Source organism: Mercenaria mercenaria, chromosome 5 (genome assembly GCF_021730395.1).
Source record: "Mercenaria mercenaria strain notata chromosome 5, MADL_Memer_1, whole genome shotgun sequence".
Classification (NCBI taxonomy): Eukaryota; Metazoa; Mollusca; class Bivalvia; order Venerida; family Veneridae; genus Mercenaria; species Mercenaria mercenaria.
This window is the reverse complement of record NC_069365.1, coordinates 45,890,782-45,962,870: the sequence shown is the minus strand read 5'-3', so window position 1 is coordinate 45,962,870 and position 72,089 is coordinate 45,890,782.

Below are 72,089 nucleotides of genomic sequence, written 5' to 3'. Positions count from 1 at the left end.
CAGCATTTTGGACAAATATCTATTTTCCAATAGACTTTCCGTGGTTGTTCAACCAGGGTATCACCTAATTTGACGATCAGAAGCGTATGCATCAGAAAGGCAGCATCTATTAACATTTGTTCGAAAAAGTATGCTACGATGTGAGAAGTTACACTTACGTCATCCTTCAGGGGCGTAGGGACGATTTGAGCATTGGGGCGGCGGAGGGAGTGGGTTTGAAAGGGGATATCCCCCTCCTATGAACAGGGTCCGGGGAGACCCCGGGAAAAATTTGCATATAGCTAGAGTAAATTAGCTAGAGCAGATGGTGCAATCTGGCGACTTCTTGGACTGCTCAATATCTATTGAACATACTCGTTTTTATTTCGAGTTTTCACCCATATTTACAGTTTACTATGTTTAAACACTGTAAAGGCGGTACAATGTTAGATACGGACAATGCCTTGCCAGGGTAAAACCAGTAATGTCTAAGTATGGGATCGAGCACAAGACCCTGACTTAAAGGGGTAATCCAACCCTTATAGCATTTTAGTCATTAAATGGCATTATAAAGGTAAAACGCCATTCACTGTTTTCTTTGAACCACTGAGGGTTGAATGAACGGAGTTCAGGGTTCTTTTTAATTTTACCAAATGATCAATTTGGAAATGCAAAATTGCAGGGCTGATTCGCTTTTATATTTTTATGTAAAAGCTGTAATACTTGTTAATGTACATGTAACTAGATCTGTAAAATCTATGAGGATTTTTCTACATTTTATGCGTTGAATTTAATCATTATCATTGGTTCCTTTAATTTTCAAACAGTATGTTTAAGTGTCGAAAATATTTAATTTAATATATTTTATGTAAAGAGATATAAAGATCCAGATTTGCGTTTGTGTTTTACTCAAGATACTTTCCTTTGTCGGCAGAATTTGAGACACAACATTAATTGCAATTTTGGCAGTTAGCAATTAAAAACGATTAACTTTCATTAATTAAATTAATGTATTGCCTATAACCCGAGTCTGCGGGGCGTGAAAATACAGCGACCTTGGTCGTTGCGGATTATCGATTTTGTACAATACCCTGTCACCAAGGTGATCTAGCAAGGTGTTAGCGATATGACAAGATTTTGTGTACATATCAGTCGCCGATGCACTTCATGATAAATGGAAGACCGCTATATTTATTTTCAATTATATTTTCTAGCCTTTTCAAAAATTTCGCCGCTCCTCGAAATATTGCTCCTACAGCTCCTACGCCCTTGTCCTTGAATTGTTGTATTAAAATATCTAAACTGTTTTTACGGAAAAATCGGCGGTGGACACTGTGACACTGCTTTCGTTTCAAAATGGCATAATACTTTATACACTATGACCCTCTGTGTACAATGATGTTATTCTTCTGCTTCCCTTGGGTATGGTGCCTGCTTTTTAATTTTGTCTTTTGACAGTTCCTGTGATACGCAGGCTCCATAACCTCAGATTCCCTTCCTAAATTCCAGTTTGTTTAGTTCTGCCCATTGTTTTCTCGTTTGGGGCAAACCCTTTACTTTATCTGGGGACCAAACGCCGCTCTTCATGGAATTACACGCCTCAACACGTGTATCATTGAAGGTACCATGTTCACCGCCGTTTGAATACATCTGCGGATGTCTCTAAATTGCTTTTTGTACTTTTAGCATGTGTAAATGTTGAGTTCTGCTCAACCCGGGGCTAGAGGGCGTGGACGGTAGCATGCATTTCCACTACCGTCCAAGAACTGGCTCAATCAAACCGAGCCTGCAACATTTCCGTTTTTGTCGTGCTGAGCGACCTGTGAACTTTCCACTTTTCTCTATTCCAATAGTTGGAATTCATTAACCTTTGGTTTATATACACAAAACAATTATTAAAAAGTTACCGACAAACCTTTACAATGTTTATTTTAATATGGCAATTGTGTGTACATTTGGAATATGTAAAATGAGTTTTTTATCTAAAAAGTAAATTGTTTTTATTAACAAGATGTATTTTACAAAAAAGTGGATACTCTACGTTAGAAGCTGGTGATAAGAGTCATCAGTGTACCACACGTATTTGCACGTCCTTCCACTCTTTTGATAAAATGCAACTTCGATTAAAGTAGTCGCAAAGATATCAATGACAAGCAAATGTCAACTGATCTATCGAAAGGTATGTATTTTCGAAGACGCGAGATGTCATGACAGAATATCAATTGACAGTGCTAGACATTCTGAACTGTGTTGCACGCCGGTCTATTAATCTTAACTAAACGCGCCAACAACAAACAGTACAGATATGTTGTACAGCGCTATTTCCAAGTCCGTTTCAAGACGATTGCACAGACATAATAAGCTAAAGCAAATGGCTTATCTATTTATCTTGTTGAATAAAAATGTGAATTCTACTACATCATTGTCTGCCATGGCATAAACTAGCCAGCTATGACTGTTAATGTCCTCATTTTGGGCATCTTCTTTACGAGTAGTGTCTTGTTTTTAAGTGTTAAAGTCCGATAAATCAGTATGCATACCAGACAGACGGACATCACCGGATTGCGAATGCTACACATTCAAAGTTTTCACTTTATAATGAAAGAGATGATTGTCTATAATCAACACAAAATTGACAGAAGGGTGTCTTTAAACTTATTCTTACACAATTTACATCTTCCTCAGAGACGCCTTAAGGTCTTGGGAGTTTGCAAAATAGTGAATACACCACTAGGCCCTAAGGACGAGGAATATAGAAAGAAGACAGTTTCAGACAATTTTATCTCATTGAAATTGCAATCGATATATTAACAGACAGGAAACAAAATGGAAAAGGCATCTCTTGTTACGGTATAATACTAGTTTCGTGCTATACTTGTAAATAGATAAGAAATATTGTAAGAAACAAGATAAACGTAATAGATTTTCTAGAATGAGTGATTTAACATTACAATTTTGCTTTTTTATTAGAAATGTGTATTTATTTATATGTTCAATACAAACCATTTAGTTGTGAACGTATGTTTGTAATTTTTACAAAATATCAAACGATGTGATAAACACTGATATTACAATTACAACAGTTCATGCAAATTGTTCTACTATTATATGTCACGGGGAGGACATCCATGAACTCCAACCTTGTACTCCGAGTACTCTGGCGTGAACCGTCACCTCTATTTGTACTCACCTTATTCAGCTGAGCTGCGTGTGCATTTCATTTCATAAATGGCTTGAAATGCGCTATTTTGTCTTGTACAACTTCAAAATATTTTTGAGGAGGACCGCTCCGAACCTTCATGTCTACTTGTACTCAAATTACCCAGGCGAGTAGTCTGTACATTTCAATCTAATTTGCCCTGATTTTTTTTTTTGGTCTTTTGTCTGAAATGGCTTAAAATGCGACATAGTTTTTCTTGTTTTCAAATTTTCTCGGGGATGACCGTTCCGACCCCTACCTGTACTTGTATTCCAACTATTCATGTGGGTTGCAACTGCATTGCTCTGATTTTGTTACCTTAATTGACTCAAAATAGAAGTTTTTCTTGTAGACTTTCATAACGTTTTGGAGAGGATATTCTATAATTTTATTTAAAAAAATAAGGTAAGTAGTGTATACGTTTCAACCTGAGTTGCTTAGATTTTTGACTGAAACGACTTAAAATGTATCTTTTAGTCCTTTTGAAATTCAGTTTTCCTCGGGGAAGATATCCGCTTGTATTCCAATTACCCTGGCGAATAGTGTTTCCATTTCAACCTGATTTGCTCTGATAATTTGTCTGAAATGGCTTAAAATATATCATTTTGTCCTGCAGAATTTCAAAATTTCTTGAGGAGTACTGTCCCCAAAACCCAAACTTTACTTATATTCAAATTCAGAAAAGAAGTGTGTCCATTTTAACCAGATTTACTCTATGTTGTTGTCTGTGATGGCCTAAAATGCATTTTTTTACACCTCTACTTGTACTCCCAATTATTCAGGTTAGTAGAGAGTAAATTGCGACCATATTTGCTCCGATTTTTGTCTGGAATGGCTAAAAGTACAACATTTTGTCTTGCAGAATTTCAAAACTGCTTTGAACTGGTACTCCATCTGTTCAGACAACCTGGTTTGCTCTGATTTACTTTATCTGAAATTACTTCAAGTGCACCATTTTATCCTGTATTATTTCAAAATTTCTCTATGAGGATCCACAAACCTAGATGTATATACAGACGAACCTGGTTTGCTCGATTTGTTTTCTTTACACTGTTCTGTAAGAACATATCGCGGGGAGGACCACTAAACCCCAAATATTTCCTCCGGTATAATTATGTTTCTGAATTTTTGTTAGAATTAACAAATCTACCCAACAGGGTCTGCATATTTTTATCTTTTTACCTTTCATATAAAATAACTACATATTTTAAAGTTAAAGCATATAAGTCAAGCTGACATGATAATTTTAAATATGTACATAAAGTGAAGTATGAAATAGCAAAAACAGAAAGTTTCAGTTCAAGAATTTGGTACAATTCCCTTGATGTCTTTTTTGTAATAAAGTCAACTCTCAACATATTACAAAATTGTGTTCACTTTGCTTTTTTGTAAGTCAATTAATTAGTTTTTACTGCTTCCATACGAGCACACGTCACGTTTGCTCTCAGCAATGAAGCAATGATTCTTTCATCAAGTACATTATCTCATTTTTGTAGTATATTCACTCGGGTATAATAGCCGGTAAAATACAAAAACGTGGCTCTACACAACTGATACCTTATCACCAATTAATAATATTTTTGATCGAAGAGAAAGTTGACTCGAGGTTTTTGCTGGTTTTCTCCGTTTGAAACGTTGCTGTTATTGGTTTTTGTACTTTCATCTCCCGGATTCAAGGAAACTACAGCTTCGCATTTTCTTATAAGTTACACTCTCTGAAATGAATGAACTAAATGTGGGCCTATAAGAAAAATGCAAGTGTATAGCATATATATTATGAAAGAGAAGTTAATCAGTATGTAACAGAAGAGAAACACCTGATACAGCTTGATTTACGAGGGCGCCTGGAAGAAATTTAGTACTATATGGAAGAAAGGAATCATAACTCCTGTGAATCCTAAGCAACCTAAGATAATGGTATGTCTTTGGAATCAGTAAAAGGGAAAATGAATACTCAGTCATATGAGAAGTCAAGTGAGGAAGATAGAATATGCGCGATGAGCTTGAAAAGATAGTAAAGCACACAAAGAAAAGTTGAGTATATAGACAACAACTGGAGGAAAAACCACACGGTACCGCTCCAACCAATACAAATGCAAATGCACTGCCAGAAAAAAAAAAGCAGAATGAAATTGTCCGCAAACTAGGCAATAAAAATCTCCGATATTACTGCCGCTGATGGGCGCCGAAGTAGCTGTGATGTATCGTACCTGCCACCTTTGGTTTTCTGGAGGACAAAACAGACATGGACATAGGCTGATAGCAATTTTGATTAATGATCCTCTCTATACATATCTGTCAGAAATTTTATTTCTGAACCTACCTCAGCGTTGTAAGAATATACCTAGCGGGGGAGCTATCAGTGCATTTTGCTATTTTTTACACATATTCATACGCAAGCTAAATAATACTCTGGTATTGCAATGAGGCAATGAATAAATATTACAAAACTTATTACATGATTAGGATCTACTTTTCAGATTATATTTTCTTCACAACAGCGGGTGTTAAGTGCTGTGTGGCGGCCGTAAAATGTCGCACCGACTTCATCTCAGTACTGTTATATTTTCTGGTCCTTCGGGATCATTGATTTCAACTCATTTAGATTTGAAGATTGAATACTGCTTAAGCCGGCGCTAGGGGGCGTGGGCAGTGTTGCATTTTCCATTACTGCTCATGAACAGACTCAATCAAACCGAGTCTGCAATTTTCACTGTTTGCCTTGTTCTCGATGCTTCCGAGGAATCTACTTTTCAGATCATATTTACTTCACAACAGCGGGTGTTAAGTGCTCTGTGGTGGCCGTAAAATGTCGCCCCGACTTCACCTCAGTATTGTTATATTTTCTGGTCCTTCGGGATCATTGATTTCAACTCATTTAGATTTGAAGATTGAAAACTGCTTAAGCCGGTGCTTAGGGGGCGTGGGCAGTGTTGCATTTCCCATTACTGCTCATGAACAGACTCAATCAAACTGAGTCTGCTTCCGAGGGATCTACTTATAATTATATTCACAGATAATTCTAGAAAATCAATAAATAGTCGTTATTTCATATGGTATTTTAGCTATATCATAATATACACAAAATGTCCTTCAGATCGAATAGTAGACGAAAAATTAACGTCCTTCTTGCTACAATAGAACCGCCGGTTTGCACACAGACATGACGGATAGATTATTCCTTACCTAAGAGATAAAAGTAATGGTAGATTTCCCGGAAGGACAGAGCACTCTAAATACAACCACAGAGCCATGCATCGCCAAGTAGGACCACGACAAAGAGAAGCTGTATCGGAAAAATATTGTAAACGGGTTTAAAGACGAATATGTGTTACTGTTATGTAACATTTTCCCGCGTGACCAAACCTCATGAGTGAGTGAGTGAGTGAGTTGGGTTTTACGGCGAATCGACGCAAAATGGTCATATATCGCCGAGCCAAACCTCATGAGGTTTAGAATTTAAAATTATATCTATTAGTGATATAATGGAGAATGCTAGGTACATTTATTAGGGTAGGTAACCATGCCCGTTTCAAAGGTATGGACAGGTTACGTATGTGACTTATTTGAAATAGACTAAACAAAAACTGAAGCAGTCTATGAATTATATTTTATGGAAAATTGATTTGATTTTCAGGACTTAAGTACAGGAATATTACATACTTGATAAATAGCGTCTAAGATTCGAATGAAATAAAAATATTTCAGAGAAAGTTCTGTGGATAAGCTAAAATTCGCACAATTTGATCTTATTTATTTTTCAATGAACAACGTTTTTTCAGGCTTGCTGTATATATTCTTACATTATGTTGTACAGAAACAAACATCGAAAACATAGTTATCTATAATTATTTCGGATGTATTTCACTTTTTCATGGAATTTAGTTCATTGACTATACTTCCAACCTGCTTTTTCCAATTCATGAGTCACCTGTTTCAGAACAAGTCGTCATCAACACACATTTTGAATGGAATCTGAATTCAACTTAACGTTTGCTTTAGTCGTTGGTACAATTCCCAAAGCTCTTGTCATAGAACATCGTCCCTAACTGATATATCGAGGAAAGTCACATATTTGTTATAGAAGTATTTTCTCCTTATATCACTGAAATAATACCGCTTTATTTGATATATCTTATCTTGCTGGCAACGGAAGCTGTAAAATATAATTAAAATAGAATGTTGTGGTGCCTAAATCAATACAAAATGAGAAGTTTTCTGATAAACTAATATATTTTTGAAAAATATAATGTATGCTTCCATACAAAGTTCAAGGAAAACGTAATGAAAATTATGGTTTTAATCAATCAAATTGAAATCATATAAGCATTAATTTTGTTGATATAATTGTCAGTGCAAACCTTTGTGCAGTTTCTTTGAAGTGATTTATTGGTCAAGTAGATATGAAATATTTGATAAAATGATTCAGTTAAAGTACAATTTGTATTTGTTCTTCTTGAAATCATTTCCTGAGGTACATGGGCATGCTGCAATAAAATGTATTAACTTTTAATATGAAATAAGGCACTGCCTCAATTGGGAATCGATCCGACTGCCCATATTTGTACTGATGTGCAAGACGTCGTGATTGTGATTAGGACAAGTTATGTTGACGTTTAAAAAGCACAAGGAAAGTGTATTCTACCAAAAATTTCGAAGTCAGACGCTTCTATGCACGTGCCGGAAGGACACATTTTTAATTCGATAATAGAAATCTCATTCGGTATATCGCATGTCAACGTAGAGGGATCGATCCCCTATAACACAAGAATTATGACACTTATGAATAGAAAGCAATACTGCTGCTAGTTCCAATCTAGTTCATAAATAAATAAAGACAGCTCTATAATCTTAATTTTTTCTTGTAGTATTGTTTTAACAATAACAACCTAGAATATGTGAAAAATCAGTATTTTAAAAATTAATATTAGCTCTATATTGGTATAAAAATTTAAACTCCCTATTTGTGAACTCCTTGTTTTGGATATTTGCTAGATGCTTATTATTATAACCAACACAATATCTTTTCAATAAAGTATCACTGAAATGGTTCATCTAACGTTAATTATTGAACAATATATTTCCTAATGACATGGCTGCTTATATAATCAACAAGTTCAGGGCCACTTAAATAAAAAAAAAACTGAAACATTCTCTATTTGAGGAAAATCTGAAAGGGCCAAACAACATCCAAAGTTGAATATCGGTATATACAGAGTATTTACTGGAAAAGTGTTAAAATAACTGTTTGGTGGCAACTGCAGGTAATTATTTTCGTAAATAAATCAGCAGTATTTTTGATAAGATAACGAGAGTAATGATTGCATATATTACGATGTTTGCAAACATGCTCTACATATTTCTATCTGTTATCACCTGGGGTAATGTATGCAGATCAAAATAACCTAACATTTATGTATTTTACGCAAATTTTGTAAGTACGGAGTACGTATTTTTTGAAAATATGTCAAATTCAGCCTTTAATAATCCTACATATTCCATACAGTAACTGGTTCTGTATTTCCATCAAATGTTGTTGTAATACTCGTTGTTCAGATGTCTGTTCACTTCCCGTTGGTGTTCTTCATTGTTCATTACCATATTTACCGATTTGTCTACCTTTTTATCACACTGTCTCTGTCATTAGCGAACGACTGTAAAGTGTAACTAGAAAATTCGTCCTTTATGACATTTGAATATTTCGACTGTTTCGATGACAGGAGTATTTCTCGATGCATTATCTCATTGTAACACCAGCTTATCTGTTATGCATTTGTTTTGGAATGAAATCTGATTATCTTTTGCCGGTGCTTTCGTTGTACTGTTTGTAAATTTTACATTGTACTCTTTTTAAGACTCGAACGTCGAGGGAGAATCTAAATATGTTTTTCTGCCAGTTTCTCTTTCTTTACTATTAAACACATACCAGAGAGTTTTCTATATGTATATAGGCAAAATATTTCCTACAGACAGTATTTCTTTAAACTTTGTGTACTGACTGAGAATTAAGCTTAAAACGGAAATATGTATTAAAAATCATAGGTACCCGGGCTTGATCTTGATTTATCTGCCCTTGAATATCTGAAAATACTAAACAATCTCATTTTCATGGGCAGATAATTCAATATCAAGACAAGGAAACTGTGTATACTAACTTATATTAGGAAAATTTTGCATCAACATAACTGACAAGTATTGGAGGAATTGTTGTCATGAAGTGTCAGGACATTGGGCTTGTATATGTAGTACTACAAAAGCGTCGATGCAAGATGCTGTATCAAAAATAAATAACATAGTGATTCGATTCAGCAGCATTCTTAGAATAAAAACAGCCAAGCGTGTAATTAATTTGATTGCTTATGTCTGGAAAACGTACATTTCAATACGATGTCACTTGTGGCAGAAAAGCAAAACCATGGTATGGCAGAACAGACAGGTCTTTTGGCAGTTAATTGTTTACTTGCAAGGCTGTTGCAGTGGCCTTTGTTACAAACAGCTTTATGTTTTTTAATCGTTTCATTTAAGTTAATAGAACACTATTTTAAGCGGAGTAATAACACTTTTTATATTTTAACTGATATATAATTTATATATAATACGGATAATCACATTTGATTTATTAGCCTGTATCTGATATACATTTTATATTAAACTTGTGAAAATTAAATTCATTTATGAGTTTCAGTTGAATACATATTTATAGTTCAACCTTTTAAATTATTATTAATATAAAGGACTTTAGTGATAAACATGTCCAACTAAAGACACAGCAGTAATAATAATAGTCTGTTTAAATTAAAGCATATATACTATCGATAGCCTAGTGGTAGAGCGTCCGCTTCGAGTGCGGGAGGTCGTGGGTTCAATCCCCGGACGCGTCATACCAAAGACGTGAAAAAATGGTACCAGTAGCTCCCTTGCTTGGCGCTCAGCATTAAAAGGGAAACTGGCCTCTTCTCGCGTATCCTCGTGGCGATTGATTCCATCAGGAATAAGGTGTCGAGAGTGATTAATGTAGGTTGTAGAACTTCCTTCACAATCGACCTAAAATAAATTATGTATAAACTAAATGTATATCAGTTGATTTAAAGTATTGTCTTTCCTTTTAGACAAACGATGCCGTCTTTACAAAATCACAAAATTTTCTGTCATTGAATATAAAATAAATCAATGAATAACCAAGAAACAAAATCCATCAAATGTTGATGTTCAATTTGCTTTGGTCATGTCTTCTAACGAAAGTAGTATTTACTCATGTTCACCGAGATGGAATTATGACAGTTCATTACATCAAAGCATAGTATATGAGATCAGAAAGCTAGGGATTTAATTTAGTACCTTGAATTTAGTATACTGGCTCCATATCAGATGATCAATAAAATAACATAATGCAAAGTTAGCGCATATTCAGGGAATGCTGGCAAAGTTTCATTAACAGAACATTGCTGTGCAATGATGAGATAGTTACTCAATTAACTAATTAGATTTCGTGATAAGACTAGTGACATACGACAATAACTGTACATTCTATCCCAGTTACTGTTATGGAATTGAAAGCATGAATATGGGTGTTTATATTTATTTACAAATACCCAGTGCTCAGAATAGAAGAACGAATTCACGCATGACTTGAATTAAAATGCGAAATTATTTTCTCTATTCCTTAATCAACATGGTTATGATATGACTTGCTGGTTATTAGTCAAGTTTATAGCCTAAGGTCTTCAGTTTTTAACTTTTTAGCCAATGTGTTGAAAATAGGCCATATATATAGCACATACTATGGATTTATATCATGGGTCATGTAATAAATTTGGCTGTTTCACTTAATCATGTAAATTACACGAACGTACCTGAATCTTTGCTAACATTTACACACTTATACATTTACCAATTCATTATCGTATTTACACTGTGAAGTTATAAATCATATGAATATTAGTTATAGCAGCTAATCACTGTCATTGTATGCAGTTTCGAAACGTTTTACGATATCCATGGACGGAATTAATGTTAACTTTTGTCAGAATTTTTTTTATACGGAACTATTTTTCCCATTTCAAATATTTTGTTCTGTTTATAGGTGGTTCAACCCTTTCATGCTTTAAAACGTACCATCGAAACACTAACATTACATGCAAATTATGCAACCAGAAACTTGTTTCTAAACATGCCTGCAAAATTGAATGTATTCATAAGTATGTCGGCAGATGTAGGACATTTTGTGTTGTTGCTTTGGCATGCACATGACCTTTGTAACACTTTTCGCTGTGTCTTACAGGCGCGCAGCCAACGCGAGACAACAAAAGTTTGAAATCGTGAATGTCGTTTTGGCGAGCGCGCCAACACGACAAATAGAAATTGAAAGCGCAACAAAACGTAACATAGAACGCGACTGAACAAAACATTTGTTTTCACGTTTGCGTGCAACGATTTTGGTTTGGTGTGCCAAGACGAAATGAAATATTTCGTTCTGCCGCGTTGGCGTGTGCGCGGGAATGTAGAAAATTTTATAATGTCGCCTTTGCCCACGTGCCAACGTGAGATAACAAAACAGTTTATTTAGTCCAAACGCACTTGCTGACATCCCAACACGTTGAATTTTGTTGATTGCGCGCGCAGAAGCACGAAATAAAATGTTTGTTCTTTGTCGCATCCGTGTTTCGTTATGTCGCGTTGTTAGTTTCTTTTTTTTTTTGCGTTGGCGTCCGTATCAAAACGACACACATTTCTTTTTCATTTCATATTGGCGCGTTGGAGAGCTTACCAACGACACAAAATAAACGTGTTAAATACTAGTAAACCACGCACACGCTAACGCGACATAACAAAATGTTCTGAATCATGCACCATACATTTGCCTGTCACCTTACAACAGATTAAGCAAATTAATTATGATTAAGTTTATTAAGATCAGTGACAAAATACAACTCCTTGTCAGATATCTGACCTTTCTTCATACACAGGAAATCATAGTTTTATTGACGATAACCTTAGACAGAATTTCGAAATATTCTATGATTGAATAAAAAAAGCTTAGGGATAAAATCAATCAAATTTTGACGTTCAATTTACTTTTGTCATGTCTTCGTATAAGAATGATATTTGTTCATGCTCTCTGATACTGTATTATGACAGTTCATTATATCTAAACACAATGTATGGGTTATTTGGGATCACCATGTCGAGAATTCAATTCAATGTTTTAAATTTAATATTTCATTTTCATCTCAATTGATCTCATAACTTACAGCAAACGGAGCTTCTGGGAGAGTTATGAAATTTAAGTAGAACATGATGGTGTATCTTGATGATATTACATGTAACATATCGAATAATTTATTTAAAAAATTGTCAAAAATATAATTAAAGCATCCGACATATTCGAGTAGCGCAGTCGGAGACACAATGAAAAAATGATCAGTTAAATCTAATCGTATGAATTTATATTCTCTCGTTCCTTAGATGGATTAAATTTTTAAATAAGAGTCTCAATGATGTTCATAAATATGTGCTGGCACCATGCTTTTCCAACGCAAATTATATACTCGATCGTGGATATTTAGAGGACAGATCATCATCATTGTCAGATGCTATTTCAGAAGCATTCAATATCAGCAACAGCGTCATCATTATCATTTAATAAAGGTCGTTCAATATCATTCATCGTCGTTTTTCATCACCTTCATTCATCATTCACTTCTCATTCTCATTGATCTTCATAATCATTAGTAATCACCATTATTCATCATCATCATTCTTCATTAGCATTTATCAATGTAATTCATCATTGACATTCATCACCATCATTCGTCATGTGTCTTTAGGCCAAAGAATAAGAAGTCTTGTTTCTGGTCACGAGTTAAAAAAAATATGTGTCGATAGGTAGGCATGTTTTTTTTTGTAAACAACTTGTACATGTCACTTGCTATGTAGTTTCTGATTTAGAAATACTGGATAAACAATAATTTCCCTTGTCACACTAATAAATTAGATTTTTATCCCTTAACAGTATAAAAGTAGCATGACTAAGAAAACAATAACTGGGAAAAACATTTGCTTAAACACCGGACTGTGTGCTTTTACGCCTATTGTTTTCAACGAGTCTCAACGTAAGCGTTGACCGGTGGTATAATTACGTGCGAGCAGGTCGCTTTTTGCGGTTGTTTTCACCAGTCAAGGTAATATTTTCCTTCGTAGTTTTTTTCATTTTTAAAGCTTTGTTATTAAGAATAGGCCGAGGATGACCTACAATGGACGCGCTTTGACGGTGATGTATTGAATTTTTCATGTCATTTGTATTTTTTCTAACATTCAGGAAATATTCGCTAAAAACATGTATTTGGATACCATATCGTAGTTTTCTCGCTTTAAATGGATAAATTCCTTGATTTAGTTAATAATATACATATACGATATACCCACTTTAACAGATCGGTCACTGTTATATGCAGTTTCAAAAATCACATAGCCCGGCAAAACCCGGCCGTCGGCGAAGGTGCTGTCTTACGTCCGAGTCGGCGGTACACCAAAATAAAAATGCATACGTACGAGCTGGTGGAATTTATCAAAAACGATATTTTCAAGACTTTTTAGGATCTGACAGTGGACAAAATGAATTTTTATCGATATATAGACTACCATTTCATGTTTCTTCGTTGTGCACAGTCATTTAACGCATCATTGTGCACAGTCTTAGCGCATTGAGCAGGATTTTGTGACCGAATAGTAATGTGTCCTTCGCGATCGCCAGACTAGTATTTGCCCATGTGTCTACGCTTACAGTACAGTTAAACCACAGTTGGCCGTATTAAAAGCTAAGTACATCTAGATACGCAACGTTTTTTCCCTCGTTTTTCTTTCACACTTTCCTTTTACATGTATATAGATGTTGAAAAAATGTTGCGTTTCTAGATGTGCTTAGTATATTTATAGGTGTAACTATTGCTAGTAACGTTTGGGAGAAAAGTAATTGAAGTATAGTGGAAGCAACTTGACCCCGGTGATTGACATTTGTATTATAATACATAATAAGACACAATCTATTATTGAAAAGGAGTGTACGTAAAACACGAGCTGCACGTGAAATGGAAATATAAATTAATGTATTGGAAAGTTTTAATGATCATATTTAAGTATATACTTTGATACAGCACTGCATACAAACTAATTCCATATAAATATACACGGCTACCCAAAGCACCCCTTAATAATCGATATGAATAATCAGCCTAAGTTCAACCATCGCGGTCAAGTTGCGACTACTATACTATTTACAACCAAAAATTAAATGAATACACTGAATTCCTAAATGGAGAAATGTGTGCAGTTTAATTATGCACATATGCAGTCTAATTTACAGACTCTGTGAACCATCCTGACTAATATTTGATTGCGCAATTTAAATTTCAGTTACTGTTTCATGCGGTGCTCATAAAATTATGGTACTTTATCGATTTAAAGAAATCACTTAATTTAAATGACTTTGTTTCGACCAAAACCTTTCAATGAATACCTACCTTTATTGCACGGGAAATTGCCACCAACATTCTGTACATCTTAGAATAAAAAATACTAACATATGAACATCTAGGGCCTACTTTATATCTGGAAAATTCTATACTTCAATTTTCTAGAAGGGCTCTGGTCTGTCAGATTCAAGTGGGAGGTATCCGTGCTAGTACGAACGTTCAATGGGACAATTTAAAAAAGAAAAAAAGAACCTATACTCCAGACATCCTAGCGAATGGCTCTACTGCCACCTCCACACTCTTATGTAGATCTTATTTCAATAAAAATGTGCATGTTTACCTCTTGTCGCGATCACACCCTTCATGTCATCCAAAATTGATGACACAGTCGCGTTCACTTTCATGTTTAGGCCTACATTTTCATCCATGGTAGATGACTGAAATAAAAATATCAAATGTATCTATCAATTTAATTCAGAATTTAAAATATCTCTATCTGGCTTTAAAATGATCGCGTCATTGATGACGCATCATAGTGTGACAATGTCATAATTTATACCTAAAAGCATACGATTTATTTATTGTGCACACAGCTACTGTCCTCCGCCATAGGCCCCATCTAACAGTATCCTTATGGTATAGCATTATATAGTTACTATATAAATACTTTACCATAAGGATCCGTTAGATGGGGCCTGTGTCCCCCGCCACCCTTTAATTCATTATTATTTAGCACAGGCTTCGAGTATGAAACCGACATATGTTGAAATGACTGTGCACAACGAAGAAACATGAAATGGTAGTCTATATATCGATAAAAATGCATTTTGTCCACTGTCGGATCCTGAAAAAGTCTTGAAAATATCGTTTTTCATAAATTCCACCAGCTCGTACGTATGCATTTTTATTTTGGTGTACCGCCGACTCGGACGTAAGACTGCACCTTCGCCGACGGCCGGGTTTTGCCGGGCTATGTGATTTTTGAAACTGCAGATAACGGTGACCGATCTGTTAAAGTAGGTATATCGTACATGTATAACTAAATCACAGGACATTTTAACAGTAATTTATCCATTTAAAGCGAGAAAACTACGATATGGTATCCAAATACGTGTTTTAGTGAACATTTCCTGAATGTTAGAAAAAAATACAAATGACATGAAAAATTCAATACATCACCATCAAAGCGCGTCCATTGTAGGTCATCCTCGGCCAATTCTTAATAACAAAGCTTTATAAATGAAAAAACTACGAAGGAAAATATTACCTTGACTTGTGAAAACAACCGCAAAAAGCGACCTGCTCGCATGTAATTATACCACCGGTCAACGCTTACGTTGAGACTCGGTGGTTTTGATTAGCTCGTAGTTCAAAAAATGATCCTGTTACAATTGCCCAAAATTCTGTAGGAAATCTGTCCATTCGACAGTGGTTGCCACTAACTCTGTTTTCATAGTGGCCCAAAGGACCACCAGTTTTTAAAAGTTAGTAATCCCCAGAAAGTTCAGCTGGTCCATACTGTCATCTCAAACAAAAATCATGCCTCTTTCAGGGGTTTCACTATTTTTCGAAGCAGAAGTTTCGGAGTAGAAGGAACCCTCTCATATAGAAGAAGCTGGGCCTCAAACCACTAAAGTAGGGAAATATCTTCAGTGGAATAAGGTCAGATTACATCAGTCACCTCGCAATGTAAAACATTCACATCAAAAGAGTAATGCCGAAAATCAATAAGGGAAAAGTTGCCGACACTTGCCCTTTGAAGTTTAACTGCCATCTGCCTTTGTTTTTTTTTCAGGCCATCCATCAAACGGGTCTACCAATTATCTAACCTAATAAGTGGACAATGACCTTTTGTAATTCTTGTAAAAGTAGGACATACGAAAATCAAAATAAGTAACTTTATTACTGATTGGAAGAATGCTTTAATTAATATTGGATTTGAAACTTTCGTTTTTGCAAGAATAGGGTTATTTACTGAAGTTACAAGATATTGTTTCCCCGGATAATCAATTAGATCGTCACCACGCCCAGCTTTCGTGTAATTGGTCAATTCCATTACGTCGGGGGTATTTTCGGAAAAACCTATTTTCTATTTTTAATGCAGTTATTTTTACAGAATGCATACATTGCAAATTTTGTTGATTTTAGATCGACTATCAATGAAGTCTTAGTGGTCCGTCGTTAGCTTTCAGGATTCACTGTTTCGCCCAAAAATACACTGTTATCGGACCACCGTTAGTGTCGATCCCTGTAATCGATAGTAAAAACATGAACATGTTAAATTATTTCAGTGTTTTAGCTTTAACATTAAAATCGATTTTAATACAGACCGTCGCAACATCGTTTAAAAATAACAGGTCTTCCAGTTTAAGTACGTGCCGCGCTGTCGTAAAATAGAAAAGTGGAAACTCCACAGATCGCTCAACACGACAAAAATAAAAATGTTGCAGGCTCGGTTTGATTGAGCCTGTTCATGGACATCAATGAACGTCCACGCCCTCTAGCCCCGGGTTGAGCAGAACTTTGAAAATTTTCATTCCGCTTGTAAAAAGCCAATAAACTTCAAAAGTGCAGGCTTAAATCTCCTTCAACGTGATCTTATGCATCAATCATGTGTTATTTTTTTTATCTTAATATTATGAATTACTTCAATTTTTATTTCAAATACGGCCGATTTCAATAAATGAATAGCCCGGGTACTGTTGATGAGTGCTGATTCCGCGGACGGTCTGAACTGTCGAACAAAATATTGTTAAATTAAAGATCGCCAATATCTATAAGTTTGGTATTGTTTTCGAAAACATTTACACATTGATCAATCAACACCTTTGATAAGGACGGACATTATTGTACTAAATACAAACCGCGAGATGACCACGTATCAGTCGGCGCGTGACGTCATTGACAGCTGTCAGTAGCTAATTAATATACGACGCTCCGCCATACTTCCGTTTGTGGCGGCAAACAATATTGAAAATCACCAGAATTTTGATTGACCAGGGCCAGAACTTTCAAACTCCGGACGCATCAAAGAAAATTTTCGCGGGTCAAGCCGACACACGGCATTTTTCTGCGGGTCAAATACGAGTTTTTCTCAATTTTCGCGGAGCAAAATCTGCGAAGCCACTTTTTTTCGTACGTTGATCTTTTTGGGCCGAAAACAGAATACGGTTGGGGGTAAAAAATTACGGTCGGTCAATTGACCAGAAACAACACTATTTTTTTGGCCTTATCATGTATCATCAATATTTAGTCTTATTTATTTGAGCTCATTTGTGATGTAAGCTTAGAACTTATTTTATTTTTTTTTGTTTAGGGTTTAACGCCGTTTTCAACAGTATTTCAGTCATGTAACGACGGGCAGTTAACCAAACAGTGTTCCTGGATTCTGTACCAGTATAAACCTGTTCTCCGCAAGTAACTGCCAACTTCCCCACATGAATCAGAGGTGGAGGACTAATGATTTCAGACAAAATGTCGTTTATCAAATAGTCACGAAGAACATAAGCCCCGCTCGAGGATCGGACTCAAGACCCCGCGATCCGTAGACCAACGCTCTACCTACAGAGCTAAGCGGGCGGGCTAGAGCTTATTTTAATCACTCATTTGAGTGCGCTTCCTGGAAAAGAAAACAGTATTGATGTAAAATGAGAAGGCGTGGTTGCGAACCCAGTGGGCTCGAACCCAAAACCTCCGTCAATATTTATCATCTACTTGTTTGTTATGTTATTTTCGTCATTCATCATCTTCCCCTCTTGTACAATATTTCCATCTCGTCATCAATCATTTTTCGTCAACATTTACAGTCATTATCACCATCATCATCAAACTGAATACTGATTAAGCCGGTACTAGGGGACGTTGGCAGTGTTGCATTTTCCATTATTGCTCATGAACAGGCACAATCAAATCGAGTCTGCACTGTTTGCCCTGTTCTCGGTGCTTTCGAGGGATCTACTTTTCAGATTTAATTTATAATAAAACTGACATAAAATCAGGCCCTAAACAAGCTGTTGACAGAATAACTAATAATTATACAGAAACAAATGACGCCAAAAGTTATCCGATGGCCAAAAACAATGCTTTTGCAAGAATGTCTCATTTGACTTCGAGATATTAGGACTTGTCTTAAAGAAAAGTTAAGATATGTTGAAAGATGTTTATCATATGATATAGTAAACATTTTGAATTGTCATGTACATAATACGCTCTAGAACTAAATATTTTTCAATTTCAATAAATTTAAAATGACGATGTACACACGTTGCTGTCTAAAGTCAATGTTAATGATAAACACGAATTATTATTTCTTACACTTACAGAAAATTTCTGGGTATTTGATATTGATGGAAATACAATTGCATTCATTATTATTTCACATGAAGTGAAACTATGTATGAATAGTCCGACCCAATTATGTCACATTTTGCCACAAAGAAAATGAATAATAACAATAAAATATGCGTAAACTTCATTGTATGATTGAATTCTGTTTCCTCCATCATATCTGGAAATACTGTGAAAGGTGAATTGTATTCTACGCTGTTGGTTGAAGTATATGGTGTATGTAATCAAGATCAATTGCGATATTTTCTCCCGAAAACGAAGTAATTAAATTATTTGATTTCCCCTTTGCTAATGTTTGCTGAACGCCTAGATGTTTTGGATTATACAAATAAAATCAGATTACATTTTTTACATTTATTGTTAGATGTAAAGAAATCCAAATGTGATTGTACTAAGAACTCAGGTGTGATGTATTTTATGACGTGGTATATTGACTAGATTTATTCGCAAATAGATCGGCCGATTTGATGGAACGTCAGTGATGAAATCACGTTATGTGCGGTTTTCTTTTGATTTTTTTTCATTATGCCTAATATATTGACTTTATCGTTGTTTATAGAATAACTGATACTTTTTGTTTTACATTTGATAACGCATTATATAATATTATATAATTCTATGTCCCTTTACACTTTCACGAAACGTATGGTCAAATCTGACAATAAAGACAACACGTTGAAAACAATTGTTTGCGGTCGAGAATGCAATAAGATGTCGCTGTCGTTGTCAGTCTGCTATCCTATGAACATGATTGCATAAGGGTGTATTTACACTGATTCGACCATTGAGTACCTGTAAAACTGGTGAGAGCTTGTGTGGTCGAGTTGTGAAAATTTCTGATTTCGAAACACTTGTCCTTCACCGCTGAGCGCTTGAAATCGCGTTTGGGTTATAGAATTCTTTCATGTAAAAACCCATCAAGCTGGTTTACACAAAGTCGGTGGTTCTACTCAAGTACCCACCTGTGCCTGAAATAATTCCTGCAGGATCATCGTCCAACATGAACAGATAGAATGTCTCCACGTTTCGTTGTTGCGTAAAACCTAAAATGCAAAAAATGCAACGAAATGAAAATAAGTGCATATAGGACAAAGAGTATATTAAGTAGGAAATACCAATTTCCCAAACTTATAATAGGCGACAAATTAGGACAAAACTATTATTTAATAAAAGAATTCTACTGGATTGGAAATCGATAACAGTCGTTTAAGCCTTAACAGCTACATAGGAGTCAAGCATATTGCAATAGTCTCGCCAAGTTTGAAATATATAATACAACCCTAACTAATATGCAGAAAGTTTGGTAAATACGTGTTTGATAACTGTATTCCATGTACAAAAATACGAAACTACTAAGAAACATGTGCATGGACACAGATAATGCACCATTTTCAAATGAATTTTAGATTTGCATTTAATTATTTGCAGTCTGTTGCTTTTAAGACAAAGGTATATCAAATTGTTTAGAAAAAGTAAAAGGGCATACTAGAGTTTGTTGTGTCTAGAAATATGAAATTGCATAACGTTTTCTTTTAATATTCTTTATAAACTTTGCTATCTGACATCATGAAAGGTGTTTCAGGCAAAGACAAAATAGAATCATTTTGTAATTTTTGACAATTGAAAAATTAGTAATAATTGCAATACTACTCTTTTCAATTGCCGCAGATTTTGCCCATTTTTTTTTTTTAATCAAAGACGATGTTAAGCTCTTGATCACAACACCAACCTTGAGAAATAGGAAAATACTTTCAACAAGCTGGAAATACATACTATGTCCAATATATTTAACATGTACTACCAGTGTGAAATTTGTCTTCATATTTATAATTATACTGTGTATCGAGGTAGAAACACATGTCAATTGAAAACATAAAAAATGTGTTACTAACACATATTTGTTTCATTTAACGTTTTACATAACGTAATTTAAACGATTTTTCCAGCAGTACAAATAAATATTGTTATTAGATAGTTATGAAATATGAATGCACCATGCTTGTTATACTTACCATTTAATTAAGACTGTAGATTGAGCAAAATTTGCGATGCTGTATTTTCGCTTAACGAAGCCGTACGAAAATTGAAATTCAAAAATGTCTTTCATTTTAGAAGGCATTATTCCTGTTTTCAACTGTGACGCGTGAATTGTTGAGAATGTGAATTTGTTTATTGTCTATCAAATCTTATAATACAGTGACGAGAAAATTACTCATTCTATAGTAGACATTTAAGAGAAACATTGTTTTCAAATTACAAGCAATATATATTTCCGTAGGAGTTACGCCTCAATACGTTTTGTTTATTGGCATAGATTTACGAGGTTTCTTGTTTAATGAATACTTTTGTCATGATAATTATACCATCTCAGGTTCAATCAGCGTCTTTTCTTTCAAGCAACATATAGAATTCCAATTACTGCAGCAGTTGCTATTGTTTTAAATTTGCAAATCATCAGAGATCTTAAAGAATAATTAAATCCCCAAGCAATTTGTCCTATCAAAAGAAAATATTATCGGAACAGTATTTTTATCCCGGTATCTTCTAATAATGATTTTCTCTCTCATATTTCCACAACAACACAAATGTCAGACAAGCAAGCCCTCAATTATCAGGAAATTGTGTATATCATCCGATTTCTCTCTCAAAGTTTATTACAACATGTATTTGTTAATAATTGTAAAGAATTTTCTAATCTTTTATAATATAACATTTACTATTACATTCGAAACAGATTAAATCAATTTAATCAATTTTAGAATTTCATTTATTCGATGACTTTGGGCGCGCTTGATTTCCTGTTCGGAGCAGAATTCCGGAATAGTGTTCTACCCCAGTGAATCAAGTGAATTTGGAACAATGTTCTGCTCTTTTCATGAAATCAAGTACAAACGTTCAAATCATGGCCAGAGTTATCTTAACTTGTCTGGCCCTGACCAAACAAGGGCAAAATAGGGGCTATAAGTGATGATGATTTCATTAATCTTGTTATCCCGGCATGTATATCAGCAGTGTAAGTTGACAAGTCTGCTTGCAAAAGGTGCAAGGAGAACATGTTCTGAACTCTGCACCAGTCCACTTGATTTATGTGTTTCACTTTCAGTGCTCTCCCAATTAAAAACCCTTGTAAACTAATCAAACCATCAAAAGGAGAGCTAACAATAATGTAACTATATCTAAATAATATCACTCTTAGACTAGTAGTAAATAATTAATCTTTATATATAAGAAGCATATAGTGCTGTAAAACTTAAAATACGCAGTTTCATTCTCACCTTTCTGCCATTGTCGGCCATATTGTTGTTCCTCATACACCACCTGGGAAAAAGGTGCAAGGAGAGCATGTTCTGAACTCTGCACCAGTGCACTTGATTTATGATCTATTTGTCTGGTGCACACTAGACCTACACTGAACACCAAATCAAGCGCGCCCTTTAACAACCTATGTTATAGTCAGAATGTCGATGGTTTACCTGCTGTGCCATAAAATAAAACAAATTTGAATTTAAGATGGCATCAAAGTTTTCTTTAACCTTTATTTTTCAACCCTTAGCTAATAAAATCATGATTTTATACTAAAATATGGAATATTAGCGAATAGTTGGTAAAAAAATGTGGAACGTTTATTGTCCGATCTAGATTTTCATGCTTATGGAACAATGATAATTAGTATTTTGTTCAAATAAATGCTGTAATACAAAGAATATTTGGCATTCAGAACACTTTCGACACAATGGCATTCAGAACATTTTCGAAATTAGAAAGTTATGTCTTTAAGGATGACTTTTGTCAAGAAAAATATGTATGTGTTGATAATGTAAAATACAGAATAGTTTTGTCTAGATTCAGATGCGCTGCACACAAATTTGCAATCAAAAAAGGTAGATTCTGAAAATACTGAGTCAGCGATAATGTTCAAAATGTTACATTCATCATACTGGAAATGAATAAGATTGTTACTGATTTGTCGATATAAATATTATGCTAAATAGGTGTATAGCTGGTTGGTCATTCCACTCATATAGTATATGATTCAAGCTTTTTTGTGATATTTGTATGTGCCACATTGTAATTGGCGATGGGCATGTATATGCTTTAGTCTAATAAACGTTGGCTTGACTTATATAGACTGTTACGATGCTACGTAGTATGTACAAGTGTGTAAAATCATGTGTAAAAGTCAGTTGTTCACTATCACAGTTATATGGGCTTAAAGCAAGAGCATCATTTTCTCCCTTTCTTTTCATTTTATCCGTCAATGATATGTATGGTAACTAAAAAAGATAACAATGCAAATACCTTTACTTGATATGAAATACAGATATTATTGCTACTGTTTTGATGGCACAGTGTTATTTTCATACTAAAAAGAAGAATTACATTTATTGTTCAATAAATTACTATAATACGTAAGATAATTAATAAAATAAAATTCATTGTGATAATTAAATGCGGCATATCAATGAACGTCAATAAGACTTTAATAATGGTTTTTATCAATTCTGTTGAAAATTTCAAAAGCCTTTGCGTACTTAGGTGTTACCCTTTCGTTTATCTGTAACTAACTTATCTCAAAATGCTCTATCTAAGCAAGCATTAAAAGTTTTGTATTCATTAAAACTCATTATTTGATATCATTAAATGTGACTGAAAATATCAGGCTGTTGAAAGTATGATCTTAACAATATTTTCATATAGGTCAGAAATAGACAAAAATGTGGTTTCATGAAGCAGCAGATATTGAGAAAATACATATCATTCGGGGGTTCGACAACAAACAACTACCTCTGCTGTATAGGGAGATTTGGCACGTTTCCGCTATAAATAATACGAAAAATTAAGATGATCATTGACAAATACTGGACCAGGCATAGAATTAGTAAAATCAAAATTAGTTAGCATATAAATTGATGTATACGTTGGACACTAGCAGTTACCTCATAAATGATTTGTATGAAAATGTCAAAACTTTATAAGATTATTTAGGATACGCATATCTGCGGAGTGATGTAAATTAAACAACGATGTATATTAATAATGTCATTCAGAGAAATTTTCAGCAATGGTGTTATGAGTTAAATAGTTACTCTAAATAAGAGAGGTATAATATTTTAAAAAGTGACTTTGTTCCAGAAAAGTACCTCAATGATAGTGAATAAAGTTTAGAAAAGCTTTATCACGTTTGAGATATTCTTCACATAATCTAGCGTTTGAAGAATGGAGATTTAGTAACATTAATTGGAGATAATGTTTGTGTACTAAATGTAGTATCATGCATTAAGTAGTGTCAGAATATCACCTTTACTTGTACTGTTCCTATTATACAGATCTTCAAAGAGAAAAATTACCAAAGCTTTAATGTGTACGGCCAACATTGGTGTAACCAAAGTCCAAATTCTACTAAAATCAACTCCCAGTCAGAAACAAAACGTTAGCTTAGCAAAAGTTACAAATATATGAAACTACACTTAAGAGAAATGAGACACTATGGAGAAACTAAATTATATATTGTATTTGACAGGATTTTTTGACTATGCATGTTATATATATACACTATCAAAAATTACTGTTTATACCATATATCATGCTTTTCTGTATATTATACCGCCACATTGTGTATATGGCGGCGAAAATTATTTACGTTTATGCCCATTAAATCTTCGACTTGACTTGTCTTTACTTTGAATAAAGATATTTTTCTTAATTTGAAGAAAATTGACCGACAATGAATTTACTTAACGAATTAATTTTTCAAACTTTTTTTTCTATAAAGTGGTGAAATAAAAAGCTCACTGCGCTTAAAATTAAGGCAGTTGCCATGAAGCTGACGGTATAACATCATACAGAATGTTTTTACGCAATTATTTCGGATATTATTTTGAATTAATTTTATTCTTGTTTCCAGATTTATAAGCTTATACAAGATTTTCAGTATATCCATGGCTTTACTTTTTTCTATATGCCGGATCAAGTTTTTATTTTTATTTTAGGCTATGCAGACATTTAACGCTATGAACTCCATGCGTCAGCACCTTAAAGATAATTTATCACTATTTCTTCTGTAATAGTACATTTTACGAGCTCAGAAAGGTCAAATTTATATTGACCAATTGTGTGCATATCTACAGAGAATTTTTTATGTGAATGGAAAAACACTAGCGAAGACAAGAAGTTATGGCAGCAAAGAAAGAACTGTTACATTTAAAACACGTATCATCAATTATTGAAAAGAATAAATTCCGTAGCAAAGTTCTATTTTTCAACTGCACTATTCTATCATTTATAAGGACAGTTAGAAATATGTCCAAATATCAAAGTTCCTTGGGCATATATGCCCGCACGTCATACGTCCTGGAGCGCAGTAATAATGTATCCCCTTTTATATTTGTGCAATTTCTTACTGCAGATTTCAAAATACACGCGTGTATATAGAAACACAGATATTAACGTCCCATTATACTTACCTTTTTTCTTTTCTTTGACGTGCAGATCCATTTACAGAATCAATGAGCGAAGTAAAGAAGTCAATATACTGGAAGATGTGGTAAGCGGAAAGCCAAACGTGCAATTAACTTTGTCTATATAACTTCATCCATCCAATTTTTGCTGACATTTATAGTCTTCTCTGTGTATACTGTGACCGACTGTCTTCAATCACATGGAAATTACACGGTAGCTGCAACTGAGAAAGACGACAGTTTAAGAGAAAATAGTCAAATGAATTTGCATGATCATTGGAGTTTTAACAACTTTTGGGCTGCAGGTATATATATTATTATAGATTAATTACAGTTTGAGACGTCGTTTTTTCTATTATTTGACAAAGTGACCTAGTTTTTAAGCTCATGTGACCTAGTTCTGCACTTGACCTAGATATCATCCAAGATAAAAATTCTGACCAATTTTCATGAAGATCCATTGAAAAATATGGCATCTAGAAAGGTCACAAGGCTTTCTACTATTTGACATAATGACCTAATTTTTGAAGGCATGTGACCCAGTTTTGTACTTGACCTAGATATCATGAAATTGAACATTCTAACCAATTTTCATGAAGATCTCATGAAAAATATGACATCTAGAGAGGTCACAAAGTTTTTCTATTATTTGACCTAATGACCAAGTTTTGGACCGCACGTGACCCAGTTTCAAATTTGACTTAGATATCATCAAGGTAAACATTCTGACCAATTTTCATGAAGATCCATTGAAAAATATGGCCTCTAGGGAGGTCACAAGGATTTTCGTAAAGAAGTTTACGGACGGACGCACGCACGCCACGCGATCACAAAAGCTCACCGTGTGCTAAAAACTTAGTGAAATGGGAACAGAGATGTCCTTCGATTAAAAGTACGATGCAAATTCTGTCTGTACATGAGGCGTCTTGTGAAATCAAAGTAATTAAAGTGCTCCAGTTTCCTATCTGCTGCTGTTTCAAAAAAGACCCAATGTATTAAGTTATTAAATGAAATAAAATCCAAACGTGGCTGTTAAATGAAGGTCTACACATTTATGAACAGGTATAAATATGATCTATACGTAAATTGACAAACAAATTTTAGATACATTGATTACTATACACAGCAGAAAAGCGCATTTACTAAAATTATGTAAAATATTTGTATTTCCGTTGAATTTATATAAATTATGTACTAAAGCTTAGGAAAAGTGGCGTTGCCTAGCTTGAATATTTTCCTCACTAAGCACAACTTAATAGTTTTAAAACGATGGACAAGAGAAGCAAAATGTTTGGTAGGGTGATGATTAGAAACTGATGAATGTATCATAAAATGCTTGATTCTTGAATTAAGTCCTTGCATAACAATTTGTAATGGAAATTGTGGACTGCACAGCTAAAAAAAGGGGCAAGATCGCCGTGAGTAACCAAAGAGCAATCTGTAATTATACAAAATCCGTAAAATCGTTTAATTTCTTGACAGGAAATTCCGTAGAACGGCTATTTCGTGAGGGTATGAATCTTTTGATTTCAAAATTTGAATACACAATGAATTGCAATTTTACATATTCGTTCTGATTGACTCAACCATGAAATCCATGAAAATTCGTCCCCACGAAATTTAATGGCTTCACAATAAATCGTTCAAATTCACTGGTCTACTATGAAAACATTAAGACGATGTAGTATAGAATCCAATCACATATTAGTTATTATTGACAAGTACCTAAACTCGTTATTCGCTCTATTGGCATTTATGGACATTTACAGTTAAATAAGTATGTGTGTAAAAGGCTAATGTGACACTAGATTTTATCCCTGCCAGCTCGAGTCACCAAAAGAACTTTTAAAACACCAACCAGCTCACTTAACGGCTTTCGTGACCGCGGCTAAGACCCCTGACTTCAAACATTGCTTGGGGCGTAGAATGAGGAAGGCATCAAATTGGCTTACGGCAGGCTGGTGGTTCTACCCATATCCGTTTTTGATGAACTAAGCTCCAGAGGCACACAAATGCAGTCTTCCACTACCGTATGAAACGGGAAAGTCGCTGTAAGACTATGATATTGATGGAGTGACGTTAAACCCAACAAAACAAAATAGTTAAGTATTCATACACGCTGCCGTTCTAATTTCTTTAGCGCTGGTCGGAATATCAAGCCTTGATGCTCTTTTTCTATGCTTAGTTTGAGTAAAAGCATACTGAATATTAAAACCACTAAGCATTCGTTTTTGTTCACACTTAATAGTAAATTCTGTTATGTGGATTTTAGGGTATCGTTTCAAAGATACTTTCTTAACATTGATATATGAGTTTTGAAAATATTTTAAAGAGGTAATAATAATATGCTGATGAATGTTATATGATGTGGTAACAAATAAAATGGTCGCATTTTCGTAAAATATTGTAATTTCCACATATGTTTTGTTCTTCTTTATACATCATTCATCACGTCCATATATATCGTGCTCGGAAGAAATATAGACATAATCTTTTAAATTCTTTTTACATATTATACTGAGTCTCTTCAAATGTATGGTATAAGATCTAAATTAACTATGTGTTGTCTTTTGGCATGCAGTTCAGCTATAATTTTTGTTTCCTTAATTTAGATTAATTAAGACACTGCACGCAACAAATGAGTCAGGGAACGAAATGAGTGCCATTTTACGTTTTGGCATGCACGTGATCACTGCCCTGATTGATTCCCATAAGACATTTGTTACAGATGTTCTTATAACTATATCTTCATAATAACCTTTCTTAAACTTTAATCAGAAGCAGCCAGTTATAAACATTAAAAATTTGTATATATTTAGACATCACGCGAAAATATTTTATCTGGAAAAGAATGAATACTTAAAAGTCTAGCTTTTTTTCTTTGTTTATCCAACTGTACATTAGATAACGCTTAACATTTTAACATTTTTCTATTTAGTTGATAACAATTTACTGAAGCTTAACTGATGGAAGCATACACTTTTGAGTCCGCTTCCAGGAAAAACCAGTACTGGTTTCATTTGAAAAGGCGTGGTCTCCACCCTAGTGGCCGACACCTTAACCACAAGATCACCACTAATCTTTTTCCTATTTGACTTTGCTTCAAGGATAAGCTGGTGATCTGATATTATTTGAGTTTAGTTATACTCGACTACAACAGCTGTTCTTAGTAGACATCTGCAAATAAGGACGAGGAAACCTCAACATTCGCGGCGAAGAAAATCGTGTATTTTACACAAAGTTGCGGTGTTGGGAATACAGATTCAAATTGTTTGTCTTTCTGTCTGTGAAAATGTGTATGACACATTTCTGATCTACCGTCATGAAACTTTATAGGAATGTTATTCAATATTAGTTGTCGCCATATTTCTTACCTGCTCTACATAAAACCTAGGCTAGCTAAAATGCATTTTCACTAATGTAGGAGCTATATTTTCCCCTAGGTCATAACGAAACCTGGTCAAAACATTTGTTGTTATAAATTCAAGTTTGAAACATGATTATCTAGGGTCAAAAAAGAAGTCACTAGATCCAATGATAGGAAACCCATGTAAATACTCAACAGGAAATATTTTCTACCTGACTAAAACCCTATGCTTAAGATATGAATATATGTATGCACTTTATTTATGCAGTAATTCAAATAATTACATTAAATAAACATATTTGATAATGAACAAATGAAAGTTGCAGTTTTATTTATTCCAGACAAACTAACTTATTTAATTATAGGAGTCCATACAAATTCCTATCATCGCTGCGAGAGATATGTTTCGGTGTCGATCATTAACAAGAAATCGCCCGTGGTGTTCATTATAACCGCTCAACCGAGTTTTCGTACTGTAAACTGTAGTAAAGGCATATCATCATCTTTTTCTGTCGTTATCATTTAGCACATCCATTTTGCAATTTGAAGACGGAAGTAAACAAATTCGAAATACATTAACGAAGCTGGAAATGACATTAAATGAACACAAAAGCAGCTTTCACCAGAATGTCTCTTGTCATTTTAGTTATACTGTCTTATCGAAAACGTTGGAAAAGACCTTTACAACTGCCAGAAACACGCTTCGTTAATGGCATTTATAACTTCTCTTTCATTCGTTAGCTTCATCAATTCTTTAAAAATAAAATCACGATTCTTTATTTAATGTCCGCCTCGGGATTATATTCAAGACGAAGGCTTTAAATCCCGTATAGGATTTTATGTTTGTTTTCCACTTGAGAGTTTCTTGTTTTCTTTTTCTAATGAAAATACGAACATGTTCACTCATTTTACACCTACCGGTCCAGCTGAAATCAAAGGGAAACTGAAGCTTTTACTAGTACAAACGTGTTCGCAATGTTTTGTTGTTGTTTTTAAATAACACACACATAAAAGTCTTAATTATTTAAATTATATTTCTCGACAAATTTAGATTTGCATTCAGAAACACTGTGGATATTTTGAAAGAACGTGCAATTTATATATTTCAATGACATAACTTAAAGGTACATACATATTTTCATCTACTTACTCTCATTTATAATAGAAATAGAAAAAAATCTTTGCCGGTTTATCTTGGACTTTAATTATCTTTATTATGAAGGAAAAAAAGATATGTTTTGCATATTATAAATAAAGCCAAGGTATGTGTCAATGATTCATAGATAACACATACCCAAATGTTTAAGCCTTTTGTGCAATAGTTTTGAAAACAGATTTATCTCTAAAATTTATTTGATATAAATAATACTCTCATATAGTAATAGTGTACACAACCCAGTTTTTAAACCATTTTTTGGTTATCTAAATTCTGAGCTTTTTTTCTTTTCCTTCTACCTTTATAAATGGTAATATCTCTATTTTGTAAATATTTGCATACCAGGATTAACTAGATTGAATACAGGTTTAAAGAAAACACATACTGAATTGAGAATTAGAAAGATGTCCAAATACGATAAGAAATATTTGCAGTCAAATACATTTTGTAACTGCAGTGATAATATAGTTTCCTGTTTGCTGTTGTTTGACAGATGTTACGCTGCTAATTATTTATAATGATCTTGTCCATCTTTTAATTTGGACAGTGAGTGAGTGAGTGAGTTGGGTTTTACGGCGAATCGACACAAAATGGTCATATATCGCCGAGAAGAAGTCATATTGCAAACGCCAACTGTAAAGCCTGAACATTGATGTAAAAATGTAAAGCATACCTAAAAACATCCATGTACATGTAAAAAGTACCATCAACTGTTAAAAAGGGTGCATACCAAAACGATACTGACGGAATGGCGAACAGTGAAGATCTTGGTCAGACTGCACGGATTACAAATGTCTAATGCAACATTGTCATTGATTTATGAAAAAAGTCCTAATATGATAATCAAACATATATATACGTAAATTGTCATGAAGCTGACATTATTTTAATTTCATACCATGACAACTTATTAACACATATGTAGGTGTTTTTGACTTTATGAACAATACGATAACATATTTATAATTGTAATAGGGTAAAAACTTCTTGCTTCCCATTAAATGTCAAAGTTTATCATCAAACTTAAAACTTGGATTTCTTAAAGCTCTGATATGGTTAATGAAAGAAGACAACCCAAGCGCTGATGTAACTTAAATTAAACGGTGTTAATTTAAAGAACTATATACCAACTATTGACGATTCAGTATAGTGAGTGAGTGAGTGAGTGAGATGGGTTTTACGGCGAATCGACACAAAATGGTCATATATCGCCGAGGAGAAGTCAAATTGCAAACACCAACTGTAAAGCATAAACATTGATGTAAAAATGTAAAGCATACCTAAAAACATCCATGTAAAAATGTAAAGCATATCTAAAAACAGTAATGTAAAAATGTATGTACGTGTGTGTTAAAATAACAGCTGCAAACATAATAATATTGCAAGATGTAAATAAAAATAAGAAGTGTTAGATCTTTTGATATATTCCTATCTGCTTTAAAAACGATAAAATATTTCCGACTGAAACGTTGTCAAATAACTCTTTCAAAGATTGAACGTCATAATATGTACTGCGTTGTGTAGCAAAGTCCACATAGTCGATTAAAATATGTTTAAAAGTTAGCGGTGTTTGACATGGTACACATTTGGGTTGATCTTCTTTATTCAAAAGATAAGAGTGAGTCAAACGGGTGTGACCTATTCGCAGCGAGAAAGAACTGCGAACAGATCTGTTCCCTTGGTGCCATTCCCCTAGAGTAGGTTTGATATCCATGACGATTGCCATTTAGATAAAATGTATTTCTTTACATTGGGCCTAAAATCGGTATGTGATAATTTCTTTGCTGCAATATCAGCATCCTCGTTTCCATGAATACCAACTTGACTAGGTATTAAAGATAGTTCATGAAGCCTGAGAAGAATATTTTGAGTGAATGAATTTTCCATATTTCGGTTATGAATTGACTGTAAAACATTAAGTGAGTCGGAAAAGATAATAAATTTTTCTGCACTATTTTTTGATTTAAAATTTTGAGCTAAATCAACAGCTTTGGCCTCGGCTGAAAATATTGTTGCATTATTTGGCAAACGTAATTTTGATTGATGAAGGAGGCTGACAGCAGCACAGCCAACCTTTGATTCATCTTTTGAACCGCCTGCGTAAATTGCAAAATAGTCCTTGTAAGTTGATTTATTTCATGATATTTGGACTTGAATATTTCAGGGTTTGTTTCAGACTTTCTAAAGGCAGTTCCAAATCGAAAAGAACTGTAGGGGTATGAAGGGTCCATGGTGGTGTATCTGGAATTGAATTTTCTTTAATACCATCGAATTTGAAGACAGTTTCATTCATAGAAGACTGTATGCGAAATCCAAACGGTTTGATTAGTTTTGGTTTTTTCTCATATGGATCGGAGTTCTTTGGTTTAAAAATAATTTCATGAGCAGGATTGGATTTGTTGGCAGCCACTCTTAAAGCATATTGCAATGAAAGTGTTTCTCGGCGTGTGTAAAGAGAGGGTTCGTTTGCTTCAGCATATAAACTTTCAACTGGCGATGTTCGGAATGCACCAAGAGCAATACGAAGACCTTGATTTTGGATGGTATTTAGCATTTGTAAGTAAGATTTTCTTGCGGAACCATAAACAATACAACCGTAATCTAGCTTAGATCTAATTAAAGCCCTATAAAGTCTTAATAAAATCGTGCGATCGGCTCCCCAATCAGTATTTGAAATTACCTTTAAAAGATTCAATGACTTCAGACATTTGGCTTTCAAGTATTTTATATGCGGCACAAACGAAAATCTTTTATCAAAGATAACACCAAGACATTTTGCTTCATCAACAACGGGTATTTTTGTACCATTTAGAAAAAGTTCAGCGTTACAATGTTTCCGTAATTGGCAAAAGAGGACACATTGAGTTTTCGATTGGGAACATTTAAACCCATTTTCCATGACTCAAGTTTTGACTTTATTCAAACACTGTTGTAATTGGCGTTCGATCGTACGCACATGTTTTGAACGATAACATATCAAAAAATCGTCAACATATAAAGAACAGTCTGTCCCTGGTAACAAACATTTCACAATATTATTAATTTTGATGCTAAAAAGTGTGACAGATAAAATTGAACCTTGTGGAACTCCCTGTTCTTGCTCAAAAGAGTCAGAAAGGGTATCACCAACACCAACACGTACTTTAAAATTTCGATCAGATAAAAATTGTGATATAAATGTTGGCACACGACGTTTTAAACCTATGTCGTTAAGATCATTCTTAATACAATATTTCCATGTAGTGTCGTAAGCTTTTTCTAAATCGAAAAAGATTTTAAATAATAATTTTTATAAATGTCTCATTTGACAAAAATAGAAAAGAAATGAACAGAACAGAATAGAACAGAGCTTTGACTTTCACCCAGCTGTTTACGAAATTGCAACTGTAGGGTTTGAGAACAATACGAATCAACATAAATTACATTAGTTCCGACTGAAAGTTAAATATTTTTGGACTATTGAAACATTTGACGACACGAAGAAAAACGTCAATCTTGGAAAATAGTGTTCTTTGCAATTTAAGTGAACAGTGAAAGCTGGTGAGTGAGGTAGGACATATGTACATTTATTTAAATAAAAGATAAACACGAATTCTACAACAGCTGTACAAAAAGGGGGAAATTAACAGACAAGAAATATCATGTCTTTTTTAAAAAGGAAATCCAAGTTCGAAAAAAAAAAAAAAAAAAAAAAAAACATGTATAACAGCATGCTTTCCATGAATTTGTACAGTAGGATTATCTCGACCTGTAAGTACGACCTACATTTTTGTCACGTTTTTGTTTTTGTGGAAAGCATTCAAAATCAGCTGAATAAACTTAAGTGTACACGGGTAAATTTGATTTCATGATTAATCAGTATAAAATCGATCTGTTATAAGCTAGCCTTGTACATAAATGACAACTGTAATGAATAAACATATAACTAAAAATGTCATTTTAATGTTATTTATTTAGATACTTCATACCAAAGAAATGACAAAAAAATGTGGAGTTAAAAACTGGCAGAAGATCGAGCATTTGAAAGATATCTGTTGAAGACCCAGAATACCTTTATTCACAGACACTTGGGGATCAGCACCCCTCCTTCCTCCCAATCCGTCCCCAATATCTTTTAACACAAACTGAGCACATGGGTCGGTCATGCAACAACTTGTGTTAGAATTTCAGCATGTTTAAAAAAACTCCCATATACTATCAATGCTCAGAAAAACTAAAGACAAATAACTTCGAAACAAAACAATTCCACATCGATTTTCAGTATCTAATTAAGCACTTACCGTAACTTTCTTTGGTCAATCAATAGGCAATTACATTCCCTTTCCAACGGAATAAGAGTCAATATTCAAAATCTTCAATACAAGGAAATAATCAGCAATTATTGATTTCGTTTACACTTTTTGCGAATCGGCCAGGCAATAGGAAAAGGGTTTTGGGCCCTGCGTTGCGCCGCCCATTTAGCCGGGAAACAGACGGTGCATATGCTAACGAAATAAAATGCTGCACCGGACGGTCATTTCCCGCATTTTCATTTCGGTACAGCCGCTGCTTTATCGAAACACTGCTGTCAGAGTAATTTTTTAGTGTTACGTTTGATGTTTGATTTTTATTGTGTTAAGTGCGAGTCAATGTTATTTTATGCGGCCGCATCCAATGGCCATAACGTTGTTTTAACTGGTCAGAGTGGCACTGGCAAATCATTTCTTCTTTCAATGTTTTCGGATGATATGAGAAAGCATGGGAAAATCGTTTCTGTTACGTGCAGTACAGGTGTTGCTGCAACACATTATCGTACTGCACTGACACTACATAGATGGTGTGGATTGGGGGATGGTGGTATTCAGACAAAGAAGCCAGTTAACCTGGTCTGTAGTGATGAGATATGCACAGGCAAGGCGGCGCATTACGTCCTGTGACATCCTTATTGTCGATGAACGCTCTATGATTAGTAAAAACATTTTCGAAACTGTAGATTTATTGTGTAGGTCAGTAAGACGAAATGAGAGGTATTTTTTTTTTGGGGGGGGGGGGGGGGTATTCAAGTAATATTTACAGGTGTTTTTTTTTTAACTTCCCCCCAGTCCCAGAGGAACTGTACGGAGAAACTGGAAAATATTGCTTTGAATCGGATCATTTCAGTAGTGCTTTACCGCATCACTTTATGCTCGAAACCATCTCTCTGTGTGAACTCCCTTGAAAATGGAATTGTTGATGAAAAAACTAACACCTACATCAGAAGCCTTTAAGAGATATACCAATAAATGAAAATACAATGTACCTTTTATCGCTGACATTATAAGACAAAATTATTTAACCATGACAGTGTAGTGAATAGTGGTCTGAGACCGATGCAGAGTAGAGGGCGCTAGTGAGGTCAGGCAAGGTCACGAGCGGGATCAGCCAATGAGGAGTCATTCTACCAGAACTAACCTGGTTGATCAGACACCATTGTCATCTTATCATCTCTTATATCTGCTTGCATCCAGATTTTCATCGGCTGTAAGTATTGATTTATATGTGTGTATTGTCCATCCTTGTTGTCTGTTAAGCTAAGCAGCCAGATAACATTGTATTGTATGTATCTCGGCTCCTGTATAGTGAAAATTCACTATAACAGACTGGAAATTTAAATGTATATGAATCAAAGAATGAGGGTTTTTTTTTACCTTCAGCGGTTCCAAGCACCCAACTTTTTTTATTTATTTTGTTGGGTTTAACGTCGCACTGACACAATTTTAGGTCATATAGCGACTTTCCAGCTTTGATGGTGGAGGAAGACCCCAGGTGCCCCTCCGTGCATTATTTCATCACGAGCGGACACCTGGGTAGAACCACCGACCTTCCGTTAGCTAGCTGGATGGCTTCTTCACAACCCAAGTGATTTGAAGTCAGCGACCTTAACCACTCGGCAACGGAGGCCCCTCCAAGCACAAAAAAGGTTGGGTTTGGAAGTTCGGTGCCCTGTGATGCTTGTTGTAAATTTTAAGTGACAAACTTGTCAGTGGTTCCACAGGTAAAGTTCGACAGCTTTTCGAAGACAAAATTATTGTTCATTTTCAAAACTCAAACTTCGGCTGAAACAATAAGTGATCTTTTCATCCCTACCAACTGGGTCAATTTATCTACAGATACAAATTTTTATATTGAAGAAAACACCGGTGAAAACAATGATGAAACCCTGTCTAAGTTGTCGTTAGACTATTGTGATGACGATAATGATGGTAATTCTAAACGTGATAGCCCGGCTGAAGACGATAACGTAGGCTTCCTCTATCCCTGATTACATAAATCCTGAAAAAATCCTGAACGAAATAAAAGAATACATGGAAACTCCACTATGGTTTACGTAATTGAAAATGCTAAGAAAAACATTCACCGTATGGGTTTCAAGTATATTTTTACATTCATATAAAATTTGTTGCGACACATTTTTAGATGGTGATCTGTTCCAACAGAAACATGTTACAATTTTTTTCGCGAAAGTCAACTCTTATAATGAATGACACGTATTTTGATTCTTGCAAAACTGTCATGTCAGAAATTGAAAATGACAAATCTGAACTAGGTTTTAGTTTGTTTTACAGCAACAGCGTTTAAAATTCAAAGTATCATTATAAAAAAAAGTTAGAAGATGTTTCAACTTCCAAACTAAAAGAAAGAACCGTCCCAACAGAGAAATTTGAGGAAGGTAAGGGTAGTATACGTTACGTTGGTGGTTATCAGGCCCAAAATTCTTTATTCAATCCGCCCAGAGAGTCTATTCTTGAAAACAGCCGTGAAAAGGTTGATCATTTATCTCAAATTGTTACTTCTTACAGTCTTCTTTATATCCAGAAACATTCAAAACCACAGCAAGAAAACAGAATGTAAGGGAAGGATTAACAAGCATAACCGATTATGCCTATTTATTTTTTATTATGAGTTTAAATTCAAAATTGAGACATTTAGAAACATTTGGTAATATGTACACACATGGTGAAAAAACGATCGAAATCATAAAAAAATAGAATATTAAGTGAAAGCGAGTTGTTAGATAAATGGCAAACTTTATTCAGTTTCTCCACAGATAAATATGTACGTGAACTGTTTTCGGAAGTTCTATCGAAGCTTATAAATTTGCCTCGCGTTTCAGAAAAGATTTTTTACCCTGTATGAAAACATAAAAGTCGAAAGCACACAGAAAACAAAATTATGGAGAAAAAAAAGAAAATAAAAACGTATAAAAATTGTCAGTCGATGAAATTACAAATGACCCAGCTAGCAAGCATACATGGGACCCATGTGGGACCCATATGGGTTCCCATATGGGACCTATATGGGCTACCCATATGGGACCCAGATGGGTTTTGCAAACCATTTTGGCATGGGTCCCATATGGGATATACTATATGGGACCAATGTGGGCCCCTTATGGGTCCCAGATCTTATAACCCATGTGGGACCTTTCTGGGTCCCATGTATATATAGTATGGGCCATTTAGGGGCGTTCTGGAATTGTATGGGTCTTATTGATTGATTGATATTGTCAACTGTCCGAAACATTGTAGCTGCCCATGTAGTTGTTTCAGAACCATTGTGGACCTTTTTATCTTGATCTATTGCATTTCCAACTCACTTCATCAGATTCTTTGTAAAGGCATTCTGTAAAGTAGAAAAAATAATGTCAGTCTGAGCATTTGTCCATGAAAATTAAGACTATTTGCAAAAAAGTAAGTCGTAATTTATAGCTTTAATATCACCTGAAATATATTAAATTCGAGTTTTTTTTATAATTATCATTCATCATTTTCCCGTAAATTAAATAGAAATGCAAAACAGTTTTGATGAATAAGGTACTGATTAAACATTTAATAGAAGCATTTAAACTATTATCAACATTTTCTGAGATGTCCTCTCTAAGTTTATAGTATGACATATTTTAAGGAAATAGAATGCAGATTAAAAATAAGCTAATGATGTTAAAATAGATATCTTATAAGTACGTCAAGTTATTGACGAACAATTATATAATTATTATTTTATAATAATGTTTAAAGTATTGTACTCACTTTTTCTGCATCGGTCCCTTCTGTACATAATGAATAAGCTTGTTCTGTATTGCAGCTTAAACCTCCATCCAATTAACTGAATAGTGTGTAAACCATTGGCGTGACTAATAGATAACATGTGTAGAGAGAGATGGACCCTTAGTTACCATGGTTACAAACATGTATTATAAATGTTCCCAATGTCCAGTATAGCTTTCCTGAATATTTCAAAATTAATGAATGTTTTTATTAAAAAGTAATTACACAATTTCGAAATAGCTTAGACAACAGTCGAATTTTAATAACAATTAGGAATAATTTCGGAAGTGCAAAAAATCATTTACTAGTATTAGTCCATTTACATGATTTTGTAACCCTAGTAATTTTATTTTGAAAATACAATAAAAATGCTATACCCGTCCTTTCTATTATGAAGTAAGAAAATTATCAAACCTTCGATCCAACATTCCGGTATGTCTAATAGCACAGTTTTGTTTTTTCTAACAGTTTATATTGTAAATGTTATTGCAGCTAAGAAGAACGAAACCTTGCATTTTCTTATAGACAGAGACGGCTTTAAAACGTCTTTTAAAAGTCGTCTTTATTTCGTAGGTAAAACAACGGAAAAGAACGTCTTTTTTTTGTAGTATCCATCAGCACATGATCAACATGTAGATACCATACTAAATAACAACCCAACCAAATTAAAAGACCGTTTCTTCAAAAGACAACCCCCCCCCGTCGACCCCTTTTGTCACAATAGCTGCATCCTGGATGGGACCATATGGGACCCTTCTGGGAAACATTTTTTTGAGACCAAGAAATGTACATGTATTAGAATTCAAAGAAACATAGAAAAAAAGATTGTTATACTAGTGACAACACTTATGGTCTTAAAGTCAAGACGTTGCTGTATCACTTCAATGGGTCCCATATGGCTCTGATGTGTGCAAATACTTACAATATGGGACCCAGATGGGACTATTCTGGGAAACGTGTTTCTTTGTGAGAGAAAAGAAAACGTAAAGACATTCAGAGAAACCATAAAAAACTATTTTCTATGCTAGATACATCACTTTAAACTTAAAATGAATGCATTGGTATATCCATCGCTGAGTTATTGTATATGGGTCCCATATGGGTCCAATGTGGGCAAATACTTACAATATGGGACCCAGATGGGGCCCTTCTTGGAAACATGTTTCTTCTGATACTTCAAAAAATATACAATTTTTCGAAGAAAACTTAAAATATGAACTTATATACTGGTGACACCACATATAAACTTAAAATGAATACATTTGTAATTTACATCACTGGGTCATTATATATGGGTCCCATATGGGACCAATATGGGCCAATACTTACAATAAGGATCCCATGTGGGACCCATATGGTACATTTGCCCAGATATAGCCCATATGGGCCCCATATAGGCTTGCGTGCTGGGGATAAATCTGAAGTGAAAATTTTTCCCATTTAAAACAAAGCTGGTGTTTTGAGTGATCCCGAACTTTTTAACCATAAATTTTATACTAAAAAAAAAAACAAAACAATTAAAAACATTATGAACAGCTTCTAACATTGTCAAAGCACAACAAAAATACATGAACGACCTAATTATTATTCTTTAAAACTGTGATACAATGTTAACACCAGCTGTTTTCAGTTCTGCATAAGACACTGAAGACCTTCAAGAATTACCAGAAGAAACGTCAGAAATTACGGACCGGCCAACAACATTAGGTGACAATGACATATAAGTAACACATTGCACAAATGTAAAACTGGGAAAGGGAAAAGGCAAAGGTAAAAGGTCATCAGCTACTACAAGGAAAAGAAAGGGAAAGAAGAAGAAACAAGAAAAACTGGAGACGAGGAAGACGAAAAGGGGTGTCCCGTATGTTCTGGAAAGTATGACGATAGCCCAGATTGGATTCAGTGCGACTCTTGCAACGAATGGTTTCATGGAACGTGTAGGAATTACTACTCCGGAGCAATGAAATGAATATAAAGATGAAAATGTTCACGTTTTTGTTAGTTCTGTGAATAGATTAATAAAACTTAACGTCTCATATTTTTACAAACATAGAATGCAACAAAGCAAAATAGTAGCAGACTCTATCATAGATATTAAGGGTTACGTTAGTTTGTTCTTGGGCGTGTTGCCTGGCTGTACCGCAGAACTATCTGACAGTCAAAGAAATTTATTTAATCATCTGTCTTTTTTTTAAATGTTTAAGTTTTTAAACAAACGTCTCATAGAACAGCCCCTCCCTCATCTTTCAGGAACGTTCCTACATCGTTAACTGCAAGAGCGTCCACATATATTGTGTCGTGACACAAAATATATAGGCGCTCGTGTTGCCTGCGGTGCAGGCACGTAGTGCATTATCGACCATATAGAAATATTGTTAGTTTAATTACCTTTTATACACTTACATGGCGTCTTCTGTACGGCTCAGAAACAGTGTTAACCTTTTAAATGTGTCATACCCCGAGAACCTCAGTTTCGTACTAACTGCATTATTTTAAAGGGTAATATTATAAGTGCTCCAGTAATTTCGCTTACTTGTTATTTTTCTTATTTTACTCATTGCGAGAATGTTCCAAATCATAACTTTTGAACATTATTTTGGTATTGCTTTAGCCGCCACCCTGACCAAATGTGAATCACATTTATTTTTTTTGTATATAGTCTTTTGACTTTTTTTTTCAGTTTTCAGGAATACCGGTACGTTGAGCAATTCAACCTCCACCCAATTGCAAATAATCCCTTTTATTCTCGTTTTCACCTTCTCTACGCTGTTGTTTACTTGTAAAATTCCAGATATGACCGAGGAATCTGTCCCTCATAAAACGTCTTAGATAAGACGAGTTCATTTTTTTTAGACAATCTGAAAGGTGAGGCAAAACTTGAGCCTGTGTATAAATATCATTTTGTTGTCTGACAGTAAAGGCAGATACCTTCAGAATTAAGTTAATGTTGTCAGCAATTTTGCTGATACATCAACATTAAAGTTTTGGTACCGGTGTGGGAGGACAACAGCTGAAGGCGTTACATTTCTAGAAGAGAAAGTTGCTGTCCTTTGCTGAAAGACGATACTCGATCAATTGTTCTATTTTGTCACATTACATGTGACGTAACCAATTAATTACGTCCACAACGTTTTTCAAGGCCCGCCTATAACTCGAGTGAGGGATATTTCGGCAAACTTCAGCCCAGTTTAGATCGGCTTATCGGACTCCACAATCAAAATGGGTTTGATACTGGTTTCCTTCAAGCACCCCCACCCCCGCCCCATATTTCTATCCATTTGGAAAAAAAGTAAAAATGATCCAGACTGGGATGCTTTGAGGACTCCTTTATCAACGATCAAATTGAAAAGGCAAATGACCACTTCAGACAGGTCAATCAACAACTTAATTTTGTTTCTCCAGAATTTGTTTGCGACACCAAGAAATTTAGAAAAAGGGGTAAAACAAGGGATTACTTACAGATGATATTTTTATAGACTGTATCCATCCTTTGAATTGTGTTGCCCAGAAAGTTATGACAAGAGGGATGATTTTAACTTTAGTATTGTAAATTTTCCCCATTTGGATGGGGATGTACCTCAGGCTACATCTTATGGGGTATATATTTCTCAATTAATTCGGTTTGCCAGAGCGTGTAGTCATGTCAAGCATTTCAATGAACGTAATCTATATATTACAAGTAAACTTCTTCAGCAAGGCTACCGTTATTACAAATTGCGTAAATATTTTGCTAAATTTTACTATCGTAATTCTGATTAAGTTTTAAAATTCAATAGTAATTTAAAGACACTTCTGCGAGAAGGTATTTCTAAACCCGTTTTTTATGGGGATGTGGTTTACAAACTTCGTAAGATCTTGGGTCATGGTAATTTTCCAAAAGTATTTGGTAAAATTATAAAACGTTTTATTAAAAGAGGTTACGACCCAACTGTTTTGAGACATACCGCATGTTTAGTGTTCAACCCGTTTACAGTTGGACACTACGCTTCCCTCTTTGATTGTGTCTGACGGAAGAGGGGGAGGACTCTATGATGAGCAGTTTTTAAATCCTACCAGGACTGAACTGTTTTGATATATGTCTTCTGGTCAGGCCCTTAACGGTGTTTCTCTTGTTGCTCTGTCTTCTGAAAAGGCATTGAATACATACGTTTTTGGTTCTAAAGGTTTGCTTTTTATATATTTATACACGAGTATTTTTGTTTTATATGCCATGCCTTTTTGTTACGTGTGTTAGAGATTCGCCTGGAGGGGATAACTTTTATTTACACTGTCCCGTGTCTTTGGAACATGGTAGAGGTAAGAGTGAGGTTGGGTGCGCACCATAAACCGGTTTAAGCTCCCCAGGGGTGTTTTTGTCACTGACCGTTTCAAGGCGGTGCCCCACTGTGTTCCTTTGTTTGTTCGTTTTGTCCTAATGTGTTGGATTTGTGGGTGTGCGCGTGTATGTGTGTGCTTGTGGTGTACACGTCTGCGTGCTGTGGGTTTTGTTTTGGGGAGGCTGCGTTTTTGGTATGTGGCATTCCCTGTTTGATATTTGTCTTTGTTTTTTAGGAAGAAACCAAGGAAAATAATAGCTGACTGTTGGATTGAGCCTGTTCAGGAGAGGTAATGAGCTGTGCAACTACCCTTTATATAGAGGATATATTTGTTTTTTAGGAAGAAACCAAGGAAAATAATAGCTGACTGTTGGATTGAGCCTGTTCAGGAGAGGTAATGAGCTGTGCAACTACCCTTTATATAGAGGATATATTTGTTTGTTTCAGAGTAAGATTAACGATCCTTTACGAGTGAACACCAAATGCAATATTTTCACGATAGGCATAGCCACGAGTGAAAATGTAAGATATGGTGTTCATGAGAGAAAGATACTTTGATGTTACATCACTGTGAAACTAACAGAATTTCTTTTTATGTCACGTTTTAACTGAATTTGATTGTTTCTAACCAGTGAAAAATATATTTGATGATTTTACACTGTCGAAATACCAGATATATTTCACTCTAATATTTCGATAATTCACTAAAAAGCTTGAAATACATTTCTAATATCAAGTCGCCACTCTGTACTGGAAAAAAACCAAAGACAAATATCAAACAGGAAATGCCACGTACCAAAAACGCAACCTCCCTAAAACGAAACCCACAGCACGCAGACGTGCACACACAAAGCCAACACATGAGGACAAAACGAACAAACAAAGGAACACAGTGGGGCACCGCCTTGGAACGGTCAGTGGCAAAAACACCACTAGGAAGCTTAAACCGGTTTATGGTGCGCACCCAACCTCAACTAAGACTGCCGTTACGATATTTTTTGTCAAGGTCAAATATTCTGGCCAGACCTGGACATATGTAAGTCGTCATTGACTTTTTTACTCTGTGGTTGTCGCACACATGTAAATCTACTGGTATTTAAAATAACCAAAGTGTAATTTCATGTATGTTTTTTTCATTACATCTGTTATATCAGGAAATGTTTCTGATCGTTTTCATTTCTTTCCTGACCTCTCTTTTTACAGTTGGCAAACTTTGTTGTATTAGTCTTATTGTAACATTTTATTATACTCAAAGAGTTCTGTTTATATGATAGTTTCAAGTATGTCACGGTTAGTAATGCGCGTGTGGACTGGCCGTACCGCTTACGAAACCATATTTCACAAGAAATACATGGACTTCATATATATCAGAACCTCTCCGTTTGATTTTCTACATTAATTCTTTCTGTTAGAGTTTATTTGCATTAACATTTACAACATTTGAACAGACACACGTGCAATTGACAGACATGAGCAATTTTTAAAACAAAGGCTAGTCATCGGCGTTCCTCTAGTTTTTTTTATCTGAACTTTCAGAAGGTAATTACCTTTGATTTGTATAAAGTACTATCAAACATGCATTTATGATAAATATAAAATGGAAACTCCACTGACCACTCAACACGATAAAAATGAAAATGTTCCAGGCTCGGTTTGATTGAGCCTGTTTATAGACGGTAGTGGGAATACATAAGAATGTTCTTTAATCATGTGTGAATATGACTTTTAGGCTCTAAGTTAGAGACATATCCTCAAGCCACTTTTCACTACAAACACCCTTTATAGTGCATATTGTCGAGATAACAACTTTTGTCGACTTATTGTAACGGTTACCTCTCTTTATACAAGTGAAACAGTCTGTTTACAGGGTGAAATTGTTGAGTGAACACCGTTGTTAATCCTAATCCTTTCCATGTTGTATCAATGCAATAGAAAAGTCAGCTATCTATGTTACCTGCTATACATGATAACACAGTCATGCGTCTAACGGTCCTGAAAATGTTTTCGTTCATTTTCATATATTTCTAGATATTTTCCTAAACTCGTACTTCCACGCATATATACGGGTAGCAGAGATTGTTCTCTTTCGGACAATAGTTTTTTTTTTCTCAACATATTTCAACTTGTGAAATTCTTTGGGCTTTATCATTTTTTAAAAATCGTCTACTTGTTGTCAATTTCCACCACAAACAAATGTCACACTTTCCTCAGGGCTGAAACTAATTTGATATTTATATATAAATATAATAGAGGGGGGGGGGGGGGGGCTGGAAACCAGATATTTTTTACAGAAAAGTTTTCAGCTTCAGAAGATTCGTTGAAAAACAATCTCATGAAGTTTCTGTTTGTGCACCATCCATAGAGACAAAGCAAACTTTAAAACCATAGTTATTTAGATATTGTACAAAAAAGTAAATGGAGATTTCCTGCTTTGGTTTGTGTAGCGGGAAAACAGGCAAATGGGACACGGAAACCATTCAGCCCAATTTATAAACAAGAGGGCCATGATGGCCCTATATCGCTCACCTGAATACCATTGCTCTTAATGATAAGATCAAATAAAATCTGGAAAGTAGATCCCTCGGAAGCACCGAGAACAAGGCAAATAGTGAAAATTGCAGACTCGGTTTGATTGAGTCTGTTCATGGGCAGTAATGGAAAATGCAACACTGCCCACGCCCCCTAGCACCGGCTTTTAGCAGTATTCAATCTTCAAATCTAAATGAGTTGAAATCAATGATACCGAAGGACCAGAAAATATAACAACACTGAGATGAAGTCGGGGCGACTTTTTACGGCCGCCACACAGCACTTAACACCCGCTGTTGTGAAGTAAATAAAATCTGGAAAGTAGATCCCTCGGAAGCACCGAGAACAAAAAAACAAAGAAAAATATCAAACAGGGAATGCCACGCACCAAAAACGTAGCCTCCTCAAAACGAAACCCCCAGCACGCAGACGCGTGCAACACACACACATACACACACCAAAAGCCAACACATAAGGACAAAACGAACAACACACACGCACACAAAGCCAACACATAAGACGAAACGAACAAACAAAGGAACACAGTGGGGCACCGCCTTGGAACGGTCAGTGGCAAAAACACCACTGGGGAGCTTAAACCGGTTTATGGTGCACCTAACCTCACTCTTACCCCCACCATGTTCCAAAGACATGGGACAGTGTAAATAAAAGTAATCCCCTCCAGGTGAATCTCTTACACACGTAATGGAAACAAAAAGGCATGGCATGTAAAACACAAAAATGCTCGTGTATAAATATAAAAAAAACAAACCTTAAGAACCAAAAACTTATGTACTCAATGCCTTTTCAGAAGACAGAGCAACAAGAGAAACACCCTTGAGGGTCCGACGAAACAGGCCAGAAGACAAATATCAAAACAGTTCAGTCCTGGTAGGATTTAAAAACTGCTTATCATAGAGTCCTCCCCCTCTTCCGTCAGACGCAATCAAAGAGGGAAGCGTAGTGTCCAACTGTAAACGGGTTGAACACTAAACATGCGGTATGTCTCAGGCAAATAGTGAAAATTGCAGACTCGGTTTGATTGAGTCTGTTCATGGGCAGTAATGGAAAACGCAACACTACCCACGCCCCCTAGCACCGGCTTAAGCAGTATTCAATCTTCAAATCTTAATGAGTTAAAATCAATGATCCCGAAGGACCAGAAAATATAACAACACTGAGATGAAGTCGGGGCGACTTTTTACGGCCGCCACAGCACTTAACACCCGCTGTTGTGAAGTAAATAAAATCAGGAAAGTAGATCCTTTGGAAGCACCGAGAACAAGGCAAAAAGTGAAAATTGCAGACTCGGTTTGATTGAGTCTGTTCATGGGCAGTAATGGAAAACGCAACATTGCCCACGCCCCCTAGAACCGGCTTAAGCAGTATTCAATCTTCAAATCTAAATAAGTTGAAATCAATGATCCCGAATGACCAGAAAAAAATAACAACACTGAGATGAAGTCGGGGCGACTTTTTACGGTCGCCACACAGCACTTAACACCCGCTGTTGTGAAATAAATAAAATCTGGAAAGTAGATCCCTCGGAAACACCGAGAACAAGGCAAATAGTGAAAATTGCAGACTCGGTTTGATTGAGTCTGTTCATGGGCAGTAATGGAAAACGCAACACTGCCCACGCCCCCTAGCACCGGCTTAAGCAGTATTCAATCTTCAAATCTAAATGAGTTGAAATCAATGATCCCGAAGGACCAGAAAATATAACAACACTGAGATGAAGTCGAGGCGACTTTTTACGGCCGCCACACAGCACTTAACACCCGCTGTTGTGAAGTAAATAAAATCTGGAAAGTAGAACCCTCGGAAGCACCGAGAACAAGGCAAATAGTGAAAATTGCAGGCTCGGTTTGATTGAGTCTGTTCATGGGCAGTAATGGAAAACGCAACACTGCCCACGCCCCCTAGCACCGGCTTAAGCAGTATTCAATCTTCAAATCTAAATGAGTTGAAATCAATGATCCCGAAGGACCAGAAAATATAACAACACTGAGATGAAGTCGGGGCGACTTTTTACGGCCGCCACACAGAACTTAACACCCGCTGTTGTGAAGTAAATAAAATCTGGAAAGTAGATCCCTCGGAAGCACCGAGAACAAGGCAAATAGTGAAAATTGCAGACTCGGTTTGAAAACGCAACACTGCCCACGCCCCCTGGCACCGGCTTAAGCAGTATTCAATCTTCAAATCTAAATGAGTTGAAATCAATTATCCCGAAGGACCAGAAAATATAACAACACTGAGATGAAGTCGGGGCGACTTTTTACGGCCGCCACACAGCACTTAACACCCGTTGTTGTGAAGTAAATAAAATCTGGAAAGTAGATCCCTCGGAAGCACCGAGAACAAGGCAAATAGTGAAAATTGCAGACCCGGTTTGATCGAGTCTGTTCATGGGCAGTAATGGAAAACGCAACACTGCCCACGCCCCCTAGCACCTGACATAGATCACATGGGCATACACATTAAATATCATCAGGATAAATATTTTCTTGTAACAGTCCCTTTTGACCTATGGGTCACATACCAGTCGGGGCCAATCCATCAAGGTAGAGGGTCCTAGGCTCAAATGCTGCATTTTTGTACTAGCAGGACTTTCTTACCCTGGAAGACTTTAATAACATTTAAAACCAATCTCATTAGATGCAGCTGAGGTATATTCATTTACTTAAAATAAAGGGAGGTAATTTGTCATAAATTCAATCAAAAGTTATCTACCCTGATTGACCGATTCCATCTGATGGCATAAATGACATTTCAAATTCAGTATCTTCATTGGTTACTGAGATACACCAATTTTAATTTGAAACAAAGGGAGGTAAAATCAGTCCACAGTTATCTGCCTTGATTGTCTATGTCCAACTAAAGACAATAATGAAATTTCAAATGAGTCCTATAAACACTTACTGAGATAAATCCATTTTTATTAAAATCAGGGGAGGTAATCATGCATTGGTATATGCATGTAGAAGATACAGAGTACAAGCTTTTACAACAATGTATTAGAAAAGTATTCATATCGATAAACGTTCAATCAAGAGTTATCTAACATGACTATTTCTTACAAATGAAGACATAAATAACGTTTCAAACCAATCTCATTTAATAATTTAGAAGCTGCTAGGTACATTCATTTACATAAAAAATAAAGGGAGGTAATTTGTCATACATACAGTCAATATGTATCTTCACTGATTGTCCAAGTCAATCTGATGGCATAAATGAAATTTCAGATCAGCATCTTCATTAGTTACGGAGATATACCCATTTTAACTTGAAATAAAGGGAGGCAGTTTGATATAAAATCAGTCCATAGTTATCTACCCTGATTGTCTCAGTCCAACTAATGACAATAAAGAAATTTCAATTGAGTCCTATAAGTACTTACTGATATAAATCCATTTTGGTTAAAATCAGGGGAGGTAATCAGATATAAAATAACTCCGGAACTTATGATTGGTTCTGACAGATTCATTATGGAATCCAAGATTTATTGTTGTTGAAGATATTTTGCAAGTTTGTATCAAATCAAACCATAAATGAAGTCTCTATATGGCTTAAAAACCCAAAATAGCAAATATTTGAACTTTAAGGGGTCATAACTCTGGAACCCATGATGGGATCTGGCCAGTTTTCGAAAGGAACCGAGATCTAATGCCTATACAATTTGTGTGCAAGTTTGATTCAAGTTGATTGCAAAATGTTGTCTCTATCAAGTTCACAAGCCAAAAATGGCAAATTTTGGCCCTTTAAGGGGCCATAACTCTGGAACCCATAATGGAATCTGGCCAGTTCTCGGAAGGAACCGAGATATTATGCCCATACAAGTTGTGTGCAAGTTTGATTAAAATCAAGTACGAAATGTGGTCTCTATGGTGTTCACAAGGAAATTGTGAACGGACGGACGGACGACTGGCGATCACAAAAGCTCATTCTGTCACTATGTGACAGGTGAGCTAGAAAAACGATAGGCGAGTTGCTATTTTTTTCTCCGATTTACCGGAGCAAATCTTTTCAAACAATTCGGCCTCCTCTCCCATATCAACAAAACCTATTAACCTTACCTCCCCACTGCTATGTATCATACAAAGGTCTTCTTGTATGCTCAATTGCTATGCCATCACACATACCATATTCAGACTTAAACTCCTTAGCAGAATCAGCCATCCATTTCAAAACCTGCTTTCTTGTCTACAAAACCTTTATAAAAACGCAGCGTATCACTTGATGGAAGAATTAATATAGCATAGTTTTTTTTTTTTGTTTTTTTTTTTTTTTGCTTCTACACCAGAGATAAACAAAGACTAATAGTCTTCTTGTCCCAGCGTCTACCATAACGGTTTCTTGTCAAGTTTTTCTTTTGATCAACTAGTAAATCTTAACATTCCCCCACTTGCTTGTGGAAGAACCTCCTCGAGTATTTTTTTTATATCTTCATCATTACTCTTTTTCAGGAAAAGATTGTCATAGGCATCTGTACTTTCGTTGTCAGTGTTTGATGGCGTTTTTGTGACATACCAGTACAATTTCTTGAAACATATTTAAGAGGAGTATCATTTTGTTAATTTACCATTTTGGACGGATTTGAAGTTGAGGGTGGATGGCATCTTCTGAATTTAGAGCAAAAACGACAAGAATCTCCAATATAGAGGAATGGCAAAGTCCGACTACACTTAAAACTTTTATATATTTCTGTTGTTTTTTTTCTGGACCTAGATACTATGTGACATGGCTTTTCAAATTTAATTTTTATTATTTTCTTTCTGTTTGCCGTTACACAACCTTATCTTGTATGCTAAACTACAAATATTTTGAATGCATTCTCTTGTTAGAATGAATGACTTATCAATATTGCATTCATCAAGATCTATCACCATTTGACCAATTAATAACTTCCATGTATTATTGACTCTGGAAACTACATGTTTAATGATTGGATTACCATTAATTATAATATTATCTGTGTTCATTGAAATCTGCGACTTCTTGCTCATTTTCAAAATTTACAAAAAAAAAAAAACGGTGACGGGATCCATTTCTTTACATCACTGAAATTTTCTGCTAATTGTGAAGATGCAATTTTTATTCTGAAAGGCCTAAATATACAGTTTCCTCTTTTGATGAAGCGGATTTGAATCGTCGGATGGACTTTGCCTGCAGAAAAAGGTGATTCACAAACTTTCCAACTGAAAGGTATTTGCGAGAACCCCCCTTCTCTTGGTATCTTTGAAAGATATCATATAAACCGATTTCAGAAGAGTCTGTCTCTTCATACCGCTCTTGTAACCTTCAAAAAGGTACATTTTATTGTTGCAATGCTGGCAAAAATAATTCAAAGGGACATATTTAACTAGAGCGACAATAGTGATGTTTCCAAGATTTATTCTTAATGATACATTTACTTGGATAATAAACATAAATTTATATGGATAAAATCTTGTATCTAGAATACTTGCGTAAATATTTTTCTATTGTAACGTAAATAGCGTGGGTCGAGTAAATTGGGTACGAAGTAGAAAAAAGTCATTGTTCATTTAAAATCTAGATGAAATGTACAAGTATGAAATATAATATAAATGGTAAATACTGAATAAAATGTGTAAAGAATTATTACCAAGATGCACAGTGAGCTGTTTTCAACATTTCTCCCCGTCTCCCGATCGCAATAGATATAAGAATTTGAATTAGCGCTCACGGAAATGATAATTCCAATAAGCAGTTGTTTAAATATTATATCGTCTGTGTCTCGGCTCAACCAGGGGCATAGGCTGCAATGCAAAATATGGAACCATTCTCGGATTCCTTGGACAAGGAAATCGTGTTTAAGGCGGTGCCCCACTGTGTTCCTTTGTTTGTTCGTTTTGTCCTGATGTGTTGGCTTTGTGTGTGTTCCTTTGTTTGTTCGTTTTGTCCTAATGTGTTGGCTGTGTGTGTGTGTGTGTGTGTGTGTATGTAGTGCACGCGTCTGCGTGCTGTGGGTTTCGTTTTGAGGAGGCTACGTTTTTGGTGCGTGGCATTCCCTGCTTGATATTTGTCTTTGTTTTTTTTTACATTTTAAAGTAAATTGTCTTTAGTTTTTCTGAGCATTGATAGAATATGGGAGTTTTTTTTTAAACATGTTGAAATTGTAACAGGAGTTGTTGTATGACCGAGACATGTACTCAGTTTGTTTTAAAAGGCGTACTAAATATATTGCCTCACGGTTGGCAGGGGCAGCTTGGGAGGGGGGAGAGGTGCTGACCCCCAAGTGTCTATAAAAATGCCTTAATTGACAACTGACAAACTGTGACCAGTGTTAAAACACTGTCATGACCCAGATGTTCGCCAAACTGCGCAACTGTGGACAACAACTTGAGGATGGACTGAATACCCAATCACCAAAGCAATTCTTGGGGTAGAAAGAAAGGAGTGGGGGTTGAAGAGGGAAGTTGAACAAGGATGAATAAAGGGAATGCTACGTTCCTTAATCACAGTTCCCTACAACGTAATCACAGCAGAGGCCTCCGTGGTCGAGTGGTTAAGGTCGCTGACTTCGAATCACTTGCCCATCATCGATGTAGGTTCGAGCCTCACTCGGGGCGTTGAATTCTTCATGTTAGGAAAAAAAACAAAGAAAAATATCAAACAGGGAGTGCCACGCACCAAAAGCGCAGCCTCCTCAAAACGAACCCCCCAGCACGCAAACGCGTGCACCACACACACAAACAACAAACAACAAAATAATAATTACAGCAGCACAGACACCAACGCACAAAAGACAAAAACAAAGACAAATATCAAACAGGGAATGCCACGTACCAAAATCGCAGCCTCCTCAAAACGAAACCTACAGCACGCAGACGTACACACCACAAACACACACATACAAAACAAAGAAAAATATCAAACAGGGAATGCCACGCACCAAAAACGTAGCCTCCTCAAAACGCACGAGGACAAAACGAACAAACAAACTTTTTAAGGAACACACACAGCGACCTTAACCACACGGCCTCGGATCCCGCCCCCACCCCACTTCAATACGAAAGCTATGAGACCTAAAATGACCTTTAACATCTAAGAACTACAAGGCCTTATGTAATATTGAATTGAACTGGAAAAGGGTCAATGAATTAAGATTTGTACGCACAAAACGAGTGACGTAGGACCGAAGCCTTGCTTGAATATATCTATGCATACTGGCCTCTGGCATGTGCCGGAATGTAGAGAGGGACAGTTTCCCTTTGGTCAGTTTTTGACGTACGAATGAAAACTCATGCATGATGCTGTTATTGTCATATCTTGTAACTGAAGTGTTAGTTTATTTGATTTGATCCGTTACTTGTGAATTCGTAGGAGTCCAAATATGCTAAAGTGAAAAGCAGCTTGAAACAGCAACATAATGCAGACTATCAATAATCTTAATAAGCAGTTGAATAGTGACTGGAGCTCTTGGATCTTTCTGGTGACCTCCCTGAAACTGGATTATATCTTCTTTAGCAGGATGTTGTTATATCCACAAGATCTTTCATTTTGACTAGCCAGGTAGCTGGAGACTGGAAGCTTTCAGACCTTGCCATGATAAGTAAGCAGTGAACAATAATAAATCCTGAACAGGTACAGGCCAGTTATCATGGACGCTATAATCTGATCTAAAGTTGCAAAATTTATTCAACCCAGATTTGCAAGTGCTTCTTGCGTTTTCGGCCGAGGAATTACTAATAACACCTTACGCCATGCAAATTAAATTTCCAAAATTTGGGGTGGTATCCTTGTTTGGCACGTATCTGGCTGTTCTGAACTTGCTACACTGCGAACGAGAAAGAGCATCAGCTATATTAGCCCTGGAAGGTATATGTCGTGCTTTTATCCAAATGTGTTTCAGTGCAACCAAAACCATATGACGAACCAGGTTCAGTACTTTGTCTGACCGGGACGTTTGGGAATTGACAACCTGGACAACTGCTTGATTTGTCAACACTGAAATGCACCCTATTATATTCCAATTGATTAGCCCAAATCAACACTGCTGCAACCACAGGGAATAGTTCAAGTATTGTCATATCCCTAGTCAAGCAAACCAAGTTCCTGGCCAAATCCCGTAGTCCCATTGTCCAACAAAATAAACACCGAATCCTGCACCCTCTGCTACCCCAAGCACAATATGTATATTGCTGTAGATCTTCACTCGATAACCAGTTTCCGTCAGATATTACAGTAACCCAATTGCATTGCTCTATAAAGAGGAGCAATATGGTAAGACAATCTTTCATGACTCGTGTGGCGGCCGTAAAAAGTCTCCCCGTACATTCAATCAGGGCTGTTATATTTCATTCTTCTCAGATCGTTCAGCACGACTCTTATGTCGTGTTATTGTTACTGTTTAGTTTCTCAGCATGACCATATCGGCCTGGGTGGTTCCAATACTCCCGCTTTCATAGCATTGGGTATTGTATAATCACCCCTTGGATATGGTGCCTGCTTTTTAATTTTGTCTTTTGACAGTTCGTGTGATATGCAGGCTCTATAACCTCAGACCCCCTCTCTAAATTCCAGTTTGTTTAGTTCTGCCCATTGTTTTCTCGTTTGGGGCAAACCCATTACTTTATCTGGGGACCAAACGCCGCTTTTCATGGAATTACACGCCACAATACGTGTATCATTGAAGGTTCCATGTGCACTGCCGTTTGAAAACATCTACGGATGCCTCTAAATTGTTTTTTGTACTTTTAGCATGTGTAAATGTTGAGTTCTGCTCAACCCGCGGCTAAAGGGCGTGGACGGTAGCATGTATTTCCACTACCGTCCATGAACAGGCTCAATCAAACCGAGCCTGCAACAGTTTCGTTTTTGTCGTGTTGAGCGAACTGTGAAGTTTCCACTTTTTCTATTTTACATGCAAGTGTATCATTGAAAGTTCCATGTGCACCGCCGTATGAACATATCTGCGGATGTCTCTAAATTATTTTTGTACTTGTAGCATGTGTAAATGTGGAGTTCTGCTCAACCCGGGGCTAGAGGGCGAGGACGGTAGCATGCATTTCCACTACCGTCTATGAACAGGCTCAATCAAAAACAAAGACAAATATCAAACAGGGAATACCACGTACCAAATTCGCAGCCTCCCCAAAACGAAACCTACAGCACGCAGACGTGCACACCACAAACACACACACACACATACACAAAGCCAACACACGAGGACAAAACGAACAAACAAAGGAACACAGTGGGGCACCGCCTTGGAACGGTCAGTGGCAAAAACACCACTGGAGAGCTTAAACCGGTTTATGGTGCGCACCCAACCTCACTCTTACCCCCACCATGTTCCAAAGATACGGGACAGTGTAAATAAAAGTAATCCCCTCCAGGTGAATCTCTAACACACGTAATGGAAACAAAAAGGCATGGCATGTAAAACACAAAAATGCTCGTGTATAAAAATATAAAAAGCAAACCTTTAGAATCAAAAACGTATGTACTCAATGCCTTTTCAGAAAACAGAGCAACAAGAGAAACACCCTTAAGGGCCCGACAAAACAGGCCAGAAGACAGATATCAAAACAGTTCAGTCCTGGTAGGATTTAAAAACTGCTTACTTAGAGTCCTCCCCCTCTTCCGTCAGACACAATCAAAGAGGGAAGCGTAGTGTCCAACTGTAAACGGGTTGAACACTAAACATGCGGTATGTCTCAAAACAGTTGGGTCGTAACCTCTTTTAATAAAACGTTTGATAATCTTTCCAAATACATTTGGACACTTACCATGACCCAAGATCTTACGAAGTTCGTAAACCACATACCCATAAAAAAAGGGTTTAGAAATACCTTCTCGCAGAAGTGTCTTTAAATTACTATTGAATTTTAAAACTAAATCAGAATTACGATAATAAAATTTAGTAAAATATTTACGCAATTTGTAATAACGGTAGCCTTGCTGAAGAAGTTTACTTGTAAAATATTGATTACGTTCATTGAAATGCTTGACATGACTACACGCTCTGGCAAACCGAATTAATTGAGAAATATATACCCCATAAGATGTAGCCCGAGGTACATCCCCATCCAAATGGGGAAAATTTACAATACTAAAATTAAAATCATATCCCTCTTGTCATAAATTTTGGTATGTATAATTGTCATAAATAGAGAGATGTAAATCTAAAAATGAAGCATCAGTATCCGAATTGTTAGTTTTAATTAACTGAAGCTCCCTAGGATAAATAGTACCCAGTGCGCACCAAATGACCAAAAAAACGGATTATCCATATTAAGAATATCATCCAGATAGCGTGATGTATTATTAAATGCAGTTATAATATCTTCTTGCGTATCTGGAGAAAGGCTCAACATAAAGTCTCTTTCATAACAATATAAAAACAAATCTGAAACCGTCATTCCATGATTTCCAGCGAGGCCAGGTTCACCAGATAAGCCTTGAAGTTTAGCCAGTCCTAGGGGTCCTCCTTTGTCGGGTAACCCTGGTGTACCTGGAACTTCCTCACTTCCCTTCATTCCATAATTTCCAGCGAGGCCAGGGTCACCAGATAAGGCTTGAAGTTAAGCCAGTCCTAGGGGTCCTCCTTCGTCAGGTAAAAAAAAACAAGGAAGAATATCCAACAGGGAAAAAAAACAAAGAAAAATATCAAACAGGGAATGCCACGCACCAAAAACGTAGCCTCCTCAAAACGAAACCCCCAGCACGCAGACACGTGCACCACACACCCACAGCCACGTTCCAAAAGCGCAGCCTCCCCGAAGGCACACACGATCAACACACGCACACCACACACACACAAAATAAATATCCAATGACAAAACAAACAAATACAGGAACACAGTGGGGCACCGCCTTAGAACCGTCAGTGGCAAAACCACCACTGGGGAGTTTAAACCGGTTTATGGTGCACCTAACCTCACTCCTCCCCTTCTTTCCATTTCATTCCATGATTTTTAGTGAGGCCTGGTTCATCAGGTGAGGCTTGAAATTCAGCCAATCCCAGGGGTCCTTCTTTGCCAGCTGGTGCACCTGGAACTCCATCGCATTCGAGGACGAATGATTTGAGACACAATGTCTTTTATTGAATCGTCATGAAGAACATACGCCTCGCACGGGGATCAAACTCAACGACCCTGCGCTGCGTAGATTTGCGCTCTACCTATTGGGCTAAGCGGGCCGAGGCATTAAATGTAAAATAATATGATATTTAGTTATTATAACATATTGATAAATGATATAAGACGTGTTTTATAAAATATACTAATAATCTTGTATTTCGTGATTTTCTTACACTTTTGTTCATTAATTATCGTTTAACACGTTCTTGTATGTCGTACTTAAGAGTTATAAAAAAAATCATTGAAATAGTTTTCACACATATGCACTGCAAATGTATAGTATTACATTCAACCACGTCATTGTTGCCTTTTGACATGCAGATTCACTATAAATAGTCTTTTCATTAATGCAAATACATTTGTTTAAGACATAGCACGCAACAAATAAGTTATGGAAATAAAATGATCACAAGCTTATGGCGTTGCATGCACGAGATAACGGCACTGGATAATGCTCATATATGATTTGTTACAAATGCTCTTAAAGCTTAATTTTCATTTGAGAATCTCTTTTTAAAATTTTAAACAGAAACAGCTGGTTATCAGTATATTAAATATGCCTATATCTTGGCAAACGCGACACACGTAAAATAATTTACCGTGGAAGTATGGGAACTTTGACTTCAAGGACTTAAACTTATGTATTTGTGTTTTATTGTAAAATTTTGTTTCATATGAACACATTAATGATTCTTGGTTACTCACTTAACAGAAGTTCGAAACTGCATTTATTTACAACTTATGTAAGACATTATTGACAATAAGGACATTCAAACTAAATCGCTAGTTATAAAGATGTCTATAAATTCAAACTGGCAAGCAACGTGCAATTTGTCAAAATCACAGAATGGACATTTTAAGGCATTCATATGGTAATGCCTAAAAGTGTATTTTAAATAGTTGTATTTAAATAAATCTAAAATTCATTTGTTTTTGTATATGTAGTAAATGTACAAAATAAAAATAAAACAGAAGGACCTAATTTGATCACCTAGTATTATAAATAGTAGAGTAAGAAACAAGAAGTTTTTCGCGATCTACTCATCCGAATGATCGAAAGTACGTTTAAATAGTTGTTACTATTATAGTAGAGCATAGTGCTCTCAATTGCTGAAGATGGATAAGAAGTTATATCAATATGGTGGCGCATATAGAAACTTTGCTGTCACTTTCTTTTTTTTATACTTTTGACGATTTAACAGGTCATATTTAACATCAGGACACTCTCTTTTTTGAATTTAGAGGATCCACGCTCTACCCGCAAGCTGACGTATGGTTGAAAAAATACGTCATATCCGTATAATTGTTTAACAAATAAGTAGGTGATCGAACTAGGCCAAAGACTACAATATGATTTCGTTGTACGTCTAGCTAACAGGATACCATTTTGATCGTTCATCCTTACTGAATTGTTTGAAATGTTAATGTACATACACAACAAATGTAATTGGTCTATTGAAAGTCTGAGAAGAGTTCGTCATCAATAAAGACATATGGGAACATAAAAAATTTTCTTCTTTAAAAATTCGTTGGTGGACGAATTTTTGTCGTCCCAACTTTTCAAAGTTCATCACGATGATGTGTGAAATTATGATGGTCAAAGTAATAAAATATATAATTTTTATTATGTATGAAATTGGTTAAAATGGGAAAGTTTCAAAATTCATATACTCTTGTTGTAGTCTGTGTAATATACGTTTAACTTAATTTTCTCTATCTCGAGGAGCACAATGGAACATATTTCGTGCCCAAAAGAAGACACCCAACGCTGTACTTCCTATAAACACCTCACATCATATCAATGCCAAAGCTATTTACTTAAGAGTCATTCTTTTTGCTATTATCTGTTAAATAAATTTAAAATTATGACATCATCGAATATTATATTGTTTAACATTTTCTGAATATATCAATATAACAAGAATTATTAACGTGTAATTTCATTATGCCTACTTTTTCTTGAAATAATACAAAGATGATCGAATAAATCGTGGCGGCTCAGAGCATTCCGACAGTGTTTCCTCTTTCTGTCCCATTCCTTTATTGTCCTATGACGTATTTTATAATTCTGATAAACAGAGTTAATCTAAATCACAAATGTTAAGACGAACAGAGACCAAACTGCAGAAAACGATGTATATAAATGCATATTTTAAACCTGCAATTCACAGTGTTCATTTTATATGTATTTTACATTACTAATTTTTTTTTTTTGGTTTTGACAACGCGCAATGTTTCAATCTGTCAGAATTGTCTTAACTATGATTCGAAATTAAAATATCATGAAATAAAATATTTTTATTAAGAAATGTTCTTGTAACTACATAAAGTAAACTTATTTGTAAGCACTACTTTGCGGGTTGTGGTGATATTTATTATAATTGTATACTTTGACATCTCTGATCAGATATATTTATATTGTGTTTTCAAATGCTCAGTCTATAACACTGAGTATGATAATAATTCATTTGAAATGAAACTTATAATTAACTTAACAATTCTGTATTTATCTAGAGCATTTTGGTATATCATTAATGAACATATAGGTTAAGCTAACAACAACCAACTGTTTGACGCTGGTGCCAAGGACGTATATAATCCAGAGCCTAGTGTAGTGCTTTAGAGATAACAGTACCATCAAGTCAGTACTTTAAGGTAATGTAACACTGTGTACTTTAAAAAAGTGACATAATTAATGTTGTCAGTTTGAGCGACTGTCTTTAAATATTGCATCAGTCATGTCTCTCACTTTCATTTTGAGTCATTTCCACACAACTAGCTTTAAATCAATACTCAACGTTCTAAACCTGATGACTTCATTACACGGTTCTTTTTATTCTAGTGTGATATTTTGCAATTACACACTTCCTAAATATAATCTGTTAATGCATACACAGTGGAAGAGAATAGATGTCAACAAAAATAATGACAGAAAGTTTAAATTATACATCACAACCTAAGTTGATTGAATTAAAAATCTCACAACTCCGTCTTTTGTCTCCTGTGCAAGACAATAAATTAAAACTTATTTCATTTGATATTGTATTGTACTTGTTCCGAAAATGATCTCATGTTAACAGAAATTAAACAGAAATAAGTGAAGGTTTCTTTTTGTGAAATTGATATAATTTCCTTATTTATTGCTTATGGAATGGGAAAAGGGAAAGGTTTTAGTAAAATAGCAACTAAGATTTATCAGGCCAATATCTGCCTGCCGTGTAAACTTTGTGTTTAATTAGTCTATGGGGGTTTATACGGTCAACACAAGTGATGGCCGACTTTTAAAAAAAAATAATGTATTTTCACTATAGGCAGTGTAAACAGGGGCAGGACTTCAAAACTCAAACATTTTATCGTTTTATGAGAACAGCCACGGTAACAAAAACAAAAATTAACTCAATGATCCTATCCTAGTATACCTCAATACGGAATGGTACGGTGACGGTTTCAAAACCTAGGTCGATCGACCTTAACTTTGTGTATGTATTGGGGTTTTTAAACATTTCTAGTTAAAAGTTTTTGACATATAACCATGGTTAAGCAGTCGTTTATTGTAATTATTAGATCTAAACCATTCGTGGTGGAAGGAATTTCATTTACCTCACATTGTCTTGCACGGAAATGGAGTAGATTTAAGGTATAGACTGTCGGCATTTGAATTTTTCTCTTTGGGTTTTTGGTTGTTTTGTTTTTTGTCAAAACCACTTTGCTTGTGTCGTACACGAATGCCCTGTTAGCCCTGTTAGCACCTATAATTTATAATATGCAGAAGGCAAAGTATGAGGTAAGAAATAATGTTTTAATGCAACGAATCAACTGAATCAAGCAAGGTACATCTTTAATGAACAAATAGGCTACGCTAATGAGTAAAAATATATGTGGTTTATTTTAGTACTGAAAAACATTTTGTAAGCCCGCCCGCTTAGCGCATTAGGGAGAGCGCAGATCTAGTAATCGGTAGGTCGTGAGTTCGATCCTTGGGAGGGGCGTATGTTCTCTGTGACGATATAAGAAAAGACATTATGGCGGAATTCGTCATCTACCACTGATTCATGTGGGGAATTTGACAGTTACTTGCAGAGAACAGGTTTGCACTGGTACAGAATCCAGGAACACTGCTTAGGTTTACTGCCCGACGTTACATAACTGAAATACTGTTAAAATACGGTGGTTAAACCCAAAACAAACAAACATATTTTTAGAACAAATATATGTTATACACAGATTTTATTGACTGCAGGATAGCCGTTGTAATGAAGTATTTCGACCCCCATAGAATAACGAACCCCCGGTCATTATTCTATAGAAAATGTGACTCCTTTCCTGTAAAATATTGACTCCCCTTATAAAAAACTGACTCCCTTTGAAACCTCTAGTAAAATACTGACTCCCTAAAGATGACTCCTTTCGAATCTCATAGAATAACGACCCCGGTTATTATTCTATAGAAATAGTGACTCCTTCCATGTAAAATACTCACTGCCGAAATTACTACATTCGAACTCTCATACAATATTGATTCCCGGACATTATTCTATTTAAAAAAGTTACTCTTTCCGTGTAAAACACCGGCTCCTAAAAAGACTTTCGACGATAATATATATTAAAAAGTGATCCCCACCAAACCTAACGGACAATTTTACTAGATCTACAACTCTAATACCCTCCATTGCCAATAGTTAACATTTTGATTGTACTACTACTACTGGTGCCTCTACTTCTATTGCTATTACTACATGTACTTCTTCTACTACTACTTCTACTACTACTTCTACTACTACTACTACAACTGCTACTACTGATACTACTATACCTGCTTCCATTAATACGTCTTCTACATCTACCTCTTCTTCTCCTGCTGCTGTTGTTGCTATCACTTATTCCTCTGCTGCTGCTGCTGCTACTACTGCAACTGCCACTACCACTGCCACTACCACCACCACTACTACTACTACTACTACTACTTTCTATTGTTGCCGCTACCGTACTTTACTGCCACTGCTAAGTATTGCAACTTCTATTAATACTAAGTTCTATGCTAGCAGTTTCTTGTGCAGTTTTCTTCTGAAGAATTACTTCATACCGAAGTTTGCAGGGATTATTGACACTGGTGTGTTTTGTTAACGTATTGTGAATTGTTATTTTCCTGAAAAAAAAATGTATACACCAAGATACAGCGTCTAGAAATAGAATCCCTTTTCCCGTTGCGGAATGCTCTGATTTCTGTGTCAAGTGATGGTATCTGGGGCTAATGGTCAAACGGAAGGACGGACGGACGGACAAGAGCAAATCTATATGCCCCCCTCCCCCGAGTGGGGGCATAAAATGCAGCAATTAGGCCTTAGATACATGAGTTATCACTAAATTTGACCAAATGACCGGGGGTCGTTTTTTTTATTGGAGTCAATATTCTTCGTGAGGTTCAGTTTACTTCACGTGGGGGAGTCATAGTGCTATGATCTGGAGGTCATAATACTATGGCCGGGGGGTCACTTTTTCTATAGAATAATGACCGGGGGTCATTATTCTTTGGGGGTCGAAATACTTCATTACACCGGCAAGCCTCGTGGTGACAAACTGTTCGCCATCTTGGTGGATAGACTTAAGTTAAGAAAGACAATAACCTCTTATCTTATCCCATTTGAGAAGAAGCTAATTCTAAAATATATTTGCCTTCTGGGCGGCCTTATTCCAACAGCGGTCGATGACATTAACCTTGCTTCATAGCTGTTGCATGCAATTAGCAATTTTAAATCAGAAAAATAGATGTTATTTAAGGATTCAGTATTCCCGTCTGACTATTCTGCATTTCTGCTATTGACAGTTTCCTCAGTTACAGTTTGGCATAAAATGCAAGACATTATCTTCGTATTTTGTCGTACCGTCAAAAGCTTGAAAAGTTGCCATATGGCCTTATTTGTGTAGGTTAAGCACTAAATCCAAGAACAACGAAATCAAATTTCATCCAGTTTCCAGATTTAAAGCAACAACTGTCTACTGTACAGTGGTTTTCATTCTCGGAATAAAAGACTAGACTAAGTGTAGATTGCCGACTTCTATATAGCGATCTCAATTGGATATAGAAAACCTAAAATTTCAATCAAACGTTATTAGAGTAATCTAATACATTTAGCCGTTAATCAAACATCAGTGTAGGGGAGCCAAAACATTGTAATTTCTTTCCATTCAGAAAACGCCTCATTTACGAGCAACTTGTACTGGGTTACAAATACGTCTGGTCGCAAGTGGTCATCTATATTCATTAGCAAGGATCCTTTCAGTTTATGTTATATGCGTAGCCCTCGAACTGTATGTAGATTATTCATCACCGGATAATATTTTAACGACATAATTAGAACGGGATATTGTAGGGAAATGCTTTTAGTGCAACTAAATATATGAAAGTAACTGTCTCCATTTATCAGATCCATCTTGAATCTTCTATGTTGTTTACAAAAAATACTTGCTTAAAAACTGTTATGCAATACTCGTAAATGTGCATTTTTTTATGCATATACTTCTATCTTCAGTATCGAAGGTTTTTCGACTATTGGTTCTTTGTTTGTCTCTGTAAATTATCAATATTATCAATAGATAAGGTTAGCTCATGAATTTTACATGGTTATATCTTCGACAAAGTATGCATGCCTTTTAGGTGTATTGTAAAGTGGTAATTTTTCCTTGCAAGTGAAACGTCTGATTGATTTAATCTTCCCTTTCAGTGATACCGTTGCAGGGTTGGATTGGTATTATATAAAAACATTCTTTTACTTTTACGACATTTGAAGATGATTCCAATCGCGGATCAACACTTTTCGTACAATTGCTAACGCTGCCGAGTATGCTGGGCCGGTTAATATAAGGGCCGTGTATTATATAGTTGTAAGTGGTCAAGAAAACATAACTGATCGTGCTTACTTGTTTATTTCATATCGCTGTTGCACAGCACTTGAGCATTTATAATGTGACAGTTGATAATACATGTATAACTACATCAGAGATAAGACAATATTATAATGTTATAGACTGGATTCGTCCAGAGATTCGTTGAAAGTTTGTTTTAAAGTTTGATTGTAGCTCAAGCAGTTTATGCAGCCTTCATAATAGAAAATGAAACCTACCTTTGCTTTAGGTAGTTTTCAGAATGGTGTCTTACCACGGTCAATTTAGTTTTTGTAAAATTAAATATAAATAGTTACAAGCCAGAAATGGAAACTAAACGGGTCTCTTTTTTATTTGGACAATAATTCGACCAATACATTTGAAAAAGAAGAACTATATGATATCAGTTTATATATTGGTTGTACAATATTGTACAGTGTGATCTTTGCAAAGGCATTTAAAATTTAATGTGGTTTTGATTATATAACATTACATTTGTACTTAAGGGGTTTGTCAATTTTAAAGAACACGCATCTATGGAGACTTTATACTTAACTAGAGACATTTATCAGAATTTATTTGACAGTCAACATTTGAATTGATCAATTAAATTATTATACAGTGACGCCATTGGAATGAGTCATATAAGAATTTATTGCCTTATTATACATGTTTCTGTATAATGTCCGCGGAAAATTGTTATTCGCCTTTGGTACTACTTAAAAGGCAGTGACGAGGCAGTAATTTGATTGTATTTCCTGAAAAATATGATATTTTATTACCATGACGTGGCTTATAGAATGGGAGATGAGCATTACAAAATTAATGACATGGATTTCCTGTTGCAATTTAGCCCATTTGAATGATGTTCGGAAGTATATAATTTCTTTATATCAGTTTTTACCAAAGAAGTTTTGGTAAGTAGATGTCGTTTATTAAAATTTTGATGCATCTGCATTGATTTATTATACGCCCGAAGGGACATATTATGTTATGGGCCCGGTGTCCGTCTGTCCGTCCGTTAGCAATTTCGTGTCCCCTCTATAACTCTTGAACCCCTTGAAAAATTTCAAAGAAACGACACAAATGTTCACCACACCGAGACGATGTGCAGAGCGCATGTTTTGGAGGTCTCATTTCAAGATCACACTTAGGGGTCAAAGGTCATATGAGTGTGTTTCGTGTCCGCTCTGTAACTCTTGAACTGCTTGAAGGATTTCAAACAAACTTGGCACAAATGTTCACCACACTGAGACGACGTGCAGAGCGCTTGTTTCGGATGACTAGCTTCAAGGTCAAGGTCACACTTAGGAGTGAAAGGTCATATATGACTTTGCTGTGTCCGCTGTGTAACTCTTGAACTGCTTGAAGGATTTTAAAGAAACTTGGCACAAATTTTCTCCACACTGAGGCGACGTGCAGAGCGCATGTTTTGGATAACTCGCTTCAAGGTCAAGGTCACACTTAGGGGTCAAAGGTCATATATGACTTTGCTTTGTGTATATTGCTATGCATTGCAGTGCTTTTGTTTTTATTTGACAGATCCCTTTTTGTTCTCTTACAATATTTTTGTTTGAATTACTTCCCTTTTGTGTTACTATAAACAGCTTATTTTGAAACTTTTTTTATTATTGGCAGTAGGGAAAAACCGAGACCACTTTTCTGTGGTACAACATGGATGGTACATCCAATTTTGAGATGTATTTTGACATAACTTTACCAGGTAAGAATTTTTTGTTGACTTTGAATTTTTGTTTGTTTGCAATTTCTTCTTTTTATTGTTCCTGTCCTTTGGGCTTCAAGTCAAGTTCTTTAGATTTTTCTCCCATCCTCTGATGTAACCCTTCGGGCGTATATTGCCCCGCTTGGCGGCGGTCTTGTTTTTGATATATTGAACGTATTTTGTGCACAAAAAAAAACAACAAACGAAATGTCTGTTTTTTAATAAACAATTATCAGCCAGATAATTGCAGAACGACTTTAAATACTAAATAAACTGAATACACCTTTAATTAATTCCCTTGAATGTTTTTTTTTTCATAGATTTTTGTTTGAGTTAGTCTTTTCAACTGTTGAACGACGTCCTAACTAACGTCACAGTGCTTTTACGCAAAACAGTTATATAAAATGGGTAGATTACTTTTCATCTAAATAATGATAGAGGCATATGTTTATAAGGAACTATCTAGATGTAAGGTCTTATATAGTAAGAGAAATCTCAAGAGAATAATACAAATATCTGAAACACTATTTCTGTTATTCAAAATAATCGGAAAAAGCATCACCGTAGCGACACCAGTTAAGCACTAAATCGGAAAAGTTTTGTAATTTTTAACGTGAGATAAAAGTGGGTTTGAAAAGCTTGTTTACAAGGTCTTGTAAAATAAAAAAAATTAATAATGAGGTTTGTCGTAAGATCAAACTTCCTAGTCCTAGTGGTGGTTTTGCCATAGACCGTTCTAGAGATGTGCCATTCTGTGTTCCTTCTTAATACATGAATGTGTCTCTGTTTATGTGTTATATTATTATGTCTATATATGTTTATTCATACGTGTACTAAATTGATGCATACACTAACACAAAATCCTATTGTCATGTGGAGAGCTATGCGGACAGCAGTTTTCTTTGCATTTAAGTTTTGCCGCTGACTGGTGTCCTTGATTTCATTGTCATTTGAATACTGGTGACGGAGTTACATATAGCCTATTACCAAATGATAAGAATTTCTGTTTCCGCTTTGAACGTTAAAAAGAAAGCTAAGATTTAAATATCTGTAGATGACTTAGCGCTATGGACATTTGTAAATTTTATCGTGTTAGTCAAAAGCATATCTCTCACTTACACACCGTTTAAGACCTATTAATGTCATTTGTTCACTGTGTAGAGAATATACATCAGCAGAATGAAATGATTTAAGGTTAAGGTTATACAAGAAATTCGCAGCTGGTTGAATTCACAACTTAACAACTGTATCTATCTTCGGTACCAGACAATGAATTTAGCATTTTCTTTTTAATTTCCTTTTATACTGTTATTCTTTTCATGTAAACATATATGAGTTATGTATTTGTGAAAGTAAAAGAACTCCAATATTGACAATAAAATATTTTCTTTATATTAAATAGAATTGAAAGAAGAAGTTCAGATAAGTTAGCAACAAAAGCTGTCTGTTCTTTTTCATACCCTATAAAAGGGTAAGCTTAATCTTATCACTTGCCTATCGACGCTTTGCTAAGCACACCAGCTGAACTACCTCTTTATATGGAAGAATACGAAAAGCCCGAGGAAGGTCCGAACCAATAGCTGCCCCGAGGCTCGAACCAACAGCTGTCAATAGCATTAGCCAAATACTGTTATAGAGAACACATTTAAAAAGACATAAAACGTAAGTGTCCTTTTTGTAAAGGTGTATTAAATCAGATTTTTTCTAGTTATTAAATTAGGTAGTTTCGACAATCCTACAACGTATTCGTGCTAACGTATAAGTTATCGGACTGAAGTAATCATATTAATTTCACTTAGCCCATCAGAAATGCCACAAAATTGTACACGGATATTCAGATAAAAATGGCATTTTGATACTTTCCAAGCGTAGGCGAGTTATCTGTATAATGCAGTGTGCATCAATTTTATCATTGAGTTGAATATTATGTGGCAGAACTATTCAATTACATAGTCCGATTTGAAATATCATATTTTACTAGCCTGATCACATTGATATGAAAAATGATATAATTTGGAATTACAATACCAAACCCAAGCACAAAAATTAGCTGAGTCGATCTGTTTGATTTAGTCTACTAATAAGCCGTAGTGTAACTGGAAAGAAAAACTACGACAAAATAAATTGTCGTGTCCTTGTGTTGTCGCGTGGCGCCAAAACCAGCACGGGAGAACGACAACACGGCATAACGCTATTTTGCCGAGCCCTCATGTTGCCGTGTGCCCCCCCCCCCCCCCCCCCCCCGCCTGCCCCCAACATCAATCACGACTGTACAACAAAACAACAAAGTTCAAATTTGTCATGTCCCCGTGACCCAGCTAGAATGAGTACATAACACAATAGGACGAAAACGTGACAGAAAAATAACTGTTTTGTCCTCACTCTGCTTCTGTTGTGTCCTAATGCTATCGTGTTCTACTGCTGTCGTGCCGGCGAAAGCGACAACATAACGGTATAATTAGGCTGGCGATATTCGCCAGACTATTATAACTACACATCGAGTTTCCACAAAGTTAAACAGGTGCTGAGACTGACAACACAAAATATAATTTCATGCGCAGTTCAAATAGTCTGCCACGTTTATCAGTTTTGCCATAGAGTTGTATATAGATTGTTAAACTTACCTGTTTCAATAGATCTGTTTGTTCAAACATGTTATAATAATGTTTTATTTTTCCAACGAAAATACTTGAAAGAAAACATTAGAAAATATGACATAATGATGGTAAATTAATCCGCCTCTATGAATGAAATGTCCGTATGAATGGAACTTTTTCATAACTCAACACTGTTGACCGCTTCGTTATAGATTATGATCCCGGTCTGTAAATGCTAATCAAACAAACGCTGGTTCCGAGAAACAATTGTCGATACGAGTTATACTACGCATTATTCGACGACCTAACAAGAAATATGAAATATCAATTAAAATGAACTTATAGTGATATGAGTTATGTCAGGTCTTATATTGTGGGATTTAAGAATCTGTTCTTTCAGATCATTTTGCTATAGGTACTACGGGACGAACTCGCTGCGTGGAATTGCCACAGTAACGTGAGAAGAAACGAATGACCACATTCTATGCGTTCTATACCTAAACAGCGTACATGCTATATTTTGCTATAGAAATAATGTTTTCATTTACAATAGAAACTATAACATTACTTGACTGAACAGCAGTTTTTAAGGCTATTTTTATACTAAATTCGTTTTAAACATTCTGACGAATACTGAAAGATATAATGTAAAAAGTACTTTATCACCAATTTCCTTAAAGGTTGGGGGCGAAGATGTAAGCGAGTCTTGTTTTAAACACACGTTTTCAACTGTTTTAAGGTTATATTAAGATAGTGGAACCGTATTAGTAATGTTTAACAATTACATTAACTTGATACAGTCTTGAAGTTAACATATTTTCGCACAGTGATTCATCTTTAAACGACTTTTACCGTGTCGTTGTTGTTGTTGTTGATTTATTTGTTAATCATGTTTATTTTGCATAAATTATGTTGTTGTTTTTTCTTCCTCCAGCTGAAACAGAGACAAATTTCAAAGTGATTTCCATTGCGCAAAACGATCGAAGAGAATTCATTAAACCAAATGTTTTTTTCTAAATGAAACCTCAAAGTATTGCGTAACAATTATAAGACACAAAATAAAGTTGTCAATTACAATTTTTCTAGGGAGCCTCGGACGGAAATTAAGCTCCAACTCTTAAAAATTATGGCCTTGCTCTCTGCATTCATAAATAACCATATGGCAGAAGTAAAACCTACCTACCTACATTTCTTCTAAACTTTGTAAATTAAAGAATAAATGTAAAATTAAGAACTGTTACAAATGTAATGTTAAAAGATATCTAATCATTCACCCTTCATGTTAAATTCATTTTAAACAGCAAGAAATGGCTAGTCAAATAAAACATTTCCACTTTTGTACGACAGATCAGTGATAATAATATAAGTCTTGGAAAAAAAAACAACGACAGTTTATCTTACTTGAACAAAGAAATATAATGAACAAAGTTTGGTCCTAGTGGGGCTTGAACCTACGTCCTCCTGAAAAATTAGTTAAAGTAATCTTATGGTAGGAATTGAATACTCTTCAAAAATAGGACTACATAAGTACATTATTGCAGGTACGTCAATTTTCCTAACATTCGTATTAGAGAAAGAACATGACTAGGCAATAATCATTAACAGTCCGGTTTGTAGCGAGTTTCGAGCCAAAAATTTCGCTCATACAGACAAGAAACTCGCCCCATTTGATCAGTGTTCATATATTCATACATGATGTGTGTCCGAAATATAGATCATTAGATGTTGCGTTTGTTACCTTTATATTTTATTTGATATTATGTCCCTCAATGTTTATTATCGCTTCTTTATAGACGGTTATGGCACGCGAATTGTCCAACAATAACGTGAACCCAGGTCCACGGTCGAAAACCTAGGATTAACAATCGATAATCTAGGTTTTTCGAACGTAAAACCAGATTTTTCTAATACTTACCCATATTTCCGATCAAAACACGCCCAGGTTTCAACTTGGTTTTTCAACTGAACTTTGAATTTCGGCCGTTATTCTAAGTTCACGAGCGTTCACGAGTGTAAAGCATAGTTTACGAACGTGAACATATGTGACGCACTATGACATTTTGGGTCCAAATTCGGCGTTACGTCATTTGAGAAAACATCGATTAAAGTTACGTCACAAAAAATTGGTGGACGTTACCACGTGTTCGCGGCAATTAATGCATTTCTTGTTTTCAATAATACTCTACCTTGCCACAAGAAAAAAATGAAGTGACATTTATAAACATTTCCGTGTTTTGCAATTCCGTTTCTTTAAAAATTTTAAATGATTGATAATTTATCGCCCTTTGAATCGACACGCCATTTGTAAACATCGAAGGTCGCGGAGAAAATGAAACTACCAAAATAATTATTTGATGATTTATTTCGATTGTATAAAAAATGATATTTTGCAAATCTCAATGTAAGTAAGTATTTAAGCGATATGTAGTGTTAAAAATATTATTTGAGTTCATATCAACAGTTTTGTCCGATATCTTTACCAAAAATAGCCCGGATTTGACACTAATGACAGATTCGAGGTAGATTTAGCGCAGATCACATTTTATTCACAAGACTTTAGTGTCAATATATTGTAGACTATATTTTATTTACTAAATCTGCCATGAATTTAACTTTTTTTAAATCGGGTTTGACTCTTATTCAGTAGAATCTGTATGCAAGACAATTTCAAGAAGTATTCAGTAGAATCAGTATGCAAGACGATTACATGAAGACCTTGTGACTCTGGTGCCAGACAAAATTACAACAGTCAGTCATAATGTTTAGTTACATATTAAAGTTAAAGCCCTGATCATTTTATAAATATAGCCATGCCATGAAAGTGACTGATTAGGAATAATTGAAACCAACTATTGTCAGCTTCAACAACTAATTTCTTACATGTAATGTCAAATCAGTCCATACATAAAACTTCTACATGGCATAAGTATTGTTTTTATTTGGAAAGAGACAGTTTTTTCCAAAGCTTTTCATGTTAAATTTGCATACTGTTCACTTGACCATTATTTCTGGATTCCTCACCATTTTGTACTGTTCTTGGCAAGTGACTAAAAGCCACTTAGTAACATAAATAAACTTTAGATACATTTTGTTTTGAAAGCCTTGCCAGGAATTCAAACCTATTACTCTTTTTATAGAAGTCTTTGTGCTAAATATGTACAGAGCTAACTGCTCAGGGCATTTTTATCTCGCATTTCAGCCTTTTTTACAGATCAACCACTGAGGATTGTTTGGCTTAATGCAATGACCTTAAACAGTGAAATGATTTTCCAGGAAGGTCTATACACAACAAGCTAGATTTTATGGGGGGTTGTAAATTTCTTCATACATTTTTACAGTTACTTTACTGCTATTCTAAGAAAGATAAAGACATTAAAGTAGCATAAACATAAATGATCTATTTCATTCATAACATTTTAAGAGAAATGATTTTGATTATAGACCCATTCAACAAATATGTGTAATATATTAAGAAGTGAATAAGTAATGACATACAATAATTGAATATATCATGTATGTATTTTTTCATATTTTTAAAATTTTTTTTTTCAGTATTTGTGTTTACATTAAGTTTGATTGCATGAATTGTATGTCTAGTCTGTAGGAATCTTAGCTAGTTTATGTATTCCTGAAAAGCTACTTTTTCTGCATGAATACTGTAAGATTCATGGATGAGTTTATATGTATCAAATCTGCTTTCAGTCAGCTTTTGACAAAAAGACTCTCTTTTAAAGCTTAAAAAGATGCTTTACAGTCTTATATTCTGTAACCTTACACTGATCTTATTAAAATGAAGTTCTAATGTTGATGAATTTTTGTTTTGCAGTGATGAAAGAACTATGAATATGTAAATGGGAATGAAACAGAAGGAATTAATATACTGACGAGATAAAGAAACGCCTCATTGAAATTTGGCGTTATTTTTTTCCTAACGCTTTTAATTGTTGTGAAATGTAGTAAATCTACATGTACTCTGACCGACAAACACAGTGAACAAAACTCGCGCGATTTCATTCAGCCTTTTGTTCACTTCATGTACCTGGTCATGATTTCCTCGTGCAGTCCGTGCATGTAAACCGTGTGGTTTGATTGAACGATTTTTGCACATGTACATGTGTAATACGACACACAACCATATTTTCAGCTATTCTCTGAAAAAAACATTAGTTTTCGTTATGTCGAGGCTGAATTCTGAAGAGAGGGCTCAGGTTTTGGCTATGCTTGAATGTGGGCGAATGCAGGAACAAGTTGCTAGACGTTTTAACGTCTCTCGTTCGACAATTGTGCGTCTTATACGACGTGTTAGAGACACGGGAACGTCTATCGATAGACCACGTTCAGGTAGACCGCGTGTAACGTCAATACGACAGGATAATTATATACGTCAACGTCATTTACGTGACAGATTTGTGACGGTGCAATCTACGTCACGTATAGTTGTAGGTAACCGTGGACGTCCAGTTAGTCGACATACAGTGAGAAATCGACTCAGAGAACGCGGAATTACCTGTCGTAGGCCCTACCGCGGTCTAATTCTAACGTTACGCCACCGTCAACAACGTCTTATTTGGGCCCGCAACCATCGCGGCCAGCGTTGGCAGAACGTAGTGTTCAGTGACGAGTCGCGTTTCAACTTTTGACGCCGACAGACGTATCCGTGTCTATAGACGACGCCATGAACGCTACGCAAACAATTGCGTTTTGGAGCACAATCGTTACGGTGGAGGTGGAGTAATGGTGTGGGCAGCAATCAACCATAGGTTTAAGTCCCAACTCGTCGTTCGCCAAGGTAATCTCACAGCCAGGCGTTACATCGACCAGATATTACGTCATGTAGTTGTCCCTTTATTCCGTCAACGTCAAGGATTAGTCTATCAGCACGACA